Genomic DNA, 69634 nt, shown 5'->3' with positions numbered 1-69634 from the left:
CCGGGAGATTAACTCCCAGCTGAGTCAAGCGGTTGTGCAACCCAGACATTCTGAGTATGTGCTCACTTACAGAACTATTTTCCTCCATTTTACAGCTGAAGAACTTGTCGGAGACTTCATATCTCTCGACCCGGGCATGAGCTTGGAAAACCAATTTCAGCTCCTCGAACATCTCATATGCTCCATGTTTCTCAAAACGCTTTTGGAGACCCGGTTCTAAGCTGTAAAGCATGCCGCACTGAACGAGGGAGTAATCATCAGCACGCTGCTGCCAAGCGTTCATAACGTCTTGGTTCTCTGGGATTGGTGCTTCACCTAGCGGTGCTTCTAAGACATAATCTTTCTTGGCTACTATGAGGATGATCCTCAGGTTCCGGACCCAGTCCGTATAGTTGCTGCCATCATCTTTCAGCTTGGTTTTCTCTAGGAACGCGTTGAAATTGAGGACAACGTTGGCCATTTGATCTACAAGACATAGTGTAAAGATTTTAGACTAAGTTCATGATAATTAAGTTCATATAATCAAATTATTTAATGAACTCCCACTCAAATAGACATCCCTCTAGTCGTCTAAGTGAAACATGATCCGAGTTAACTAGGCCGTGTCCGATCATCACGTGAGACGGACTAGTCAAGATCGGTGAACATCTCCATGTTGATCGTATCTTCTATACGACTCATGCTCGACCTTTCGGTCCTCCGTGTTCCGAGGCCATGTCTGTACATGCTAGGCTTGTCAAGTCAACCTAAGTGTATTGCGTGTGTTCCGAGGCCATGTCTGTACATGCTAGGCTCGTCAACACCCGTTGTATGCGAACGTTAGAATCTATCACACCCGATCATCACGTGGTGCTTCGAAACAACGAACCTTCGCAACGGTGCACAGTTAGGGGGAACACTTTTCTTGAAATTATCATAAGGGATCATCTTACTTACTACCGTCGTTCTAAGCAAATAAGATGCAAAAACATGATAAACATCACATGCAATCAAATAGTGACATGATATGGCCAATATCATTTTGCTCCTTTGATCTCCATCTTCGGGGCACCATGATCATCTTCGTCACCGGCATGACACCATGATCTCCATCATTGTGTCTTCATGAAGTCTTCACGCCAACGATTACTTCTACTTCTATGGCTAACGCGTTTAGCAACACAGTAAAGTAATTTACATGGTGTTATTCAATGACACGCAGGTCATGCAAAACAATAAAGACAACTCCTATGGCTCCTGCCGGTTGTCATACTCATCGACATGCAAGTCGTGATTCCTATTACAAGAATATGATCAATCTCATACATCACATATATCATTCATCACATCTTCTGGCCATATCACATCACATAACACATGTTGCAAAAACAAGTTAGACGTCCTCTAATTGTTGTTGCAAGTTTTTACGTGGTTTGTAGGTTTCTAGCAAGAACGTTTCTTACCTACGTATGACCACAACGTGATTTGCCAATTTCTATTTACCCTTCATAAGGACCCTTTTCATCGAATCCGTTCCGACTAAAGTAGGAGAGACAGACACCCGCTAGCCACCTTATGCATCTAGTGCATGTCAGTCGGTGGAACCTGTCTCACGTAAGCGTACGTGTAAGGTCGGTCCGGGCCGCTTCATCCTACAATGACGCCGAAACAAGAAATGACTAGTAGCGGCAAGAAGAATTGGCAACATCAACGCCCACAACTTCTTTGTGTTCTACTCGTGCATAGTAACTACGCATAGGCCTGGCTCATGATGCCACTGTTGGGAATCGTAGCATAATTTTAAAATTTTCCTACGCTCACCAAGATGCATCTATGGAGTATACTAGCAACGAGGGGAAAGGAGTGCATCTACATACCCTTGTAGATCGCGAGCGGAAGCGTTCCAATGAACGTGGATGACGGAGTCGTACTCGTCGTGATTCAAATCACCGATGACCGAGTGCCGAACGGACGGCACCTCCGCGTTCAACACACGTACGGTGCAGCGACGTATCCTCCTTCTTGATCCAGCAAGGGGAAAGGAGAGGTTGATGGAGATCCAGCAGCACGACGGCGTGGTGGTGGATGTAGCGGGATGTCGGCAGGGCTTCGCCGAGCTTCCACGAGAGAGAGAGGTGTAGCAGGGGAGGAGGGAGGCGCCCAAGGCTGAGATATATTGCTGCCCTCCCTCCCCCCCCTTTTTATATAGGCCCCCTGGGAGGGGGGGCACCGGCCACAACCCATCTAGAGGGGGGGCGGCGGCCAAGGGGGGTGCCTTGCCCCCCAAGGCAAGTGGGGCGCCCCCCCCCCCACCCTAGGGTTTCCAACCCTAGGCGCAGGGGGGAGGCCCATGGGGGGCGCCCAGCCCACTAGGGGCTGGTTCCCTTCCCACTTCAGCCCACGGGGCCCTCCGGGATAGGTGGCCCCACCCGATGGACCCCCGGGACCCTTCCGGTGGTCCCGGTACAATACCAGTAACCCCCGAAACTTTCCCGGTGGCCGAAACTTGACTTCCTATATATAATTCTTCACCTCCGGACCATTCCGGAACTCCTCGTGACGTCCGGGATCTCATCCGGGACTCCGAACAACTTTCGGGTTTCCGCATACACATATCTCTACAACCCTAGCGTCACCGAACCTTAAGTGTGTAGACCCTACGGGTTCGGGAGACATGCAGACATGACCGAGACGCCTCTCCGGTCAATAACCAACAGCGGGATCTGGATACCCATGTTGGCTCCCACATGTTCCACGATGATCTCATCGGATGAACCACGATGTCGAGGATTCAATCAATCCCGTATACAATTCCCTTTGTCAATCGGTATGTTACTTGCCCGAGATTCGATCGTCGGTATCCCAATACCTTGTTCAATCTCGTTACCGGCAAGTCTCTTTACTCGTACCGCAATGCATGATCCCGTGACTAATGCCTTAGTCACATAGAGCTCATTATGACGATGCATTACCGAGTGGGCCCAGAGATACCTCTCCGTCACACGGAGTGACAAATCCCAGTCTCGATCCGTGCCAACCCAACAGACACTTTCGGAGATACCCGTAGTGCACCTTTATAGTCACCCAGTTACGTTGTGACGTTTGGCACACCCAAAGCACTCCTACGGTATCCGGGAGTTGCACGATCTCATGGTCTAAGGAAAAGATACTTGTCATTGGAAAAGCTCTAGCAAACGAAACTACACGATCTTTTATGCTATGCTTAGGATTGGGTCTTGTCCATCACATCATTCTCCTAATGATGTGATCCCGTTATCAACGACATCCAATGTCCATAGTCAGGAAACCATGACCATCGGTTGATCAACGAGCTAGTCAACTAGAGGCTTACTAGGGACACGTTGTGGTCTATATATTCACACATGTATTACGATTTCCGGATAACACAATTATAGCATGAACAATAGACAATTACCATGAACAAAGAAATATAATAATAACCATTTATTATTGCCTCTAGGGCATATTTCCAACATCTTCTGGCCCAACTCCGATGCTCCGTGGTCTTCTTTTGGTCCATAAAAAATCATCAAAAATTGGCACGTCAATTGGACTCCGTTTGGTATTCCTTTTCTGCAAAATTCAAAAACAAGGAGAAAACAGAAACTGGCACCGGGCTCTAGGTTAATAGGTTAGTCCCAAAAATCATATAAAATAGCATATAAATGCATATAAAACATCTAAGATGGATAATATAATAGCATGAATACTTCATAAATTATAGATACATTGGAGACGTATCAGCATCCCCAAGCTTAATTCCTGCTCGTCCTCGAGTAGGTAAATGATAAAAGAAATAATTTATGAAGTGTGAATGCTAGCAGGTGCACAAGTTTGATCAATGATAATTTCAATCACCTTTTCTAGCATCATTATATGTCATAACAGTAGCTCATGTCATAAAACTTCTCATGATAAAGTAACAAGCTATTCACATGTTAAAGTATAGATCATAAACTTTCTTGAAAACTAACAAACCATGTTATCAGTCATCAAACAATTACAATTCATCTTATTTCCAGGAAGAGTCTATGTCAGAGCTTTGATTTAGCAAACTCCACATACTCAACTATCATTTAGTCTTTCACAATTGCTAACACTCACGCGATATTTATGGGTTCAAAGTTTTAATCAGACACAGAGAAAGATAGGGGCTTATAGATTCGCCTCCCAACCTTTTACCTCAAGGGTAATGTCAACAATAATAGTTCATGATGCCTTACATCCAATTGGATATATATATCAGAATCTTTCCAACACAATGTGCTTGCCAAAGGATAAAATGTAAAAAGGAAAGGTGAAAAATCACCATGACTCTTGCATAAGGGTAAGAGATAAAAGTAAAAGATAGGCCCTTCGCAGAGGGAAGCGGAGGTTGCCATGCGCTTTCAGGGTTGGATGCACAAAATCTTAATGCGAAAGAACGTCACTTTATATTGCCACTTGTGATATGGACCTTTATTATGCAGTGCGTCGCTTTTATTTCTTCCACATCACAAGATCGTATAAAGCTTATTTCCTCCACACTAATCAATCATACATATTTAGAGAGCAATTTTTATTGCTTGCACTGATGACAACTTACTTGAAGGATCTTACTCAATCCATAGGTAGGTATGGTGGACTCTCATGGCAAAACCAGGTTTAAGGGTATTTGGAAGCACAACTAGTATCTCTACTTAGTGCAAAGAATTTGGCTAGCATGAGGGGAAAAGGCAAGCTCAACGTGTTGGGCGATCCATGACAATATACTTTATTTCAGATATAAGAAAACATAACCCATTACGTTGTCTTCCTTGTCCAACATCAACCTTTTAGCATGTCATATTTTAATGAGTGCTCACAATTACAAAAGATGTCCAAGATAGTATATTTATATGTGAAATCCCTCTTCCTTCAATATTCTTTCATGAATTGTTCAAGTGACCAATTCTACGTTTGCTAACTTTCAATAAGTTTACTACCTATACTTATTATGTGTGAAGTCATTACTCCCCATGTTATAAGCATATGAAACATATATAAATTTAGGTTTATGACATTCAGTTTATTCAACCATTTACTCATAGGATATATGTGAAGCACATGAGTAAATGACAAACTACTCCAAAAGATACGAGTGAAGAACACTGAGTAGTCAAATAATTAACTAGCCATGGGAGGATTCTTTTTCATTCAATATTTCAGATCCAATGATTTTATTCAAACAGCAAGTAAAATTGAAAATACGCTCCAAGCAAAACACATATCATGTGACGAATAAAAATATAGCTCCGAGTAAGGTATACCGATAGTTTTGAAGACGAAAGAGGGGATGCCTTCCGGGGCATCCCCAAGCTTAGGTGCTTGAGTCTTCCTTGAATATTACCTTGGGGTGCCTTGGGCATCCCCAAGCTTAGGGTCTTTCCACTCCTTATTCTCCTCATATCGATATCTCACCCAAAGCTTGAAAACTTCAATCACACAAAACTTAACAAAACTTCGTGAGATAGGTTAGTATGATAAAGAGTAAACCATCCACTTTGGTACTGTCTAAGACAAGGTTCATAATTGTTCCCACACAATTTCTACTGTACCATATCATTTCTACAATTTATATTGAGAAATATAAGTCATAGAAACTAGAAAACAAGCAAACTATGCAATGAAAACAGAATCTGGCAGAAACAGAACAGTCTGTAATGATCTGAACATAAACCATACTTCTGCTACTCCAAAAATTATGAAATAAATTGGTGGACGTGAGGAATTTGTCTATTAATCTTCTGAAGAAAGAATCAACTCAAAATCACTCTTCTGTAAAAAAAATGACAGCTAATCTCGTGAGCACAAAGTTTCTGTTTTTTTACAGCAAGATCACATTAACTTTCTCCCAAGTCTTCCCAAAGGTCTTACTTGGCACTTTATTGAAAAAAAAGCTATAAAACATGATTAATACAGTAGCTTAATCATCTAAACACAAAAAAACATTAAGGGTAAATATTGGGTTGTCTCCCAACAAGCGCTTTTCTTTAATGCCTTTTAGCTAGGCATGATGATTTCAATGATGCTCACATAATATACAAGAATTGAAACACAAAGAGAGCATCTTGAAGAATATGACTAGCACATTTAAATCTAACCCACTTCCTATGCCTATGGATTTTGTGAGCACACGGCTTATGGGAACAAGAATCAACTAGTATAGGAAGGCAAAACAAGTATAACTTCAAAACTTTAAGCACATAGAGAGGAAACTTGATATTATTGCAACTCCTACAAGCATATATTCCTGCCTCATAATAATTTTCAGTAGCATCATGGATAGAAACTTTGTTCTCATACTCAATTGGAACCTCTTCCGAAATAGTGGAATCATTACTAGCTAAAGTTGACACTCTTCCAAATCCACTTTCATAAATATCACATTAAGATTCAACACCCTCCAAAATAGTGGGATCACTAATTCCTAAAGTTGACACTCTTCCAAACCCACTTTCAATGATAGTATTATTCATACTCCAAAAAATATAAGTGAAGTTCATGGAGCATTCTACAATTAATATAGACTAACCAATATCCAAGCTCAAAATGTATAAGTGAAGCACCTGAAGCATTCTATAAAACCATACTCAAAAGATTTAAGTGAAGCACAAAGAGCAATTCTATAAGATCATACTTAAAAGATTTAAGTGAAGCACATGAAGTATTCCATAAATCAATGAAGGGCTATCTCATGCTAGCATGGTTCTTAAAGGAAAAACAAAAACACAAAGGACACAAATCATGTGAACAAAACAAAAACCAAGGTATACCGATATTTGTTGAAGAAGAAAGATGGGATGCCAACCGGGGCATCCCCAAGCTTAGATGCTTGAGTATCCTTTGAAATATTTGCTTGGGGTGCCTTGGGCATCCCCAAGCTTGAACTCTAGCCTCTCTTTATTCTTCTCATATTGATAGCTCCTCGACCTTCGGACACTTCATCCACACAAAACTTTAACAAAAACTTGTGAGATCCGTTAGTGTAATAAAGCAAATCACTACCTTTAGGTAATGTAATGAACTCATTTTTTATTTATATTGGTGTTAAACCCACTGTATTCCAACTTCTCTATGGTTCATACCCCCCGATACTAGCCATAGATTCATCGAAATAAGCAAACAACACACGCAAAACAGAATCTGTTAAAAACAGAACAGTCTGTACTAATATGGAAGTTTGGTAAACTTCTGTAACTCCTAAAATTATGAAATAAATTTGAAATTTTGAAAAATTTGTACAGAAGTAATGTGCGAAAAGTTTCAGACCCATTTGACTCTCCAGTAAAAAATGTAAATTCATGCACCACAGCCAAAGTTTCTGTTTTTGTTCTGCACATAGTAAACAAGCAATCTAATCCTAAAACCAAAGCTTGGCACATTATTTTTATAATACAATGAATATATACAAGGGGATAATTATTTACAGAGAAACTTCCATGAAAAATTCTACATTGTTTCCGTGAGCATGAACACAAGTGCTCAAGGTCGACCCTCACTTCTTCAATGCATAACTTTCCAATCACTTCTCTTTTTGAAAAAAAAATTAGGCATGAGAGGCAAGTAATAATTTTTTGTATTTTCATTCTTTTAAAAAAAATTGTATGTTTCACCCACAACTAAACAGAAACAAAAAAGAAAAACAAAATCTACTTAGTGAAGAAAGCAAACAAGCACACACGAGAATATCAACCCCACGCTATTGCTCCCCGGCAACGGCGCCAGAAAAGAGCTTGATAATCCCCAAGTGTAGGGAATCATCATAGCAATTTCCAAACGTGGAAGTGATAAGTATGGAGTGTCGAACCCACAAGGAGCTAAAGGTAAGATCAATATTCTCTCAAGCCCTATCTGCCACTGATACGACTCTACGTATATCGAACGTTTGCTTCCAACTAGAAACGAGAAATAAAACTACGTTGTGGGTATGAAGAGGATAACTTTGCATGATATCAGAGAGCTAAAATATAAAAGTAGGTGTTGTTATCATAAATTTAGAATATATTACTAAATATTATAAATAGCGAGTGTGGAATAATGGTGGATCGGTGTGCGGAATTGTCCTAGGCAATCGTTAACAAGACCGGTAATCACTATTGCAGTTTCATATGAGGGAGAGGCATAAGCTAACATACTTTCTCTACTTGGATCGTATGCACTTATGATTGGAACTCTAGCAAGCATCCGCAACTACTAAAGATCATTAAGGTAAAACCCAACTATAGCATTAAAGCATCAAGTCCTCTTTATTCCCATACGCAACAAACCCCTTACTCGGGTTTGTGTTTCAATCACTCACCAACCCACTATAAGCGAATCATGAACGTATTGCAACACCCTACAGCGGGAACCCCTCACGCTTGCGTGACATGGAGGGCACCATAGGACAGCATCAAAGTAAAGCATACAACTCATACCAATCTAGATCATCAATCAACCCAAAGACAAAAGATATCTACTCAAAACATCATAGGATGGCAACACATCATTGGATCATAATATGTGGCATAAAGCACCATGTTCAAGTAGGGATTACAGCGGGGTGCGGGAGAGTGGACCACGTAAAAGAGATGAGGATGGTGATGTTGATGAAGACGATCACCGCGGCGATGATTCCCCTCCCGATGGCACTCCGGCGCCACCGAGGGAGAGGAGGAGAGGTTCTCCCCCTTGTGCTTCCTCCTCCATGGCCTCCCCCTAGATGGGGAGAGGTTCTCCCTCTGGTCCTTGGCCTTCATGGCGATGATGGCCCCTCCGGGATCCTCCTCCATGCCCTTCGGTGATGATGGCCCCCTCCGGCAGGGTGCCAGAGAGGGCCTAGATTGATTTCTCGTGGCTACAGAGGCTTGCGGCGGCGGAACTCCCGATCTAGCTTAATTTTACGAGGTTTCTGTATTTATAGGAATTTTTGGCGTTGGTCTCACGTCAAGGAGGTGCCCGAGCTGTCCACAAGGCAGGCCCACGCGCCCACGGGGTGGGCGCGCCCCCCACCCTCGTGGGCAGCCCGGGACTCTTGTGGCCCAACTCCGATGCTCCGTGGTCTTCTTTTGGTCCATAAAAAATCATCAAAAATTGGCACGTCAATTGGACTCCGTTTGGTATTCCTTTTCTGCAAAATTCAAAAACAAGGAGAAAACTGAAACTGGCACTGGGCTCTAGGTTAATAGGTTAGTCCCAAAAATCATATAAAATAGCATATAAATGCATATAGAACATCTAAGATGGATAATATAATAGCATGAATACTTCATAAATTATAGATACGTTGGAGACGTATCAACCAGCAGCACCGGCGCGGCGTACGGGCTCACACTGTGCATGATCAGGCCGGCGTCGAGCGTTTCCTTCACCTGGCGCTCGATCTCGTCTTTCTGGGGCGGCGAGTAGCGGTACGGGCGCGTGTTCGCGGGGACTGCACACTCGACCAGAGTGACGGCGTGGTCGTACTGACGGTGTGGAGGAAGCCCTTGCGGTGCCGCGAACATGTCGGCGAACTCCTCCAGGAGATCAGCGAGCGGCGTCTGGCTGGCGCACTTACACCGCTGTGGTGGTGCGCGCCTGCATGTGTCCACCATGGCCATAGCCCAGACGTCGTTGCCCGCAATCATCTTGCGCAGCTCGTCCGGTTTGATCGCCTTGAGGGTGGTGGACGCCTTCATGGGCACGCCCCGGAGCGTGACCTCTGATACATCTCCAACGTATCTATAATTTTTGATTGCTTCATGCTATATTATGTTCTGTTTTGGATGTTTAATGGGCTTTGTTATACACTTTTATATTATTTTTGGGACTAACCTATTAACCGGAGGCCCGGCCCAAATTGCTGTTTTTTTGCCTATTTCAGAGTTTCGCAGAAAAAGAATATCAAGCGGAGTCCAAACGGAATGAAACCTTCAGGAACGTGATTTTCGGAACAAACGTGATCCACAGGACTTGGACCCTACGTCAAGAAAGCAACCAGGAGGGCACGAGGTAGGGGGGCGCGCCTACCCCCGGGCACGCCCTCCACCCTCGTGGGGCCCATGTTGCTCCACCGACGTACTTCTTCCTCCTATATATACCTACATACCCCCAAACCAATAGAAGCATCCACGAAAACCTAATTCCACCGCCGCAACCTTCTGTACCCGTGAGATCCCATCTTGGGGCCTTTTCCGGTGTCCTACCGGAGGGGCATTGATCACGGAGGGCTTCTACATCAACACCATAGCCTCTCCGATGATGTGTGAGTAGTTTACCACAGACCTTCGGGTCCATAGTTATTAGCTAGATGGCTTCTTCTCTCTCTTTGGATCTCAATACAAAATTCTCCACGATTCTCGTGGAGATCTATTCGATGTAATCTTCTTTTGCGGTGTGTTTGTTGAGACCAATGAATTGTGGGTTTATGATCAAGTTTATCTATGAACAATATTTGAATCTTCTCTGAATTCTTTTATGTATGATTGGTTATCTTTGCAAGTCTCTTCGAATTATCAGTTTGGTTTGGCCTACTAGATTGATCTTTCTTGCCATGGGAGAAGTGCTTAGCTTTGGGTTCAATCTTGCGGTGTCCTTTCCCAGTGACAGTAGGGGCAGCAAGGCACGTATTGTATTGTTGCCATCGAGGATAACAAGATGGGGTTTATATCATATTGCATGAGTTTATCCCTCTGCATCATGTCATCTTACGTAAAGCGTTACTCTGTTCTTTTGAACTTAATACTGTAGATGCATGCTGGATAGCGGTCGATGTGTGGAGTAATAGTAGTAGATGCAGGCAGGAGTCGGTCTACTTGTCGCGGACGTGATGCCTATATACATGAGCATACCTAGATATTCTCATAACTATGCTCAATTCTATCAATTGCTCAACAGTAATTTGTTCACCCACCGTAATACTTATGCTCTTGAGAGAAGCCACTAGTGAAACCTATGGCCCCCGGGTCTATTTTCCATCATATTAATCTTCCAACACTTAGCTATTTTTATTGCCTTTTATTTTACTTTGCATCTTTATATTTGTTTGTGTAGGTGCGAGGGACTTTGGCGTGGCCTCCTACTGGATTGATACCTTGGTTCTCAAAAACTGAGGGAAATACTTACGCTACTTTGCTGCATCACCCTTTGCTCTTCAAGGGAAAACCAACGCAGTGCTCAAGAGGTAGCAAGAAGGATTTCTGGCGCCGTTGCCGGGGCGGCCTACACCAAGTCAAGTCAAGATTTGACTCCCGACAACGAGCCATTTCTGGCGCCGTTGCCGGGGAGTCTACGCAAAAGTCAACATACCAAGTACCCATCACAAACTCTTATCTCCCGCATTACATTATTTGCCATTTGCCTCTCGTTTTCCTCTCCCCCACTTCACCCTTGCCGTTTTATTCGCCCTCTTTTCCGTTCGCCTCTTTCGCTTGCTTTGTCGTAATGGCTAGTCCGCTATCTACTCCTTTGTCTTCCGAGTTTGAGGTTCTTCACTTCAAACAAAGACAAGGAGAAAACTTATTAGATGCTTGGTTTAGAATGATGGAATTTTATCATAATTGCACCCTAGAGGTGAATTTTAGAATTTTGCTTCGCAACTTTTATGTTGGATTGAATATGTCTCATAGACAACTCTTGGATTGCGTTGCCAAAGGCAACTTTATTGAAATTGATCCCAGTATTGCGCATAAAATTATAGAAGGTATAGTGAGAACAGTACCTCAACAAAAGGGGCCTCATCATACCCAAGAAGAAATGCAAGTTTTTGAGAAAATTTGCAAAGTAACAAAGATTTTACAAAAATCTCTTGAACCTTTTAAGAGTGTTAGCGGGAATCTCCACTGCATGAATATGTTGATTACCCTTTGCAATAAGCGGTTGGACTCTTTAGATCTCAAAATTTCCGAATATGAAGGGAAATGTAAAGAACCTCCCGGATTCGAGCATAACTCCGCTAAAAAATTAAAGACCCAAGATGATATTACCTAGATCTATCCTTGCTTTTATGCCTAGCTAGGGGCGCTTGTTGGGAGGCAACCCAATTTTATTTTTAATTTTTTGCTTTTTGCTTCTGTTTAGGAATAAATCTTTGATCTAGCCTCTGGTTAGATTTGTTTTTTTGTTTTAATTAGTGTTTGTGCCAAGTTAAACCTATAGGATCTTCTTGGATAGTTATTTGATCTTGCTGAAAATTCCAGAAACTTTCTGTTCACGAAAATAATTGTTAAAAATCACCAGAACGTGATAAAATATTGATTCCAATTGCTGCTGATCAATAAGCGAATTGTCTAGGTCTTCCTATTTTGGCTGAATTTTTTGAGTTACAGAAGTTTGCGTTAGTTACAGATTACTACAGACTGTTCTGTTTTTGACAGATTCTGTTTTTCGTGTGTTGTTTGCTTATTTTGATGAATCTATGGCTAGTAAAATAGTTTATAAACCATAGAGAAGTTGGAATACATTAGGTTTAACACCAATATAAATAATGAATGAGTTCATTACAGTACCTTGAAGTGATGTTTTGTTTTCTTTCGCTAACGGAGCTCACGAGATTTTCTGTTAAGTTTTGTATTGTGAAGTTTTCAAGTTTTGGGTAAAAGATTTGATGGATTATGGAACAAGGAGTGGCAAGAGCCTAAGCTTGGGGATGCTCATGGCACACCAAGATAATCTAAGGATACCAAAAAGCCAAAGCTTGGGGATGCCCCGGAAGGCATCCCCTCTTTCGTCTACTTCCATCGGTAACTTTACTTGGAGCTATATTTTTATTCACCACATGGTAAGTGTTTTGCTTGGAGCGTCTTGTATGATTTGAGTCTTTGCTTTTTAGTTTACCACAATCATCTTTGTTGTACACACCTTTTGAGAGAAACACACATGATTCGGAATTTATTAGAATACTCTATGCGCTTCACTTATATCTTTTGAGCTATATAGTTTTTGCTCTAGTGCTTCACTTATATCTTTTAGAGCACGACGGTGGATTTGTTTTATAGAAACTATTATTCTCTCATGCTTCACTTATATTATTTTGAGAGTCTTAAACAGCATGGTAATTTGCTTAAGTAGGAAAATTAATCCTAATATGCTAAGTATTCAAGACTAGTAAAAAACTTTCTTATGAGTGTGCTGAATACTAAGAGAAGTTTGATGATTGTTTTGAGATATGGAGGTAGTGATATTAAAGTTGTGCTAGTTCAGTAGTTGTGAAATTGAGAAATACTTGTGTTGAAGTTTGCAAGTCCCGTAGCATGCACGTATGGTAAACGTTATGTAACAAATTTGAAACATGAGGTGTTCTTTGATTGTCTTCCTTATGAGTGGCGGTCGGGGACGAGCGATGGTCTTTTCCTACCAATCTATCCCCCTAGGAGCATGCGCGTAGTGCTTGGTTTTTGATGACTTGTAGATTTTTGCAATAACTATGTGAGTCCTTTATGACTAATGTTGAGTCCATGGATTATAAGCACTCTTACCCTTCCATCATTGCTAGCCTCTTCGGTACCGTGCATTGCCCTTTCTCACATTGAAAGTTTTGGTGCAAACTTCGCCGGTGCATCCAAACCCCGTGATATGATACGCTCTTTCACACATAAACCTCCTTATATCTTCCTTAAAACAGCCACCATACTTACCTATTATGGCATTTCCATAGCCATTTCGAGATATATTGCCATGCAACTTTCCACCGTTCCGTTTATCATGACACGTTCATCATTGTCATATTGCTTTGCATGATCATGTAGTTGACATCGTATTTGTGGCAAGCCACCGTTCATAATTTTTCATACATGTCACTCTTGATTCATTGCTATCCCGGTATACCGCCGGAGGCATTCATATAGAGTCATACTTTGTTCTAGTATCAAGTTGTAATCATTGAGTTGTAAATAAATAGAAGTGTGATGATCATCACTCATAGAGCATTGTCCCAAAAAAAGGGCCAAATAAAAAAAAGAAGGCCCAAAATGAGGGACAATGCTACTATCCTTTTTTTCACACTTGTGCTTCAAAGTAGCACCATGATTTTCATGATAGAGAGTCTCTTGTTTTGTCACTTTCATATACTAGTGGGAATTTTTAATTATAGAACTTGGGTATATTCGAACAATGGGCTTCCTCAAATGCCCTAGGTCTTCGTGAGCAAGCAAGTTGGATGCACACCCACTTAGTTTCTTTTGTTGAGCTTTCATGCATTTATAGCTCTAGTGCATCTGTTGCATGGCAATCCCTACTCCTTGCATTAACATCAATCGATGGGCATCTCCATAGCCCGTTGATTAGCCGCGTTGATGTGAGACTTTCTCCTTTTTTGTCTTCTCCACATAACCCCCATCATTGTATTCTATTCCACCCATAGTGCTATATCCATGGCTCACGCTCATGTATTGCGTGAAGGTTGAAAAGTTTGAGATTACTAAAGTATGAAACAATTGCTTGGCTTGTCATCGGGGTTGTGCATGATGAGAGCATTCTTGTGTAACGAAGATGGAGCATGAATAAACCATATGATTTTGTAGGGATGAACTTTCTTTGGCCATGTTATTTTGAGAAGACATGATTGCTTAGTTAGTATGCTTGAAGTATTATTGCTTTTATGTCAAGATTAAACTTTTATCTTGAATCTTTCGGATCTGAATATTCATACCACAATTAAGAGGGTTACATTAAAAAATTATGCCAGGTAGCATTCCGCATCAAAAATTCTGTTTTTATCATTTACCTACTCGAGGACAAGCAGAAATTAAGCTTGGGAATGCTTGATACGTCTCCAACGTATCTATAATTTTTTATTGCTTCATGCTATATTATATTCTGTTTTGGATGATTAATGGGCTTTGTTATACACTTATATATTATTTTTGGGACTAACCTATTAACCGGAGGCCCAGCCCAAATTGCTGTTTTTTTTTGCCTATTTCAGAGTTTCGCAGAAAAAGAATATCAAACGGAGTCCAAACGGAATGAAACCTTCGGGAACGTGATTTTCGGAACAAACGTGATCAGAGGACTTGGACCCTACGTCAAGAAAGCAACCAGGAGGGCACGAGGTAGGGGGCGCGCCTACCCCCCTGGGCGCGCCCTCCACCCTCGTGGGGCCCACGTTGCTCCACCGACGTACTTCTTCCTCCTATATATACCTACGTACCCCCAAACCAACAGAAGTATCCACGAAAACCTAATTCCACCGCCGCAACCTTCTGTACCCGTGAGATCCCATCTTGGGGCCTTTTCCGGTGTCCTGCCGGAGGGGCATTGATCATGGAGGGCTTCTACATCAACACCATAGCCTCTCCGATGATGTGTGAGTAGTTTACCTCAGACCTTCGGGTCCATAGTTATTAGCTAGATGGCTTCTTCTCTCTCTTTGGATCTCAATACAAAGTTCTCCACGATTCTCGTGGAGATCTATTCGATGTAATCTTCTTTTGCGGTGTGTTTGTTGAGACCGATGGATTGTGGGTTTATGATCAAGTTTATCTATGAACAATGTTTGAATCTTCTCTGAATTCTTTTATGTATGATTGGTTATCTTTGCAAGTCTCTTCGAATTATCAGTTTGGTTTGGCCTACTAGATTGATCTTTCTTGCAATGGGAGAAGTGCTTAGCTTTGGGTTCAATCTTGCGGTGTCCTTTCCCAGTGACAGTAGGGGCAGCAAGGCACGTATTGTATTGTTGCCATCGAGGATAACAAGATGGGTTTATATCATATTGCATGAGTTTATCCCTCTACATCATGTCATCTTACGTAAAGCGTTACTCTGTTCTTTTGAACTTAATACTCTAGATGCTTGCTGGATAGCAGTCGATGTGTGGAGTAATAGTAGTAGATGCAGACAGGAGTCGGTCTACTTGTCGCGGACGTGATGCCTATATACATGATCATACCTAGATATTCTCATAACGATGCTCAATTCTATCAATTGCTCAACAGTAATTTGTTCACCCACCGTAATACTTATGCTCTTGAGAGAAGCCACTAGTGAAACCTATGGCCCCCGGGTCTATTTTCCATCATATTAATCTTCCAACACTTAGCTATTTTTATTGCCTTTTATTTTACTTTGCATCTTTATTATAAAAATACCATAAATATTACCTTATCATATCTATCAAATCTCACTTTCGTAAGTGACCGTGAAGGGATTGACAACCCCTTTATTGCGTTGGTTGCGAGGTTTATATTTGTTTGTGTAGGTGCGAGGGACTTTGGCGTGGCCTCCTACTGGATTGATACCTTGGTTCTCAAAAACTGAGGGAAATACTTACGCTACTTTGCTGCATCACCCTTTCCTTTTCAAGGGAAAACCAACGCAGTGCTCAAGAGGTAGCAACCTCTTCGTCATCGTGGGTGAACTTGACCCACTTGTCCTGCCAGTGGCATGTCATGGGGCTGTGCTGGGCGAGCCAGTCCATGCCGAGGATGCCGTCGTAGGCGCCAATGTCCAGCTCGCGCATCGGAGTGGCGAACGTGTGCCCCTGCATCCACCACTTGAGCTCGGGAACAATGCGGTTGCAGGTGAGACGGTCACCGTTGGCGACGCGCACGTCCACCCGCGGCATCTCTTCTATCGCCAGCCCGAGGCGATCGATGAAGGACTTGTTGACGAAGCTGTGCGAACTGCTCGAATCGACAAGAAGTAGCATAACTTGGTTGCCCACCAGTGCGCGCAGGCGGATCGTGGTCGCCGAGTCCGTGCCGTCCAAGGCATGCGAGAGCCGCCAGACGCCAGGCAATATCGGCCCAGGTCCAAATTTAAGTGGCCCGTCTATGGAGAGAAGTAGTACTGCTGTGTATAAATTTTGGGGCCCCTGAAAACGGGGGGCCCTGTGCGCCCGCACAGGCTGCACCCCCCTGGGCTCGGGCCCGCCGGTATCAGTGAGGGAATTTACAACCAGAGGTCATAGATGCATCCTCCCGAGCGCAATCCACACCAGTGCACGAAATTTCTCATGAATGCTTAAAAAATTCTGACGAGGATTGGCGTATCTAGCAAAATAAGGGAGGTGGGGGAGGGTGGCCAACAGCGTACAATTGGGGTGTGCATCTCTTTTTTTAGGCAAAAACAGTGGATGTAATTTAGGCAATAGAAGAGGGTATACCAAACAGAGGAGTGATTTTTGTAGGTACCATGATGTAAGCAACACTCTGAGAGATAAGTAGGGCAACACAGCAGGATCCAGGCAAAATACAGATAGATATAATATAGGCACAATTTCTTTGGGATGGGGCAGGCAATATCTGAATACATTAGGAAATACTGTAATGCGGTCACCGTTGGGGACATCCATTACCGACTAGCAATGCCAGGGATGAGTCGGCCGGCGACGGAGTGCTCTTTTTTGTCATACTATTTATTTTGAGCAACCTTTCTATGGTATTTTATTGGACAGATTTTTAGTGTAATCTCTAGCACCTCTTTATACGGTAAAGAAATGCAAGCTTGGGTATGTATTTTATTTTCTTGCGTTGTATTTGTTTTATTTGCTCTGTTACTTTGGCAATCAAAAACAATCAGGCACAAGCTCCAGTTGGTCTTGTGCAAAAACTGATGTAGAAGTGTGGTCCATGGATTCCTTATTTTGTCTGTTTCAGACTTGGGATCGTAGGGAAAAGTGTGCACTATGGATTCATAGACTGACAATGGCACATCTTGGTGTAGGCAACAATAATCCAGGCTTCCTGTTTCCTTCATTTCCAAGCAGGTTCATCATTCATGCGAGGGATATGAAAGATGAAACAAAATTAAAAGGTGTTTATGCCAACGGATCATCATAATTGAGGAGGAGTGTCATGTCGATTTTATAAATCCAGTAGCATCCTACTACTTGCAGTTTCTGTAGTTCAATCAAATAGTACAATTTTCTAATGATGTTTGTTATGGTCATATGTAAATTTTAGAAGTTACGAGGTTCCATGAGATAGATGATGGCTCTGATTTGTCATTTTTAATTTTTGATCTGTTCCTGGTTGCCATATTGTGGATGTGAGTAGTAGGATGCATTCTCACGAAAACCATTTCTTCTTGCTCTCTAATCATACTACTACGAACATGCCGATGAGGGATTGCTCTCTGGTGGTCATCTAATCTTGGTTTGTGCTATGATTTCCTGTACTGTTTAGCTACGAATCGGCATGATTAACTCTCTGTTTTGCTATAGAATTGATAATTAACAAATCTGAAAGAGGGAGACAGATTGAAGGATTCAACACACTTTGGATTAGCACTGCGGCTGAGGATATATACAGTTTACACGCTGATCGTGTGCCACTACCTGAGGCCGATCGTGGGCTACATCATGCCCACTACACACACTCTAGCGCCGACTCAAGTCGCGCTGTATACACAATACATACACCATACGCGTATACTCTAACACCACCACCACCACCACCACCCCCCCCCCCCCCCCCCCCAGTCTTGGCGGCGGCCGGCTCGACGCAAAGACTGTCTCGGAATTGAAGAAAAGCATCCGTACGCAGGCCCTTAGTCATGATGTCGGCGAGTTGCTGCTTGGTGGGGATGTGCAGGACGCGGAATTCGCCCAATCCCACGCGCTCCCAAACAAAATGGATGTCGAGCTCCACATGCTTGGTGCGGCGATGGTGGACGGGATTCACGGAGAGGTAGCAGGCCGAGACGTTGTCGCAGAAGACCACGGTCGCCGAGCGGACTGGAAGCAGGAGCTCGCCGAGGAGTTGACGGAGCCAAACGCACTCAGCAACGGCGTTGGCGACGCCGCGGTACTCAGCTTCGGCGCTGGACCGCGACACCGTAGCCTGTCGTTTTGACGACCAGGAGATGAGCGCGTCACCGAGGTAGACGCAGAAGCTGGACGTCGAACGGCGTGTGTCGGGGCAGCCGGCCCAGTCGGCGTCGGTGAACGCCCGCAGGTCCAGTGAAGCAGAGGCGCGAAGGTGCAGGCCATGGGATGGCGCACCACGCACGTACCGCAGCACGCGTTTGATGAGAGCGTGGTGACAGTCCCGCGGGTCATGCATATGAAGGCAGATCTGCTGCACGGCATACGCGAGCTCCGGCCTGGTGATGGTGAGGTACTGCAGTGCGCCGGCGAGGCTGCGATACGCCGATGGATCAGCGAGACGCGGCCCCTCGGCGTGTGGCAGCTTGCCCTTCGTGTCGATCGGCGTCGGGGACGGCTTGCACGTGTCCATGCCGGCGCGCTCCAGTATGTCCTCGGCGTACTGCCGTTGACAGAGGAAGAAGCCAGCAGCAGTGCGCGTCACCTGAATGCCGAGGAAGAACCGAAGAGGGCCCAGGTCCTTCATGGCGAATTCGCCGGTGAGCCGGAGGATGATGCGTTGGAGAAGTGTCGGGGACGAAGCAGTGAGGACGATGTCATCGACGTAGAGGAGTAGGAACGCAGCGTCGTCGCCGCGGGCGTAGGTGAATAGCGACGAGTCAGACCGAGTCGCCGTGAAGCCCAACGTGTGGACGAAACCGGAGAACGTCTGAAACCACGCCCGTGGAGCATGTTTGAGCCCGTACAGAGACTTGTTCAGGCGACGGACATGGTGTGGCTGCTGTTCGTCGACGAAGCCGGCGGGTTGAAGACAGTAGACCTCCTCGGCGAGCATGCCGTGCAGGAACGCATTCTTGATGTCCAGTTGGTGTACAGGCCACCGCCGTGATGCGGCAACGGTGAGGACAGCCCGGATGGTGGCTGACTTGACCACCGGCGAGAACGTCTCGCTGTAGTCGACACCGGCGTGCTGATGGAAGCCGCGGACGACCCACCGTGCTTTATAGCGTTCGAGGGTGCCATCTGCCCGAAATTTGTGCTTGAAGACCCATTTTTCGGTGATCAGGTTGGCGCCGGGCGGCCGCGGCGCCAGCTCCCAAGTGGGGTTGGAGACAAGCGCAGAGAACTCGTCGCGCATGGCGGCAAGCCAATTGGGATCGCGCACGGCGACCTGCATGGAGCTCGGCAACAGAAAGAGCGTAGTGGATGACAAAGCAGTGTCGGCGTAGCACTTGGGATTCGGCCGGAAGGTGCCGGCTGAGCTCGCGTCACCATGCGGGTTGGGGCAGCGGGCGCGGCGTGCGGAGCGGCCTCGCTAGGTGCTGACGAAGAGCCAGCGCCGTCCGATGCGGAAGGAGCGGTGGAGCTTGAACCAGTGGAGCGCGCGCGGGGCGCGGAGGCGTCGGAGCCGCCCGCTTCAGATCCAACGGCAGGGCTTGAACCGGTGGAACGCGCGCTGGATGAAGGGGCGTCGAAGCCGCCCGTAGCGGATCCAACGGTGGTGTTTGAACGCACCAGGGACGCGGGAGACAGCGGTGCGCCAGTAGGGCGATCCAATCCAGATCCAGAGGGCGAAGAAGAGCCGAGCACCGGGCGAAGAACCTGTAAAACAGGCGGAGCGCCCAGGGGCGGCGGAGTGGATGGAGCGGCGTGCGCAAAAGGGAAGATCTCCTCATGGAAATATACATGGCGCGAAGTAAGAACTCGCTTGGACCCGAGGTCGAAACAACGATACCCGCGATGATCGGCAGGGTAGCCGAGGAAAACCCATGCTACGGAACAAAAATCAAGCTTGTGGCGCGCCGTGGAAGCAGTGTTTGGGTAGCAAAGGCAGTCGAAGACGCGGAGCATGCTGTAGTCGGGAGCAACGCCGAGGAGAAGCTCGTGAGGGGTGCGCGGCGAGCTGCTGTGACAGGGGCGTATGTTCATCAGAAACATGGCCGTGTTCAGGGCTTCAGCCCAGAAGCTAGGCGGCAGCAAGGCATGAAAAAGGAGAGCACGCAGACTGTCGTTGAGCGCATGCAGAGTGCGCTCGGCCTTGCCGTTCTGCTGGCTGGTGTAGGGGCAGGACGGGCGAAGGACAGTGCCATGAGAGGCGAGGAACTCGCGCGAGGCATGACTGTCAAACTCACGCCCGTTGTCAGTCTGTACAGAGAACACCGGCAGCTGAAACTGAGTGCGTGCGTAGGCGTAGAAATCGCGCAGGATGGGGAGGACCTCGGACTTGTGTTTGAGTGGAAACGTCCAGACATAATGTGTGTAATCATCGAGATTGACTAAGTAAAATTGATATCCAGAAATGCTAGGTACAGGAGAGGTCCATACATCCAGATGAAGCAACTGAAAAGGAAAATAACTGCAACTAAGCGACTCTAAAAAGGAAGGCGTGTGTCCTTGCCAAGGCAACAGGCATGGCAGGGATGCGGTGCGGTTTTGCTGAAACGAAACGAAGAGCAGCTAGCAACATGCTGGAGCTGTGTAGCCCCGGGGTGTCCAAGCCGCTGATGCAGACGAGCAGTGGTGACGACGCCGGCGAATGGTCGCGGAGTGTACGCACGGGACGCCGTCACGGAGTAGAGATCGCCGGTGGAGTCACAGCGCAGGATCACCGCCCGGGTTTGGAGGTCCTTGACAGAGAAACCAAACAAGTCAAACTCAATTGAGACAGGGTTGTCGCGACAAATTTGGCGGACTGAAAGGAGATTCTTGATGAGAGACGGCGAGACAAGAATGTTGCGGAGCTGAATCGGGGACGTGCCGGAGATGAGCGAGCCAGCTCCGGTGTGAGTAATGGGAAGATGCTCACCACTCCCAACGATGATGTGCGAGGAAGTAGAGGAAACAAGGGAGTAGAGTGTACCAGGGGAATGAGTCATGTGTGCGGCCGCGCCGGAGTCCATGTACCACTCTGAGGAGCCACCCGAGGACGACGGTCCGGCCGTCGCGCAGTGGAGCGCAGCCTGGAGGGAGTGCATGTCCAGGGGCTGCTGCGGCACGCCGGGTGGTGTGTTGGTGTAGACGGGCGGAGGCGCGTAGCCGTACTGGTAGCCAGGCGCGCCGGGCGCGAGCGGAGATGGCGCGGCGTACATGGCCTGTTGGTGCGGCGTGCCGGGGCGTGGGCCGAGCACTCCAGAGCCGGGAGCGCGCCAGGGCATGGGCCAGGCTTGCACGAGCCCAGTCCAGGAGTTGGCGCCCACCGCAGGAATGCGCGGGGGTTGGGGCGCTGGGGGCGCACTAGCGGGGCCAGTGCCGCGGCGATGGCCACGCCCGCCACGCGCATGCCCCCCGTTGTTGACATCGGGCGGGGCGGGAGACGCAGCCAGGGGCGTGATCGGGGCCGGGGCAGGTGATGAAGCAGCGCCACGGCCAGCGACGAGCGCGTGGGCTTCCTGCAGACGCGCGGTCTGCTCGGCACGATGTTCCTCGAGAAGAAGGAACGAGCGCGTCTGGAGGAGCGAAGGCAGCGGCGACTGCGACGTGATGTGGGGGATGGCGCCGTGGTACCGACTGTTGAGGCTACGCAGGAGATGGAAGACCTGCCGCGATTCTGACACCGGCTGGCCGAGATCGCGCAGCTGGTCGGCGTACACCTTCAGCTTGGTGCAGTACTGCATAACGGGCAGCACCACGGCGTGGTACTCGGCGTCGATGTAGACCGCCCGCGCGAGCTGATTGTCATGGAAGATGCCGTCGATCGCCGTCCACACGGTGAGCGCAGTGTCCTCGTCAGACATGACGGCGTCGAGAAGATCAGGCGCGACGGTGGCATTCAACCAGTGGACGACGGCATGATCTGCCATCGCCCAGTCGGGGTCGTGGAAGTGGGGAACGGCCGCGGCATCGACGTGATCGCGGAGCCCGAACATCCCGATCGCGGTGTCGAAGTGACGACGCCACTGCGCGTAGTTGCCGGCGAGCAGATCGAGGGTCACGGGGACGTGGCGGCGAATGTCGATCGTCTGCAGCACCGACGGGAGGACGGTGGTGGTTGGGGCAGCGACGACAGGGCCAGCAGTGGGAACGGGGGCGACGGGGCCGGCTGGAAGGAGAGCAGGTGGAGGTGGCGGTGGATCAACAGCGGCAAGAGCGCCGGGGCCATCCGCAGGTGGAGGAGAGCTGGGGCCGTCGGCCATAGCAGCGGAAGCAGGAACGTCGATTGAAGCAAAGGGGTTGAGCCGATCGGAGGTATCTGATACCATGAAAGAGGGAGAGGGATTGAAGGATTCAACACACTTTGGATTAGCACTGCGGCTGAGGATATATACAGTTTACAGGCTGATCGTGTGCCACTACCTGAGGCCGATCGTGGGCTACATCGTGCCCACTACACACACTCTAGCGCTGACTCAAGTCGCGTTGTATACACAATACATACACCATACGCGTATACTCTAACAAAATCTATTTGGTCCTGCTCTAGGACGGTTTAATTTAATTCATGCTGCTGAACACATCTGCTATTCTTTGGTGATAAGCTGGCATGTGTTAGCTTGCTCTGAGATTTATGTTTATAAAAATATATTCTACCTATGACAATAGTTTTAGCATCCATGGTGTTGTAGAGTAGTTTTATCACTATCACCTATCCATGCAAATACTAAACCTGAGGAGCAGGGGAGCAGGTGTTAGCAGCCAGACATTTGATCCCACTGCGGTACAAGAGAAATATCTCCTAATATTGTTGAGATCACTTTAGATAGCTCGGTGGCATGGCAAGTCTTCTCTTGAAATCAGCGTCTGTGTCTTTGAGTAAGCATCAGCGGCATCCCTAGGCTCGACATAAATTAGAGAATCGAGCAATCAGTGGTGGCAGATTTCTAAGAAAAATGTGACTTGTATAGCGATATGCCCATTGGATTCATCTTTATATCCTGCTTTTCTGCATCGATGTGATTTAGTTTTCTTTCAGCTAAACACTATTGTTGGTAGTAAACCATGTAAATATATAGGAAAACATTCAAAATCATCCGACTTACGTTTCTCTCGCGCAAACCTCCTGCAGAGCTGTCAGATCACGGCTGATCGTGTGGCTGGAATCGGCCTCGATCGGGACGCGCCGCACCCGACCAGGTGTGTTGGTTTGCTGGCTGTCCATTGCAACATCGCCCCAGACGAGCTCTCTCTATTTCGTTCCTCCCCCATTTCCGCCTTTCCCTTATCCACCCCCACACCCCTCACGCAGATCCGTCTTCGTGGGATGCGACGGTCAGCACGGCAGCGAGGCAAAGGAACGGCGGCACCGGCGGGCAGGGAGGGAGTGCAGACACGCGCATCGTCGTCGCTCTCCATGGCCGCCGACGACCCAGAGACCAGGTTTGTTCTTCTCCAGATCTCAAAATCGCGTCCTAAATGTTGGTGGATCTATTCGCGTGAGGAATGAGTAGCGCGGGATGGGGTTGGTCTCAGTGGAACCTGCTGCGTAGGAGGGGGAGTAGCGCGGGGTGGGTTTGGTCTCGGTGGAGTTGCTGCATAGAGGGGGGAGTAGCCCGGGTGTGGTTGCAACTCGTCGGAGCTGCTAGGCAGGACGGGGAGTGGCGCGAGGTGGGGTTGGGCTCATCGGAGCTGCTAGGCAGGAGGGGTTAGTAGCGCGGGGTGGGGTTGTTTTGGTTCTGGTGGGGTGCGGCATTCGGGTTTCATGGTGGCGCTCGTCAGTGTTGGCTTGATGATTCAGTCTGGACAGGGGGAGGGGGGATAGGGTGCATTTCTGCAGCTGAAACTAACATCTGACTTTGCAGCACAATGGAAACATACCATTTGGCATCCCCATTTCCAAATTATTTTTCATTTTCCATTCAATTGGTAATAGGGATATGCTGTTTTTTTATGATGTACAAGGAATAGTTTTCATGTTGTACTAGGAATAATATGAATTTTACGATGTACGGTAGGTTTCATGTGTGCTGATTCATGTCTTTTTTTCCTTTTTTTTATGTTAGTTGTGTTGTATTGCAGCACAGTTTTGTTCTTCATTTTCTAGTATATTGAAACTAGCTACTGCTAGGACATAGTGATGTTCAAATTCAGTTTTTTTGAGATGTAGCATAGTGAATTAGCTACTGTAGGACCCGGAAATTGCAATGGTACTTCTTTGTTTTTTTTCATACCTTTTTATACTTAATCCTCATGCATTTTCCTTCTTTTGTTTCTTTTTTTTGCAGAATGGATGATGATGAATATACCGCTGATGGGTCATTCTCGACACGTTTCTCAGCCACCCGGCTGCGGCAGGTTGCAAATAGTCAGTCTGAAAAGAAGAAGGACATTCTAAGCAAAGGCAGCTTTGGTTCGCTCTTGAATATCAACTCTTTCTCCGTGTCGGCTGATCTGCTGGATTGGGTAGTCATGAAAATCGACACAAATTCAGCGTTGTTTAGGTATGCAACACTCCCAGATGCTTACAACTTCTATCGTTGTTTTTCTCTTTTTGTTTTGTTGCAATTGGTGTTGTTTTCTCATATGAGTTGCTGCATCTATTTTTTTGTAGTCACAAAAGGAAGTCTATACTCTTCACAAAAGACATGGTGCGAAAAAAAATTAATGTGCCTTCTGGGTCAAGGCCAGTGGAGCTGTTGAGGAGGAATGAGCCACATGTGCTGCGTGAACCGTATCGAGTAGGCTCAAGGGCTCCAATGAAGCACACCATTCAAGTGCTCAAGGCCGCAAAGGATGATGATGTTGTTACTATAAATAGGTCATGGGTGTTATTATGCATCGCTCTCGTGCTATCCCCTAGGACTGGCAACATGGTACCCCTAGAGTACCTTGGGAGCTTGGTGGACATGGACAAGATCGATGATTTTGCATGGGATGAGCACTTCTTGGCTGCTGCGTTGAAGGAGGTTAAGAAGTATCAACGGAAGAGGGAGGCAGGGAAGAGTGGCTTTTGGATCGGCAGTTGTCTGCCAATGTTTGCGGTATGGCCGCACCAGCTTTGCTGATTTTGTCTTTTTTCTCTTATGTTTTGCTCTAGTATCTTTTTTTCCAACAAGCTATGCTCACAATATATTTTTCATGCTTTTTTGCAGATAATTTATATGGACTTTGTTGATGTGCCTCGGTCGTTGGTTTCTCAGCATAGGATTAACTATTCTCTCCCAAGGGCATGCTTCGTATGCAACAATGATTTCAAATTGGTAGAAGAAATTGACAAGAACAAGCTCAGCCTCGATAAGATTGAATTTGGAAAACGGAATGTAAGAGCTCATTTTTCCTTAACAAGTTCCATATATATCTCTTATTTGTTTTCTGCTGCCCATATTTTTTTGATCTGCTCATTAATCTTTGGACTGTTTGTTATTCACAGCTTCGCCGTTTGCCAGAGACGCCGTATGTATCATTTGAGGGCTGCAATGGAGCTGATCGCGAGAACAACAATGTGGAAGGAGCTAGTGGAGATGCAAACATTCCTGAGATACCCAGCATCCCAGGCACAAATGGGAGTGAGATTGGTGGCGATGTCTGCGGCTCTCTAGATGAGTGGCTGCAACCACTGCCTTCAAGTCAAGACTTGGAAGTAAGCATGCACACTTTTTATGCTTTTCCCCTAATTTCTATCATTAAATAATATGTTTCATTGTTTTTTGTTATATGCTTCCATTTGTTGATGTAATGCTCCATTTTTTAATGTTTCATTTGTTTTTATTGTAAGCAGATTCCAGAGCACATGATACCAATATATGAGAAGCACAAGAAGTTGCACGCAGCAGAAGTGAAGAATGTTCTCTTGTCGTTCGGTTAGGTTATCCAGTCAGTGTTCTGTAAGCGTGTGGCATCCATATTGGTTGAAGCAAACTCCACCACAGCAAGCACCAAGGAGAAGATCTTCGAGGACGTTACTTTTCATCCTCCAGCAGGTAATGCAGGCAGTGCAGCCAACACAGCAACTGTAGATCAAACCAGCGCTCCCCCCATACTAGCCCTACTCCACACATGAGTGCTGTAGCACAACAAGCCGGAGATGACAGGGAAGTTGCAGGTGATCCCGACAGCAACCAGAGTGGCAATTATCAGGACATTGGTTTGGATAAAAGGCAGAGTTGCGATACAGTTGGGAAGGAAGATGTGCAGCTTGGTGAGGATAAGGGGGAACGGGAGGAGCTTTCTGAAGATGTTGTGGGAGATTTGAAAGTTTCAGGCGCTGATGACAAGGTTGAGAGAGTCATTTTATCACAGGGTACGGTGGCTGCCTTGGGGAGGCTTGCACTGGAATTTGATGACGGTCCTTCCTGTAGTCTGTTCAAAGAGGGAACTGAGGATTATGAATGGTTCAACATGGATGCTGAGACCGCAAAGAAGGTTATGGAAACCAGAAATCAAGTTGATGCCTCTCCTGATGTGCAACAACCGGTTTCAGCAGGTCCTACCTTCGACAACACACCTAAGCTTGCAAGGCAGAACAACAACTCAAAGCTCCCAATGCAATATGAAGCATCGGTTCCTTGTTTTGACACTGATCCAGAGCTTCATATGTCAACTGACACCCGGGGACCCACATACGATGCATCTCCAGTTGCATTCACAGCTCCATCTGTATCTACAGGTTTGCCCTTTTATTGGTCATCATGTATTTATCTTTCAAGCTTTTTCAATGTTCATGTTTGTAGTTTATGCGGCATTTTTTAATGTTCCTCTTTTCTTATAACTTTTTTTGCTCTAGTGCTAGTGCAATAGGGTCGACCAGAAGCAAAGTTTCATTGGCCAGGTGAGAAGACTGTCGAGGCAAGCAGCGGTCTTGTGAAGAAGGCAGTTAAGAAAAGAAAGGCCCAACCCCCTGATGGTGTTCCAAAGATGAAGAAGATTAGGATTGATCGGAAAGAGGATGCACTGTACCAGCAGTACGTAATGAGCAGGTACAAGATACCGAAAGCAAAGAAAGACCAAACAATGTGAGTCATTTTTTCTGTTTTTTGCTTTTCCATCCTTTTTTATCTAAAATGTTGAGTTGGTGTTTGTCAAACTTCTAATCTCAGTCATCTTTGACATGTTGAAAATGTTGCAGTCCTGATTTCATTGAAATAGAGGGTTTTCACACGTCACTTCAGAACTTCCATGCTTCTTTAAAGCCACGTGCTGATCTGGACAGCGAGGTAATGACACTCTATCTAAAGACTTTCAACTTGGAGCAGATGTACAACAAGAAGAAGCCGAAGAAGTTTGCATTCTCGGTGTTTATGGGGGTTAGTCTTCCCCCTATCATTGTTTTCTGGTTTATTTTTTGCAAGTTCATACAAAGTCATATGGTTTTTGTTTTATCTTGTTGTATTTGATACTTTTTTCTTTTCAGAGTCAATTGGGTGTGGACCCTGACTTGTTTGATCACAAGAGTTGTGAAAGAGAGTTCAGAAGGGCTTGTGAGAATAACCAGATTTCAAGATGCGACTTAGTAAGTTTTTCATTATACCTCATATGACTTTTTTTCCTTATTGCATAGAAGCTTGTTTTCTTTATAATGTAGTTTGCCTTTTGTTCCATCGCAGCTTTTCATTACTATCGTTCAGAACAAGCATTGGGCTGTAGTTGTTGTTAACTTGTCACACAATCAGTTCAATGTTTTCGATTCCGTCAAGACAATCATGGATGTTTCATTGTTGCATAAGGCAACAAACAATGTGGTAATGCTCCCTTTGCTTTTTGGAGATTGTTAAATATAGTCATATTTTTCTGTTTGGTTGACCATGTTTTAGTTTCTTCAAATCTGATTAAACACACCCCTTTCTTTTTAGCATTTTTGAATCTGTTTTTGTTTCTGTTGCATCCAATCAGATCACAAACATAAAGCAAGTTGTCACTACTGAATCTGCGTTCAAGATTGATCTCAACGGCTTTGAGAAGGTCACCCAAGCTTACCCAAAGCAATCAACACAGTAAGCACTTTTCTTTCCAACCATGATTATCTGAATTTATCCAATTACTGAGTAGAGTGCATTTTTCCCAATCAAGTCACTCTTATTTGTTTTTTCAGCTATAATTGTGGCTTCCATGCAATTCTTTACTTGGAAAACTTCGATGGTGTTGTCATGAAACATTTCGATGAGGTACCATCTTTTAGTAGCTTCAGTTGGTAGTTTTTCATTTTTATTCCTACCTTTTTTTAATCTCTGCTTTTCTTATTGTTTTTCATCTGTCACAGAGTTGTATCGCCAACCTCCGGAAACGCATTGCAGCAGATCTTTTGAAGCATCCCAGTAACACTTTGGACCCTGCAGAGCAGTTGAAGAAGCTGCTGGAACTTTGATTGAATACCTCTTTTCGTCGTCAACATCAAGGATGGAGGTGGAGATTTGTCTTTTCTGGTGCGGTCGCTGAAGTGGCGTGGTCTTCATTGGGAGCCGGACTGTAGTTTTACATTTGTGTTGTAATGAAAGATGTAACTTTCTTGTGCTACCCCAGTGTCTTTTCGGAACGATGCAACTCCATGTTGGAAATGATCTTTTGTATGTTAGATGCCCCACCCCAGATGAGTTCGACAGGGTTTTTTATGTCTTATGGATGTTTGATACAGTGTGCAACAGATGAAATGAATGAAAATGTTTTTTTTCATTGAAAATGAATGAATGTGGTCTATGTAAGGTGATTATATGATCAATGTGGGTGTTATTTTTTTCTCTAGAATTTGTGTGTTGAAAATCAATGTCATAGGTTCTGACTAGGTTTTATATTCAGGTTCAATTTTTTTTTTCATTTTTCAAATTGCTTCCAGGAAGCATTCGCCCCCTACATCAATCTTGTTTTCCTAGTTGCAAATAATCAACACATTTTCTTAATGAAAGAAGTGTATTTCTCCTAAAAAATACAAGTTGTTGTGCAAATGTTTCCACCATGAAGCATTTTTTTCTTTTTGGTCCAATGAAGCAGCAGGATAGCTTTTTTACCCATGGCTCTTTTTTAATATAGGTTGTGTCACTGGAGCATCAGTATAAGGAGGCAAAAAAAATCTAACCAGACACCCACCTTTTTATTTGTTCAACAGTAATACATGGACACATTTTTTTGAAAGCAATTTGTGAGAAAATAAAAACAATAGTAACCACTGTAAGCTATTTAAGAGAAAATATATAAGCACTGTAAATTTCCATGTTCAAAACAAGTTATAACCACAAAATGTCTTCTGGACTGCAAATATAGAGATGTTTACATGTTTCCAAGCATACTTTGTACATGCGACCAAAACTAGCAACAAAAAGTGTTTCATTACAATAGGGAGTGACATGAAACACATTGGTAGGAAGTAATTGAATCTGTTCTTAATGTCAAATTTCCTCTCTTAATTTTTTTCAGAGCCTAAGCTCTGTTGCTCTAGCGACATTAGCATCCATCGACATTGCAGCCTTTAGGTAGGGACAGTTCTTCACTGCATGATCATCTTCACCACAGTAGTTGCATTTGTGGACAGCCATCGTAGCCTTCAGTAACACACATTCTTGGACACTGTGATCATGTTCTTTGCAATACGAGCAGAAGTCTGTTTTCTTCTTTGGTCCAGGTTTTCTTTTGGGCTTTGTTTCTTTCTTCTTCTCCTCTATTTTTGCCTTCTTCTTTTGTGCATCTTCTCGCTGCTCAAGTAAAGTCTTTCTTCTTCTAGACTTTTCTGTTGGTCGCCCCTTCTTCGGCACACGTGCTGGATTATGAAGCATTGGATTCTCCGTGGTATCCTGTGCCACCGGTGTGGTGGCCACTTGTTGTTGCTGCGTTGGGCGATTTGTTTGTTTCTGCCCTTGTTGCTGCTGCATTTGGGGTTGTTTCTGCTGATGGGTTGGCCCCCTTGTTGTTTGCTGCCTCCCCCCCTGTGTTGTGCTCTGATGTTGATCTGGCTGCTGCTGTTGCGCTTCCCGCTGCTCTGGTAGTTCCCCTCTCCTTGCTGCAAGTATAATGGGCTCAAGCGCATGCGCTGCATCATTTAGTATTTTGCAGGCAACATCATTGCTACGAGTTTGGGAGGCCAACCATGTGAATTTTCTGCACAACGAGTTGTACTTGAGTGTATTGTTTGAAGGGAGAGCGAAATGGAGAAGATGGCCGCTAGCACCCGTTGGTGTTGTTGCTCGTTCTGACCACCTTTCTAGCAAGTAGCGCTGCGGTATAGCTTGGACATTGAGGTGGACCATTACTCTAACGATGTGTGCACATATGATTCCATTCATCTCAAAACAATTGCAGCTGCACTCAAATGTTTCTTCTGCCAGCACAACATTCACTGTAAATATCTTGGGGTCTTCATAGTAATTTGAAAAGAGCCCAAATCTCATGCTTCCAATGTCAGGAGAAGGAACCTGGTTCATCACAAACCCCGTGGAGGCAGTCACTTCTGCTTGAAACTTGCCAAACACGTTGCGGGTGTAGAAACCAACCGCCTGACGCTCAATTCTGTACCTGAGTAAAGCAAATGTCTTGAAGTAGGAGTTTAGTCCCTCTGATCTACCCGTAGTGCTTGTAAAGGGGAAAAAACATTTCCGGGAGAACGCTGGAGCCCAGGTTTCACGAGTCTTCCACATGTTGCATAGATGCCTATTGTCAACCAAGTCGAAGCAATGTATCATGTGCTGCCAATTCTCTTCAAATTCATCAACCGTGTCAGAATCATTGATGCAAGTGTAGAAAGTTTGCTCGAAAACCTCATCCCTACTCATTATCTTGCCCAACTTCTCACGTGCTTTTTGTTGGATGTGCCATTTGCAGCATCTATGCACCGTGTTGGGCAGCACTTCAGATATGGCAGTTTTCATGGCCTTGTCCTGGTCGGTCATAATGTTCAATGGGTGTTCATTGTTCATCGCAAGCAAAAAATGCTGGAACACCCACTTGAAAGTTTCAATCTGTTCGTTTGGCAGCAATGCACAACCCAGCAACACCGTTTGCAAGTGGTTGTTCACTCCAACAATCGGAGCGAATGGCATGTTGTATCGATTTGTGCAAAATGTTGTATCAAAGAAGATACAATCCTTGTACTTGGGGTACAATGCCCGTGTCCTCCCATCAACCCAAAAGAGCCCTGTGATAGAGTTGGTCTCCTTGTCAACCGTCTTTGCATAGTAGAACTGAGGGTTCTCAGCTTGCCGCCTCTCAAAGTATTGTACTGTGAAATCCATGTCTCGGAGGTTTAGGTTTTGTCGCAGCTTGGACCGAAAATTCGAAACATCCCTCTTGACATATGGTAGTATCCTTCTGTCTCCGCCACGCACCCTTCCAAGCATTCCCATGCACGATGAAGTTGAGAAGTTTACATCATGCATAGTCATTATGAGATCTTTATCTTCTTCCGGGATTTTGCGGTGTGAGCGGTAGTAGCGTACAAGCTCTGGCTGTGGCATTAGAGGGTGTGTATGCTCTGCAACAAAATGTGATACAGCCCACTTGTCACCTTTGATCCCAACAATCAGGTGAGCTTTGCATTCATATCGCAGCAGCCGATTCTTTTGACGCTTGTTGCTAACATCCATTTCAAACCAATCATGTTTGCTAGTTGAGGCTCCTCCCATCGACAGACCTTCAGAAGCAGTGCTACTGTCATCTTTACTTTCCGGCTTCCCTGCGTGCACACATTGGAAAACCTTCTTGATAAGTGTCGGAGGACCTCTCTTTTGGCTTTTTTAGAAGCGGCAATGCGTGTACCAAAGCTAATCTTGAATGCATATTCGTTGTAGAATGTCTTGGCATCATCAACAGAGTCAAACTCCATGCCAACATAGGGCATAAGCGGCTGAGATGAAATCTCATCATCCTCTTGATCATCATCATACATCGGAGCAGTTGAGTTGTGCCTGGCATCTAAATTCATTCCTCCTCCTGTCGCAACATGCGGTTGTGCATTGCTCTGCTCACCTCCTGTCCTTTCACCAGCACCCTATAAGTGCAACAATAGCCAATACATTAGTGATTTTAGTACTAGTAACTTTTTTTATCCTATGCAACATTATGTAGATGCTCATTTATATCATTTTCTATTTTTATTTTCTCTAGTATATGGCAGCATACTAATACCAATTTTCTCTAGTGTATGCAACAGTATGTAAATGCTCATCTCCTATAATTTTTGTTATTTTTTAAAATCTAAAATTGTCTTCCAGTAAAACATAGTAGAAGAAGGAAGAAGCAATCATGCACATATTAGTCCCACACTTCATTACGGAAACAATGGTTTCTGAATTTTCCAACAACAACGGTCTCAATCTAATGTACCACTGAAAACATCAATCTACTTCTACTGTACCACTGGAAACATCAAGTTAAACACTTCATATTTGTTTCAACTGGACCACTGGAAACATCAATCTAATGAAACCAAACTTTTTCTAAACTTCTTAATTATGCAACAAGAGAATACAAGCATGGAGTTTTCTACTTTTTCCTGAACTTCAGCAATGAAACTGAAACTTTTTTCTGAAACTTCTTAATTCCTCTGCAAACATCAAGCAATGGCTTCTAAACTTCTTCATTTTTCAAATTCTCTAAACTTCTTTTTTCTTCAACTGCACCACTTTGTAATATCAAGTTATTGAAACTGAACTTTTCTGAAACTTCTTAATTATGCAGAACTCTACAATTTTTTTCCAAATTATCATGAACAGGGTACTGAACATTTTTGCCCGAACATGGATTACGTCAAATTACCAACTGAAGCGCCATTGCAACAAGTTAATACAAGCACGTACGCTGGGGTTTTCAAGGGACTTACCCAATTGGAACAATTTGCAGAGGAATTGACAGCGGAAGTCTGATTTTCTGGGAAGAACATCGGTGGATTTCAGTAGTAGGTCGCAGCAGGTCCTTCGTAGCTCGCCGGAGTTGGATCCGTCCACCAGGATGCAGCGGATCCATGGGAAGTTGGAGCTAAGACGGAGACGAGCATATCTCTGTAGATATGCTGCGCCATCGGGGTCGATGCAGGGGACGGGGAGGCGCGCTGCGATGATTCGGGTCGGCGCGCTGCCGGAGGTGTTGCAGAGGTTGAGTTTTGGCGGCGGAGCGGCGCCGGATGGTGGGCAGCCGGTGGTGGGGGGAGCGGGGAAGCCGTCGCCGCCCGCGATCTGCGGGGGGTCAGGTGAGGTGCGGTCTGTTCGCCCTTGTTGCGTTGAAGCGCGAGGCTCGTTGCAACGGTCTGTCGGTAGCAACGGCCGCACGTGGCCCAGTTTCGATCTGTATCGGACGGCGGGGAAGCGTCCGATCGGATAGCCAGGAAGGCGGTTTAAAACTGGCAAAATAAGTCGACTTATTTGTAGCAGTCGCCAAATATGTACTGTTATGTTTAAAATTATAAGACGGTAGTCTGAGACTTACTAGTGGTTTGAAAGCAGCCGAAATCACGTTCTCTGGACCCACGTGCAGTTCAAGAAAAAAAGGAGCATCAACTACATGAAAATTTGCACATGTATGTAGCAAAAATGCTAGACCTACGAGTAGTTAATTGATGTGATTCCGTCATAAACCCCCACTCAGCTGTGGGTCCATGTGATCGAAAACAAAAGTCTGATGGTGAATGTACTTTAATACAAGAGGATGTTGCCTTCTTAGGAGTTGCCTCCAAGTTGCTTCACCGTTATTGTCAACATAATTTTCAGCAGATCGGTCAAACAACATATCAAACGCACTGGCGACTTCTTTTTCAATAAAGGTCACTTTTATTAACTTAAAAAATGTTGTATGCGACAATTACAAACATAAAGAGCATACGCCTAGTCTCTGCATAATTAGGATGTACACAGTTAAAACACAACGCTCGCACACAAAGTCATACGAGATTAAACCTATATATGCTTAAGGCGAAGTGGGCGGTGAAGAGTCTATCTGAAGACTATGCCACCTTCCATGTGCGCTAAAAATATATATATGACCACCTGCTCTAATCACATACACAATACTATAAATAGAACACACGTCATGGCTTAAATGGTGCAAATACCACCACTGAATTTTGTCCTCCGAATCCAAATGAATTGGAGATACCTGCATTTTTACGTAAAGGGAAGACAGGAATGAGTGAGGAGTGTATAGGGTGTGCCCCATTCGGTTTGTATTTTGCATTTGCATACATACTACTCACCAACGTGTACTTCGTGTTGTTGCTTCACACTCCGCACCGTGTCAAATTGATCAACTGCCGACTCTGGGTTCTGTAATTTACAGAGATCACAACTGATGGTAACATGTAATCATATATTGCACTTGTAATTCTACATACAAAATGCCCTACTTTTTGGAACATAAATAAGCACTTACAAATTGGTTTATAGTAGGATGCACCCATCCGGTGGTTATGGCTTTGATGGTAGCGATGGCCTCCAAACCGCCTGCTGCGCCTAGGGAATGCCCTATCATTGACTAGAAAAAAAAAATAGAGGTTTCATGCATCAGAAAGAAACATACATCCAAATGAATTCCAAGTGAATTATACAAATGTCTCTGAAGCTTCCGAGATTAAAAAAAAAATGGACCTTGGTTGCGTTCAGTTTAATCCGAGATGGGTCCTTGAAAACTTGCTTCAAAGCATTCACCTCTGCAAGATCTCCGCCGGGGGTTGTGGTTGCATGAGCATTTATGTAATTGACCTGGAGTGAAGACATTTAACTTAGAATTCATGACCCAGCTTGGAACTAATTACCAAATGGTGATCGAGATTAGTACACAATTCCAAATGATAGAAACTAAAACATATGATCGTCACCTCCTCTGGTGTGACGCCTGCGTCTTCAAGGCTCTGTCTGATGCACACCGACACGCCGCAGCCATCTGGTCTCGGATTAGTCATGTGGTAAGCGTCGCTGTTTACGGCGCCTCCCAAGTACTCCGCCAGAATCGGAGCGTCGCGTCTCATTGCATGCTCGAGGCTTTCCATGACCTGCATTTTTTATTTCAAGAGGTTCGCACAGTGATCATTAGCGAATAGTAAGAAGAAAAAGTAATGATGTTTGTATAACACTTATGCCCCAAAGATGCAAAATAGAATCCGGGCTTCCAAATAACAATTCAAAAAAATATTTCATTGTTCTAAGAAGAAGAATCTATCGCTGAAAAAAATCTGAAAAATAGATGTATATATAGGCGTGACCAATGTACATCATTCTATCTGTGAGCTAACAAAAAGATAAATAACTGGATCTAAAATAGTTCTACAACATTTTGCTATTCTATATCCATAACTTTTCCTTTTATGCCGCTTATAATTTTGCTTAGGACACACCTACATGTGCTTTAGCAAAATCGATTCAGATTTCAACTTTGACCAAATATTTACCGAACAAAAGATGAGTTCTATCTTATAAGATTATACAATTGGTTTTTACATTCAAAATAAATATTTAATATTTAACAGTATAACATTTACAATAAATAATTTATATTATACAGTATTAGTTAAATTAATAGTCACATCAAGAGGTTTCTTCATCTTCAGAAAAAGGGTCTGACTATATATCATCTAGATGTGAGATAATATCTCACATCTAACATGACATTACCTTCTGTTGAGTAATAACTAAACAATCTCTTGTATTGTTTGTCTGTCGGGAAATTTTACATCGTGACGCCGCACCGCGACCTTCCTGTGGCGGGGCGCAGCAAGCTGCGATTTGTCTTCGCGCACTGTGGCATTTTGTGCGTGCCTTGTACTGCTACTGCATGCATGTGTCGTTGTCCAGCTATTTTTTTTCTGCTTACTTGTTAGGCATTACTACAGTGAGCAGTGTCCCTTTTCTTTTTCTTTTGTGATTGTACCTAGATAGGTCTAGCTTTTCTCATTTTGGTTGTCAACATCTCCCACGAAAAAGAGAGATATAGTAAGGCCTATTTCTACAACACCTCACACAGAAAACAAATCAAATTAAATGGGGAAAAAAGTGCTAAACAACGAAATGTTAGTAAATTCTCCGCATAAAAATGTTAGTATTTAATTACAAAAAAATATTTTTGAAAAAAAATATAAAAGCATTTGTAAATTTTAAAAAAGTCATGAAACTTCAAATGTCCGTGAAACTGAAAAAAGCTCACAAATTAATTGCTCATCACTTGTTTCAAAAAGATGATCACCATGCGTTTAAAATTTTACAACATTATTTTGAAAAAAATCACAGAGTATTAAAACATTATTCGTTGCGCATTTAATATATGTGTAGGTCGAGCTGCAAGTCAAGGGTGGAGTTGCAATTAGGATGAAACACACTACGATCCTAGTTGTGAGTCAAGGGCGGACTTGCAACTCAGACAACTACACAAAACTACGATACCATTTGCGTGTCGAAGGTGAACTTGCAACTGGGACAACAACAAAAACCAAGACCAGTTGCGAGTCGAGCGTGAACTTGCAACTGAGATGAAAAAACACGTCCTCAGTAGCGATGCGGGGGTGGACTTGCAACTAGGACAACTACGAGCTCATTTGTGACCCGAGGATGGACATGCAACTGGGACAACTACAAAACTACGAGCTCAGTTGCGAGTCGATGGTCGGCTTGCAACTGGGGCCCCTGGCAAAACACACACATACACCCTTAGTTGTTGAATCGATGGTCGGCCTACAAATGAGGGGCCCTCGAGAAAACACACGCGCCCTTGGTTGTTGAGTCGATGGACCCATAGAAAGACACTCCCCTCCCCTTCCCCCCAGTTGCGAGTCAATGGTTGGCTTGCAACTAGGAGCCTTAGACAAACACGCACACCCTTAGTTGCGATGGTTGACATGCAACTAGGGACATCGACAAACATGCAAATACACCTAGTTGCGAGTCAAAGGTCGGCTTGCAACTGGGGCCGTGACAAAACACACACCCACACCCTAGTTGCGAGTTGGATGGTCGGCTTGCAACTGGGGGCCCCGACAAACAAACATACACCTTGTTGCGAGTCGACTGTCGGCTTGCAACTGGGGCCGTGACAAACACACACACATGCACACACACACACACATCCTAGTTGCGAGTTGGATGGTCGACTTGCAACTAGGCGCCCTGACAAACAAACACACACACATACACACCTTGTTGCGAGTCGACTGTTGTCTTGCAACTGGGGGCCCGGACAAACACACACACCCCTAGTTGCGAGTCGATGGTCGACTTGCAACTGGGGACCCTCGACAAACCCACACACACCCCTAGTTGCGAGTCGACTGTCGGCTTGCAACTGGGGGCCAGGATAAATATACACACCCCTAGTTGCGAGTTGATGGTCGCTTGCAACTGGGGGCCCGGACAAACACACACACCCCTAGTTGCGAGTCGATGGTCGACTTGCAACTGAGGACCCTCGACAAACCCCACACACATCCCTAGTTGCGAGTCGACTGTCGGCTTGCGATTGGGGGCCAGGATAAATACACACACCCCTAGTTGCGAGTTGATGGTCGCTTGCAACTGGGGGCCACAACAAAACACACACACCATTAGTTGCGAGTAGATGGTCGACATGCAGCTGGGGATCCTCTACACACACGCGCGCGCGCGCACACACACACACACTCTTAGTTGCGAGTCGATGGTGGACATGTAGTTGTGGACCGTCGTCAAACACATACACCTCTAGTTGCGAGTCGATGGTCGGCTTGCAACTGGGGACCCTCAACAAACACACACCCCTAGTCGCGAGTCGATGATCGACATGCAACTGGGGACTCTAGACAAACACACAAAAGCACCCTTAGTTGTGAGTCGATGCTCGACCTACAGCTGGGGGCACCGACAACACACACACACACCCTAGTTGTAAGTCGATGGTTGGCATGCAACTAGAGACCCTTGACAAATACACACACCCCTAGTTGCGAGTGGATGATCGGCTTGCAACTGAGGGCACCAACAAACGCGCGCGTGCACACACACACACTTAGTTGCGAGTCGATGGTTGACATGTAACCGCGGGCCCAAACAAACAAACACACACACACACACACACACACACTTATTCATAATTTTTTAATGTAAATTCAAATAAGTGTTCACAAATTAAAACTTTGTGAATTTTAGTAAGTGGTCACACACTTCAAAAAATGTTCATGTACTTAAACTATCATGAATTTGAAAAATGGAAAAAATAAAAAAGAGAATAACAACAAAAAGGAAAAAAAAGCAGCTCAAAAAATGGGACAGATGAAGGGAGAGAAAGTGCCCAAATAGAGAGTGAGTGAGAGCATAAGCTAACACCAGATCCTTTGTATATGGTGTCCGTTAAGTCTTCCTATTCTCCATGATCCAGAAAATACAAGCAACGATCCTAAAAAAAAAAATGACCCACGATAGCAGGCCGGCAAGAAAAACGGAAGAAGGGGCCACCGAACCAACGGTAAGCGGCTGCACGTGACAAACAAACGGCCGACCAAAAGCTGCCTGAGGCCCCCCCCCCCCGGCCCTCGCGTCGCCCCCCTGGGCGACTCGGGGGCGACTAGGGTTCCGCGGCCGCCGCCACCCCCCTCCCCTCCCTTCATCCCCTCGCTGCTACCGGAGACGGCCGTCGGGAAGCCCGTGCGGGCGTCGGTGAAGGTGGCGGCGGGGATCTCGGCGCTCCATCCCCTCTCGGAGGCCTGCGGTTCCTGGGGCGGCGGCCCCAACCAGAGAGGCGGCGCCGTCGGGCGGTGGGCGGCGTTCGCAGGGGTGCTGGCCAGCGTGCCTGGCCGCGCGGGCGGCGGGTGGTTGGTGGAATCCGGCCGCGGCGCGAAGTTTCTTCGTCAGATCTGGAGGTTCGAAATCCCTCTCCCTGCCACCTCTCTCTCGCCGTCGGCGGTGGCTAGTGATTTCCTCTCTGGCCCCGGCGTTGGTGCGTGTTGGTGGCCAGCTAGGGGACCGGGGGAAACCTTGGCCGGTCCGGCCGGTCCGGCGGCGGCAACGCCCAAGGGCGCTGCTTTCCTCCATGGGGGCGCAGCCGAGGTCCCCTGTTTTCCACCCCGACCCACCTTGCCCGGGTGAAAACCTTATATCCTCTCGGATTTGGCGGCGGCGGCGCCTTGCGCGTCGTGACCTTGCTGGAGGCGCCGTTAGGGAGGCGGGATGCGGTCGGGAGGCGCTGCGGGTGAGGGATTGAGCTGCCTCCTTTTCAGCGTCCGATTCCACGAAGCTTATCTCCTCCTAGTTGGACATGGACCGCGGCGGAGCGGCCGGCTAGGGGTATCCCAAATCGAAGTGGCCGCACTATGTCCACCTTGCGTAGTGAGGGCGGCATTCTTCTAGCTCTAGGGTGAGCTTCTCGAAATCCCGACGGTGCGGCGCCTACGAGCCATGGCGAGGGGGTAGGGTCCCTCTTCGGTGATAGAGATGGAAGACGTTGTTCCCCTTCTTCTCTAGGTGTTCCTGGAGCATGGCCATCTTCGAAGGTCGGCTATGTCCTGCTCTGCTGCTCTGCTGTACTACATATGATCCTAGTGTGGAGTGCTCGGCCTCTGCAAACTGTAATCTTAATTTCCTTTTCATTAGCTGCTTGTGGAGGTTGTAGTCAACGTTTCAGTCCAGTGTTCCCCATTGTACCGTTCTGACCGCTGTAATTTGGATGTTTGTTGTAACTCCTGGCCGGTTGATGGCTTTGTTAATTCAAAGCCGGGCTCTTCGCGAGCCTTCGTTCCAAAAAAAAAAAGCTGCCTGAGATTTACATACAGGACGGGCAGAGACTTGAGACACGGACGAGGTAAACAAAACGATTAACGGACGAGGCAACTGCCAAATATTGGCTAGAGATTGGTTGCTTGCCAATTTTTATTGTCAATCTCAAAAAAAGTTGCCAAATATTGGTAACTTCTGATTTTGCCAAATGTTGGCTTGCCAAATATTGGTAATGCCAAATATTGGTAGCAAATCAATTATGCTCTAGATCAGCGAGACAAATACGAAGCGGGTAACCACAGGATCAACCGCGTACGAATTTTAAAGACAAACAATCGAATGATGAAAGATTTAGATGTGACATAACTATTTCATATTTAGATGTAAAATAGCAAATCCGTCATGAAAAAGTGGGGAGAGGGGAGTATCGAATATACCAGTAGTCCGGCTCCTTCGCCCATGACAAAGCCATCGCGGTCCTTGTCCCACGGCCTCGACGCCGTGCCGGGGTCGTCGTTCCTCTGCGACAGCGCCCTGCACGCCACGAACCCGCCGAGCCCTATTGGAATGATGGCGGCTTCGGTGCCACCGGCGACCATGACGTCGGCTCGGCCCAACCGGATCTGGTCAGCGGCGCTGTGGAAGCAGTGGTTGGAGGTGGCACATGCGGTGGAGATCGAGTAGTTGGGGCCCCGGAAGCCGACGGCCGCGTCCATGGCGATCATGGCGGAGCTGGTGTTGGTGATGGCGTGCGGGATGCAGAAGGGAGATATCTTCCTGTACCCCTTGGTCACGAGGTTCTCGACGCCGTCGGAGAAGGCCGTGATGCCGCCCATGCCGGACCCCGCGATGACGCCGGCACGTTCTTTGTCGACCTTCTCCATGGCGCTGGACCCGGCGACGAGGCAGGCGGACTCGAGGGCCTTCTTGGAGGCGACGAGGGCGTAGCGGTGGCAGTCGTCGAGGCGGCGGTCGAGCTTGCCGTCGACGTAGCCCTCGGAGGAGAAGCCGCGGATCTGGGCGGCGAAGCGGGTGGGGAACCCGGAGGCGTCGAAGCGGTCGATGGCGCCGACGCCGCTCTCCCCGGCGAGGAGCCGGGAGTAGTACGCGTCCACGTCGTTCCCGAACACCGACACCAGGCCCATCCCCGTGATCACCACCCGCTTCCTCGGGTCGGTCTCCCGCCGAGGCGCCGACGGTGACGACGCCGAGGCGCGCACGGAGAGGCGGGACGGCCGCCGCCGCGGCTGCGCGCACCAGGGCGCGGCGGCGGCGGCATTGGGGAGAAGCAGGTTTTGCATGGCGTGCGGCTACGGGAGGTTTTGGGAATTGGAGCACGGGGCCCGTCGAAGATTGCTGCTCGCCTTATTTGGGGCAACGAAACGCTAGAGAACGTGTCCGCCTATGTTTGCAGATGGCCCAACGCAACAGTGATGGGCCTCGACACGCCAGGTTCCGGGAGTTCCGGATACAACAAGAATTTCGTGACAAAGTGCCGTGTTATTTTGGGTCAGGCCAACGCTGAGCTCGAAAATCAGGGTTATATCGGGGAGCTCCGAGCTTGTAAATCAAAAAAGAACATTGCTTCTTTTTTTTAATACTAGAATAATGCACGTGCGTTGCAACGAGATATAAATATTCTAGTACGTTAGCTTGTGATTACCTGTTTGTAATAATGCGATTGTGTAAATGAATGTTCATCAAATTCTGCCCATGAATTATCTTATATTTTGATCATAAGTTTGGTAAGTAAATTAAAGTAAAATTGGTCCAGAAGGTAAGTAAATTAAGTGATTATCATACAAGGAAGGTTGGACGATGGGGTGGTGGAAAGAAAGGTGAAATAAGAACCTTGCGTTCTTTTTATTTTTTTTAACGTAGTACAATCGAATTAGCTCACATACAAGAGTATATGCTCATCCCTATGAACGCATGCGCACGCACATCCTATCGCTATGAGCACCTTCGAGAGACTAAGCCGGCATAGCATCTTAAGATTTTACGAAGTCACTAGGCACCTCGCGGTCGACAAGAACGTCTCCTCCCACTGAACATCACAGAAGCCTGAAATAAATCCAGAAATAATGTGAGCATCAATTCAAGTCTAGGACTTCAACCCTGATGGCATGTGCATACCACTGTCCTCCTAACCATCCAAACACAGTTTGGTTCGTAAAAAAAACATTGCTACTCTTGCCACACCAGCTACAGTCACAAGGCGACGATGGCCCCTCATGAGCCAGGTTTTGCCAAGATAAAAGTTGACGAGGGTGTTGCTCGGAGCTCTTCGGAAGGTTCATATTCCGCCATTTGCAGGGATGATGCAGGCATGTACTTGTGTCCTCCACATTTAAATGCTCGCGGGTAGATCCAGCGACCTTGGATGCTTTGGCGTGCCGTGAAGCCCTTTCTCTTGCCCTTGATCTTTCTCTATCACATGTGATCATAGCATTGGACTGCAATGGTGTGGTAAATGACATCAAGAAAGGCATTGGTGGGCAGTATGCAAGCATTATCAAGGAGATTATAGCGACATCAAGGCAATTTACAAAATGCTCCTTCATCTTTGAAGGACGTGATACCAATATTGAGGATAGCCTCACTAAACACGCTCTAGGACTTTCGTTGGGACGCAAGTGTGGCTTCTTTATACTCCGGACCGCATGTGTGGCTTCTTTTTACTCCGGACCGCATGTGTGGCTTCTTTATACTCCGGACCTAAATTGTATTCCCTTGAACCTTGTTATTGATCAATAATAAAGACTGTGGTTCGACTAAAAGAAAGTTCGGTCGAGCAGCCGACAACATATTGAAAAGACTAAAATCTGACATCCGACTATTAGACTATTGGAAGGAACATCTCCTAGGCCATTGGATCCTGACACGAATCTTAGAGCAAATGAGATCACCCACGTCAGCGAATTTTTCCGTTCGAAGAAACACGGGCTGCAACGAACGCCCCGATCTTCCCACGACCACATGTCTCTTATGTCTTATCCACTTCTCTCCTCACCCCACTCCTCACTCACAAACAAACCACCCTACACTGCATCGTCCCACCCCTCTCGTCGCTGTGGGCACGAAGGGAAGGACAACCATGCGCTGGCGACGGCAGAGAGGAGCTCCATCGGACCTTACATTAGGGTGTCCGCCGCAGGAGAGGAGGTGGGTTGCAGCGTCCTCGCGGGCTTGGGACCCCCTTGTTGTGCTCCAGCGGAAGCTCAAGAGTGAGAGCGGGGAAGGTGATGTCGCGGGGAGCCGGCGGTGGAGGAGCTGCTCATGTATATGGCAGGGCTTTTCTAGGTGCATCGGAGGTCGAGCTACAGCTGGAGATGTTGTGCGTCATGGTGGACGCAATTCGTGCACTCCCTCGTGGCCGGCACGGAGCTCCACCTCGCCGGGCGCCAGGCAGGGACCACTCTGACTCCGACAATGGCATGGACACAAACGGAGGTGCGGCCGACCACGGAGGGCACGCGTACGAGGTCACCGTCCACTACCTAGTGTAGATTTGTTTTTATGTTTTAGCTGAACGGACGAAATATCGTCCATCTTATGTAAATTTGACCCGAACTTAAGTGAATTCAATCTTATTTGCATGAAATTCCTTCAATTTGTTCAAATCCACTTTTAAATATTTGGGGGCACGATTGAATGGCCGGCTCCTGCATCAGATCCGGTTAGTCTTTTGGGAGACAGCGTTCGAGATACCCTTAGAGTACAGAGTAGTGTATGAAAGTTATAAACATGGCATTTAAAGGAAACAAAACAGAAGATTAAAGTTGTAGTACTACTGAGAACTATGAGAGCTATATGTACAGCGACCCGTCTCGGGATCTTGGATACACTCTGAACATCTCAGACTAGGGCTAGCAAAGAACCATAAAAACAGTGGACATGTGTAGCCCCAAATCGTCAAACGACACATTCTCGTCGCCTATTTGCTGCATGGAGCCACCGGCCAAGCGCATGAGTCGGAACGGGCGCTCTTCCTCTGACCTGCAAAACGCGAAAAGCGCACCGACTCCGCGTTCAGCACCGAACTGCTTCGTGAGCGCCCGACCGTCGGGCAATCGAACCCTCAGCTTGCAGAGCTTCTCCCCGGGTCCGGGTGCCATCTCACAGGTCGGCGTCGCCCCCGCATCCACGACCGTCTCGACTTGCTTCGTCGCCGTCGTTCCTAGCTTTCTCTCGCATGGTGCAATTTCAGACGATGGATTACTGCTGCTCGATGCCGCCGAGCCCACCGGCGGTGCTTCTTGCTTGCCGCGCGGAGGCGGAGCGAGCGATGACCCAGCACGATGCTTCGTTGCTTTGGCGGGCATGACCGGCCTCCTCTCCGCGAACTTCTCGGCCACGGCGATCATGTCGTTTGGGTCGGTGGCGGCGCGCATCCTGTGCACCAGCTCTCCGGTCACCGGGTCGACGACCAGCACGTGGGGCATCATGTCGTGGGCGAGCTTGTAGTAGCACGACACCTTGCCGCCCTCGTCCAGGCCGTCCTCCCGCTCGTCCACGTCCACCTGCCAGAGCACGAAGCGCTCCCGGACGGCCCGCGCCACCAGCTCGTTCGCCCACACGTCGCGGTTCTGCTGGTGGGACGCGAACTCGCCGCTCGCCTGCACGTTCACCAGCAGCCAGCGGGACAGGCCCGCCGCGTGCGCCTTGGCGTCGTGGAACCGCCCCTTGTACGTCAGCTCCAGCGGCGGCCGGAACAGCTCCGCCAGGGTCTTCTTCTTCTTCTTGCCCGCTGGCCCCGCGCCCGCCCGATCCGTGCTGCTGCCACCGGAGGAGGTGCCCTCGTCGCGGCGGCGGCGGCGGCGAGGGTGGCGCTCGGCTGCTGGTGCTGGTGCGTCGTCGTGCTCGCTCTCCCATCCGGTAGGTCTGACTCGCGGTTGACGACGAGCGGTCGAGGACGAGGGGCCGTAGATTGTCTCGGAGCGGGCAGGGATGGGAGCGCGCACAGCAGGCTCGTCCTTTGGCACCACCGGCGCCGACGATGCGGCACCGCCGGCGAAGTAGAGGTTTACGGCCTCGTCGAGCCGCCAGCTGCAGGACGCGAGGTGCTGGGCGGCGTCCGACAGGGAGATGCAGGCCGTGACCTGCATGAACTGGCAGACGAGGGCGTCATGATCATCCTCCATTGATCGACCTCAATCTCAATCCCTGCGCGGCGTGCGGTGGCTGAGGGATCTAACAAATCTCGCTGCCGCGATTTGATTAGGTTTGGGCACGCAAGTTTCGCTGCTGACCCCAGGGCCAGAGTATCTATATATAGGCCGAGTTCTATTTTTTAGTTGAGGCCGAGTTCTTTTCGGCAAGGAAAAGATCTATCTATATAGTACTCCGTACAGCAAAAGGAACCCGATTTCCAGCCGTTTCCTCGATTCCTTCGCAATGAAAATGAGGACATGTACAAATGTACAATGATGTTATATTATGTGTGCCGCATAGGATAATTGCTGAGGTGGAGGAGAGAGAATTCATAAAAAACGATGTCGGTGCGCCGGCCGAAAGTTTCGGCCCGTCTACCCCAGCCGTCCGATCTGGCCGCGCGAGACCGTCAGATCGCAACTCATCTTCTACTTTTTTTCTTACCTTATCCTCGCCGCCAGGGCCGTCATGGATGCGCGACCACGAAGCACCGCCGTGCTGTCGCAACCGCACGCCTCGCCGTCGCCGTCGCCGCTCGCCGGTTGGAGCACTGGTGCCCCATGGCCCGCCCCCTCTTATGCAGCAAAAAAAAGGAGCCAGCAAAAAAGAAAAATCAAACCCCGCCGGTCCCGACCACCCACAACGCCGATGACCTCGCCGGCTAGCCGCCGCTCGCCATCCTTGTTCCTGAAAAGCCGCGGTTCCAGAAGTCCACCCATGGTTTCAGCAAAAAAACCCACGCCGGTGGAAGCTTCCATGGGTGCATGTTTGTGCAAATCTAAGTGCCGGTTGTAGCTTTCCTGCTGCCGGTTGAAGCAAAAGATGCAGCTCCACCGGACCGTCGTTGCAGCTCCGCTGGACTGCGGTTCCAGCTCTTGTGGTCATGGTTGCAGCTCCCCTTGCCTGGTTGTAGCACGCCATGCCGGCGGCCGTGTCATCCGCCGTCACTGATGCAACAAAAATGATCACCGGTAGTAGCAAAATAACAATGGTTGTGACAAAAAAATCGTCGTCCGTCGTCTCGCCATGACTATTTGTAGCAAAAAGAGATGCAGGTTGTAGCACCGATGCTCGTCGGTTGTAGCAAAAAAAAACCATGGTCGTAACCTCGACGTCCGCTGGTTCCAGCAATTTTGTGCCGAGAGGTTAATTGTAGCACCGAGGCTCATCGGTTGTAGCAAAAAATCACCATGGTTGTATCCTTAACGTCTACCGGTTCCAGCAAAATTGCGCCGAGGGGTGTAGTCCCATCATGGACGGTTGCAACTCTGATGTGGCCGGGTCCGGCGAGGTAGGCAAAGCTCCGGTGGTGCGAATCCAAAGCGGATCTGGCCAAGGGCGGCCGGATCGGCTGATTCCCGTGGCGACGGCGCCCTAGGAGGCCTCCGGGCGGCGACGGTTGACCATGGCAGCGGGGCCTGAGAAGGAGGCAGCGAAAGGAGAGGCAAAGACGAGCAACCAGAGAAGAGAAAAAGGAGGAAGAAGATGCACGTGGGCGGGCCCCCATCCTACGTGTCGCTGGATGCGACCGTCCGAAAGGTTCGGCCAGCGCTCCGTCGTGAAATGTTTTCCATTAAAAAATGCTTGTCTTCTCATATTTAAGAGATGATCTCTTAGCCCCTAATCTGTGTCACCATGATTTTAGGAATAGCTAGTTATCTTAGATAAGACTAAAAGATAATCAATTATATACATGTTTTATTGTCATCTCTACATACAAGATTTAAGATAAAACTATCATATATCAATCATGGTACATTCCCTAAGCCGCTTTCAGCAGACAACTTCCTGAAACTTTCGCCGATAAGCATGGAGGAAAAGGTGTGAAGTGGGAAAAGAATTCTATGAGACCAAGTCTCACGCAAGACCCATCCTGATGGATGACACGTGGCATACACAAATCACAAAGCATCTACCCCACCCCCACTTGAAATCAGGGGGGAAGAGATTAGATGCTTTGTGATTCATGAATGCCACGTGTCATCCATCAGGGCGGGTCTCACCTGCTAACCGTGAGACCTGGTCTCATATAATTCTTTTTCCGTGTGAAGTGCTCCGGAGGTAGAAATGTCATTGTGCCTGTAGAAAGGTGTGAAGTGCGCCTGAGGTGACTAAAATAATTACACCCGATGATCCATATTAATTATAGCTGCTTTAGTACAACATTAAAAAATATACTTCTCCTACGAACCACCTGTGATTGAATGGTTAGAACGACAGTGGTATCCTCAATCAATCAGAGTGCATGTCATAAACTTGACACTGATGCTCGCATTGTTCTGAATTAATTTCAAACCTTTCGACGATGTGCGTCAGTGGGAGAAGACATTCCCATCAACTACTTCGTCAATCTCAAGATGATGTGTCAACCCAGTCTCTCAGAAGTGATCATAGGGGTAGGGTGTAAGTGCGTGTGTTCATACCTGCGTATGTATGAGCGTCTACGTCATACAAATATATATTTTCCTTCTTCTTCCTTTTCTTTCCGCCACCCACATCAACATGATTATCTCAACCGCCATTCCAGCACCACCCTACATGATTCACCCATCGCTTCTTGTTCCCACTACACATTGCTCCTTACTTTCTTGCTTCTACTAACCTTGCAACAAAACTCATGGAGGAGCAAAGGCTCCACAAGGCGAATGAAGATCCGAAAGCAATCATGTAGTGCTAGAATCACCAGAGATATGGAATTTGGTAATTGGGGGTGTCATCTTCGATGGCATGGGAGGCGAGGGAACACCCACCTACACTAGTAGGCTTGCGACGCATGTTGGATCTTTATCCGAACGACTCACTGCAGACGATAAATCTGGTAAAGATAAGGCCAGGAGGGAAACGATGTATGCTAAATATTAAGGAACTAGTGAACTTTGAAAATGTGGATATGGAGGAGTATTGGTGTCATGCTATGGACCAAGGCTTGTGGCTAAAGGAGACATGCAAGAACAAGGTGTTTACTTTCAATAACTGTTCACTCCAATTGCAAGGATTGAAATAGTGAGATTTTTTATCGCTCTCGCGGATCAAGAATCTTGGAGGCTATATCTCATGGATGTAAAATCCACGTTTTAATGGGGTGTTAGAAGGAGAAGACTAGAAGGTATTGAAGCTACACAAGTCATTATGCGGGTTACGACAAGCCCATCGGAAGTGGAACATAAAGCATGACCGTACGGTGATTTCTCGATTTACTATTTTTCCCAATTTTACTGTTCACCAGAAGCATTTGAGCTCGGGTGCAAATACTCCATGTCCTACATACTTTGCCTTTTGTTTCCCTGACATCCTAGTCAAGCTCAACCACTGTGCATCGTGCACAATGTTGTTGTTCTTCTGGCGTCGTGCTTTTGTTGATTGGCTTTGTACAACCACCGTTGGGGCCAGTGTGCTGGCTATAGATGCAATTTGCTGGAAGTTTGACCCCTATTTTTAAGCTTACAATATGTAGACATGTGCTCTCTTTTTAGACCAAAAAAACATGTGTTTTCCCACTAAATTAAGAAAAGGTCTTTGCCTATGTTGGGAGCTCCTCGAGAGGATGCTCACCTTCAACCTGTGTGGAGGATCACATATGCATTGTACATCCGTATCAATCTGCTTCAGTCTCCTTTGACCTGTTTCAGTCTCCTTTGACCTTCGCGTGTAAATTTCATAAGTATAGCAGGGAGGAGCTATGTGTACATCTAAGGGGCACATGCCCCCTCCCTCTCCAGCCAAGGACAAATCACTGAAGGGAACCTTTTTGGAAGGACATACTTAGAAGAGAATGTTCTCATTATCTACTCCCCCCCTCCCACCCCCAACATTCGTATTTCGAATTTGGCCCCTTGGCATCCAAGTCAAGTTCAGCCTCTAGGTACTGCATGCTATGTTGTTTGGCCCCTTGGCATCCAAGTAAAGTTCAGCCTCTGGGGTACTGCATGCTAGGTTGTTGTTGTTGTTCGAGTGTCGTGCTTTATTGACTAGCTTTGTTTTAAAAAAAATACCTATCATTGGAGCTATTGATTGTCAAACCAGTACACCATGGTTCAAGTAAGTTCTATTGCTTGTGGTAGAACCATTCTATTATGGTTCAAGTTATAGATTTCTATTGCTTGTGGTAGAACCGTTCTATTATGGTTCAAGTTTTAGATTTGCTCACTGGTTCAAGTAAGTTATATTCCTTGTGGTAGAACCAGTCTACTATGGTTCAAGTTCTAGATTTGTTCACATATTTCAGACTTTCAGCAATGTTCGCTCAGTTACGTTCCCGTCTGACGTGTGTAGTCTGACGCGTGTACTCAGGTGACCTCATCTCAGTATCATCTCAGAGATGCTCGTATCTCTCAAAGGCGTTGTAGTAGTAGGTGACCTCATCTCAGAGATGCTCTTATCTCAAAAGGTGTTGTAGTAGTGACTTCAGTCTCAAAAGTACTCAGAGATAAGAGTTTGCACGCATTGTGTATGTAGCGTGTGCATTAGGGTGATGGCACCATTTTCAAACATAAAAACAGATATGCCATGCACACAAGATGGTCATTTTAATCATTGTAAATGCAAAGATGTGTCCTCGCTTATTTATGTCACTAACTTGTTAAAAAAAACGTCACACGTGTGACACTTATGAGGGTCCAAAAATTAAGTGTGCGGATTTTTTTTTCAGAGCGCTGTAAAAGCTCTGGTAGCATAATACAGTATTTCCCATTGTGCGAAGCGGGAACCGAGCACTGGCCAGCAAAAAATCAGGGTGCAGCTACCAGCTGATTGGGAAACACACACGACGCAACATAGTAAAGAGAAACTTGGTAGTAGTACTACCCAGAATTAAAACGTAACGGCAGTGCGTTACACCACTAGCTAACTTGCTTAGCTACGCACGCGCGCGCAGGCCCCGTGCTACGTTTGGCTTGGTGCTACTCGTCGGCGCCGTCCATCCGGAGAGGCGGGTTGTGGCGGTCGCGGGGCAGCCTGAGGCGACCGAGCGCGCCGGCGGGGACAAGCTCGAGGTTCTCGCAGTTGCAGATCTCGATCATGAAGCCGTCTGGGTCCTTGAAGAAGAGCTGGTCGATCGGCGAACCCTCCTCCTCGTTGATGGTCCTCTTCATGTACCTGATCCCCATCTCCTTCAGCCTCCTCTCCATCGCGCCCATGTCCTCGCACTGCACACCAAGACGATCCAAAGCTTAGTTACTACTCACCGCATGCTGCGCAACTGACGTGACTCTGAACCTTAGCAAACACGTAGTATAATTACCTGGAACGAGATGTGATTGTCCATGGGGTCCAGCTCGCCGGGGTTGACGTCGGCGGCCCGTCGCGCGTCGTCTCTCTGGACGAGATGGATCCCGATGCCGTAGTTGAACAGCCTGACCAAGCACGTAGGTTATTGACGTCGCGCACAAAGTTTCAAAGATCACGTACGGCGCCATGCAAGAAGCCATTTTCCTAACACGTCAAGGTGCACGTAGTACGTACCAGGCGCCGGAGAAGTCGAGCGCGGGAGGGCGGTGGATGAGGACGAAGCCGAGAGCCTTGACGTAGAACCGGACGGAGGCGTCGACGGACTTGCAGAGGCGGGAGATGTGGTTCAGCGCCATCAGCGGCATCGGCGGCACGTCCTCGTACAGCTTCTCGATCACCGCCGGGTCGACGCCGGCGTTCACGTCCGCCCCCGCGCCCTTGCACTCCTCCCCCATCCTGCCCCGCGAGCTTCTTGACGCCGTCCTAGAAGCGAGCGAGCGAGCGATGGAGGCGGAGGGTGTGCGCGCGGCGTTTTAACCCGAGCACCGAGCTTCGGGTCATGCATGGCGCCAGCCATACGCGTCGTGTCGAGGCGGCAGCACGTAGCTCCGTATGGTTTTGCGTGCGCGCACGGGCTGCTCGGCACGAGTGCGGCTCAGGTGGATGTGTCGACGGAGTGGCTTGCCACGGTGGCCTCGGGACTCGTTTGTTTCGTCAGGTCGGCACCGTGCGACAGGCCGGGACCATGCCATGATGCCCCACTGGGGTGATGGACTCCGAAGTCCTTGGACCATGTGAGGCTGTGAGCGGTGAGGTAGACAACCGAGCGTCTGAGAGGGCGGCTGGATAGAATTTTTTTTTTAACACAATACAGACGCAAACGCTCATACACATCTATGAACGCACAGACGCACATCCTCTATAAGCACCTTTGAAAGACTGAGCCGGCATATCATCTTGAAATTTACGAAGTCATCGTAGCCACCTCGTCATCGACGGGAACGTCTCCTTCCACTGAATGCGCATTGCCGGAAATCCTGAAATAAATTCAGGAATAAATGCGAGCAACAGGACTTGAACCTTGTTGGGTTTGGGATATCACAGTCCCTCTAAACATCCAACCAAACCGATTTCTTTTTTTGGGCTGTTTCGCCATCCGAACAAGAAGGCAGCAAGCCCATGAATGTTCGTCTTCAGCTTAGGGTTATCTCTACTCCTAATGTCTCAGTTAGTAGTCTCCGTTTTCGGTTAAATTTCGTCCCACCATTTTCGTCCTGTTTTTTTCGTTGGTTTTTCTTCGTTAGGTTTTTTTTCGTCCGGTGCTCCCTGTTGGTTTTCCCCCTCCGCATCGCTCGATCCAACTCCTCCCTCTCCCTCGGTCTCGCCTCTCCTATCGCTCAATGTCTCTCGGTCCTCTCTAGAGTTCGCAGCCCGCCGCCCTGCTCCGTTGTTGCCCCTCACTCCGCCTGCCTCGCCCCTGCTCGGGAGAATTGATTTTAACCCCCCCCCTGCGCGCTCTACTTCGATCTTGTACCCCCATGTTCGTGCGACTCGCTCTGAGCCCCCCTGTTACGACTCGTTCTTTGCTGATTGCCCCCTTCCTGTTGTTATGCGTTCAGTTTGCTACTAATGAAAGAAAAACTGGCCTGGTAATATTTCTATTTGACGAAACTGCCCTCAAGACCCCAACACGCTAGATAAAAAAACCCTCACGCGAGACTGGGCCACCAGTTCGCTCGTTCCAGTTCTCCACCCAGCCGCCAGTTCGCTCGCGCCCCGCCGTCGCCCCTACTGCTCCGCCGCCCTCCATTGCTGCGCAAGGTAAGGCAAGCTTCCCCCTTCCCTTTTCCATGGAGTTGGTGTAGTTCCCCTTGTACGGACGTCTAAATCTTAGAAACCCTAGGTACTGAGGGAGATGGGGATTTGAGTGAGAGGGGTTGGATCGGCAAAGGGGTGTGATGGATCTGAAAAGGTAACATCATATTCCCTTGTTTTGGTTTGATGTATGCATGAGTTTTGGTGTGAAATTTCTGATTTTTTTGTCTATATTGAATAGGATCGATGCAATGTATGTGCATGATTCTAATCAATCCAGTGTGACAAACCTAACCACGGGGATGGTCTCGTGCACTGAAGTAGAAACCGTTGGTACCATTGTCGATTGGTCAAGTCTTGTGATCGAACCTGAAAATGATGGGGATGAAAAGGGGATTCCGGATGAAAATCCGGCGGACGAGAAAGCCATGTTTGCTCTGTTTGGTTTGAAAACAGAGGAGGGCGAGGGAAAAACTAACCTTGGTCCTGTTGTCACTCCTACTCCTGATTATGACTTGGATGATGTCAAAGGGGCAGCTATTGCTGTTGATGATAATGCTGCAGAGGAGCCACTTATTGCGTGGGATGAACGAAAACCAAAGATGGATATAGGGACCCCTTATCCTGATATGGCTGCGTTTAGAAAGGCTATAAAACAATTCGCTATCAATGGAGAGTTCGAATATGGCACTAAAAAAATGAGCCGGCAAGGTTTCGGGCTTTTTGTAAAGGTCAATCCATGATAGGCCAACCTTGCAAATGGTCCTTAACTGCAAGTTGGCGGAGAGACGAAAATTGTGTGATGGTAATAATCTTTGTTTCTTTGGAGAGTTCGAATATTGCTTTGTTTCTTTGCTTGTCATTGTAATGACCTTTCGATTTGAATCATTCTTTGTTGTAGGTGTTGGAAATATGCCCTAGAGGCAATAATAAAATGGTTATTATTATATTTCCTTGTTCATGATAATTGTCTATTGTTCATGCTATAATTGTGTTATCCGGAAATCGTAATACATGTGTGAATACATAGACCACAACGTGTCCCTAGTAAGCCTCTAGTTGACTAGCTCGTTGATCAACAGATAGTCATGGTTTCCTGACTATGGACATTGGATGTCATTGATAACGGGATCACATCATTAGGAGAATGATGTGATGGACAAGACCCAATCCTAAGCATAGCACAAAGACCGTGTAGTTCGTTTGCTAGAGCTTTTCCAATGTCAAGTATCATTTCCTTAGACCATGAGATCGTGTAACTCCCGGATGCCGTAGGAGTGCTTTGGGTGTGCCAAACGTCACAACGTAACTGGGTGACTATAAAGGTACACTACAGGTATCTCTGAAAGTGTCTGTTGGGTTGACACGGATCGAGACTGGGATTTGTCACTCCGTATGACGGAGAGGTATCTCTGGGCCCGCTCGGTAATGCATCATCATAATGAGCTCAAAGTGACCAAGTGGTTGGTCACGGGATCATGCATTACGGTACGAGTAAAGTGACTTGCCGGTAACGAGATTGAACAAGGTATTGGGATACCGACGATCGAATCTCGGGCAAGTAACGTACCGATTGACAAAGGGAATTGTATACGGGATTGATTGAATCCTCGACATCGTGGTTCATCCGATGAGATCATCGACGAACATGTGGGAGCCAACATGGGTATCCAGATCCCGCTGTTGGTTATTTACCGGAGAGTCGTCTCGGTCATGTCTGCATGTCTCCCGAACCCGTAGGGTCTACACACTTAAGGTTCGGTGACGCTAGGGTTGTAGAGATATTAGTATGCGGAAACCTGAAAGTTGTTCGGAGTCCCGGATGAGATCCCGGACGTCACGAGGAGTTCCGGAATGGTCCGGAGGTGAAGAATTATATATAGGAAGTCCAGTTTCGGCCACCGGGAAAGTTTCGGGGGTTATCGGTATTGTACCGGGACCACCGGAAGGGTCCCGGGGGTCTACCGGGTGGGGTCACCTATCCCGGAGGGCCCCATGGGCTGAAGTGGGGAGGGGAACCAGCCATTGGAGGGCTGGTGCGCCCCCCATGGGCCTCCCCTGCGCCTAGGGTTGGAAACCCTGGGGTGGGGCGGCGCCCCACTTGGCTTGGGGGGCAAGCCACCCCCTTGGCCGCCGTCCCCCCCCCCCCTCAGATGGGATCTCCAAGGGGCCGGCGCCCCCCAGTACCCCTATATATAGTGGGGGGGAGGGAGGGCAGCAGGACCACAGCCCCTGGCGCCTCCCTCTCCCTCCCGTGACACCTCTCGCTCCCGCTTGCGCTTGGCGAAGCCCTGCCGGGATCCTCGCTACTTCCATCACCACGCCGTCGTGCTGCTGGATCTCCATCAACCTCTCCTTCCCCCTTGCTGGATCAAGAAGGAGGAGACGTCGCTGCTCCGTACGTGTGTTGAACGCGGAGGTGCCGTCCGTTCGGCGCTCGGTCATCGGTGATTTGGATCATGACGAGTACGACTCCATCAACCCCGTTCACTTGAACGCTTCCGCTCGCGATCTACACGGGTATGTAGATGCACTCCTTCCTTCTCGTTGCTAGTAAACTCCATAGATGGATCTTGGTGATGCGTAGAAATTTTTTGATTTCTGCTACGATAGAAATTTTTTGATTTCTGCTACGATCCCCTACAGTGGCATCATGAGCCAGGCCTATGCGTAGTTTCTATGCACGAGTAGAACACAAAGCAGTTGTGGGCGTAGATGTTGTCAATTTTTCTTGCCACTACTAGTCTTATCTTGTTTCGGCGGTGTTGTGGGATGAAGCGGCCCGGACCGAGCTTACACGTACGCTTACGTGAGACAGGTTCCACCGACTGACATGCACTAGTTGCATAAGGTGGCTAGCGGGTGTCTGTCTCTCCCACTTTAGTCGGAACGGATTCGATGAAAAGGGTCCTTATGAAGGGTAAATAGAAATTGGCATATCACGTTGTGGTTTTACGTAGGTAAGAAACGTTCTTGCTAGAAACCTATAGAAGCCACGTAAAAACTTGCAACAACAATTAGAGGACGTCTAACTTGTTTTTGCAGCATGTGCCTTGTGATGTGATATGGCCAGAAGATGTGATGAATGATATATGTGATGTATGAGATTGATTATGTTCTTGTAATAGGAATCACGACTTGCATGTCGATGAGTATGACAACCGGCAGGAGCCATAGGAGTTGTCTTTATTTTTGTATGACCTGCGTGTCATTGAATAACGCCATGTAAATTACTTTACTTTATTGCTAAACACGTTAGCCATAGAAGTAGAAGTAATCGTTGGCGTGACAACTTCATGAAGACACGATGATGGAGATCATGATGATGGAGATCATGGTGTCATGCCGGTGACGAAGATGATCATGGCGCCCCAAAGATGGAGATCAAAGGAGCAAAATGATATTGGCCATATCATGTCACTATTTGAGTGCATGTGATGTTTATCATATTTTACATCTTATTTGCTTAGAACGACGGTAGTAAGTAAGATGATCCCTTATAATAATTTCAATAAAGTGTTCCCCCTAACTGTGCACCGTTGCGAAGGTTCGTTGTTTCGAAGCACCACGTGATGATCGGGTGTGATAGATTCTAACGTTCGCATACAACGGGTGTTGACGAGCCTAGCATGTACAGATATGGCCTCGGAACACACGCAATACACTTAGGTTGACTTGACGAGCCTAGCATGTACAGACATGGCCTCGGAACACGGAAGACCGAAAGGTCGAGCATGAGTCGTATAGAAGATACGATCAACATGAAGATGTTCACCGATGTTGACTAGTCCGTCTCACGTGATGATCGGACACGGCCTAGTTGACTCGGATCATGTTTCACTTAGATGACTAGAGGGATGTCTATCTGAGTGGGAGTTCATTGAGTAATTTGATTAGATGAACTTAATTATCATGAACTTGGTCTAAAATCTTTACAATATGTCTTGTAGATCAAATGGCCCATGTTGCCCTCAACTTCAACGCATTCCTAGAGAAAACCAAGCTGAAAGATGATGGCGGCAACTATACGGACTGGGTCCGGAATCTGAGGATCATCCTCATAGCTTCCAAGAAAGATTATGTCCTAGAAGCACCGCTAGGTGAAGCACCCATCCCAGAGAACCAAGACGTTATGAACGCTTGGCAATCACGTGCTGATGATTACTCCCTCGTTCAGTGCGGCATGCTTTATAGCTTAGAACCGGGACTCCAAAAGCGTTTTGAGAAACACGGAGCATATGAGATGTTCGAAGAGCTGAAAATGGTTTTCCAAGCTCATGCCCGGGTCGAGAGATATGAAGTCACTGACAAGTTCTTCAGTTGTAAAATGGAGGAAAATAGTTCTGTCAGTGAGCACATACTCAAAATGTCTGGGTTACACAACCGCTTGTCTCAGCTGGGAGTTAATCTCCCGGATGACGCGGTCATTGACAGAATCCTTCGGTCGCTTCCACCGAGCTACAAGAGCTTTGTGATGAACTTCAATATGCAGGGATGGAAAAGACCATTCCTGAGGTATATTCAATGCTGAAATCAACGGAGGTGGAAATTAGAAAAGAACACCAAGTGTTGATGGTGAATAAAACCACTAAGTTCAAGAAAGGCAAGGGTAAGAAGAACTTCAAGAAGGACGGCAAGGGAGTTGCCGCGCCCGGTAAGCCAGTTGCCGGGAAGAAGCCAAAGAATGGACCCAAGCCTGAGACTGAGTGCCCCAAATACTTAGCGGACAAGAAGGCCGGCAACACCAAAGGTATATGTGATATACATGTAATTGATGTGTACCTTACCAGTACTCGTAGTAGCTCCTGGGTATTTGATACCGGTGCGGTTGCTCATATTTGTAACTCAAAACAGGAGTTGCGGAATAAGCGGAGACTGGCGAAGGATGAGGTGATGATGCGCGTCGGGAATGGTTCCAAGGTCGATGTGATCGCCGTCGGCACGCTACCTCTACATTTACCTACGGGATTAGTTTTAAACCTCAATAATTCTTATTTAGTGCCAGCTTTGAGCATGAACATTGTATCTAGATCTCGTTTAATGCGAGATGGCTACTCATTTAAATCCGAGAATAATGGTTGTTCTATTTATATGAGAGATATGTTTTATGGTCATGCCCCGCTGGTTAATGGTTTATTCTTAATGAATCTCGAACGTGATGTTACACATATTCATAATGTGAATACCAGAAGATGTAAAGTTGATAACGATAGTCCCACATACTTGTGGCACTGCCGCCTTGGTCACATTGGTGTCAAGCGCATGAAGAAGCTCCATGCTGATGGACTTTTATAGTCTCTCGATTATGAATCATTTGACACATGCGAACCATGCTTAATGGGTAAAATGACCAAGACTCCGTTCTTCGGAACAATGGAGCGAGCAACCAACTTATTAGAAATCATACATACTGATGTATGCGGTCCAATGAATGTTGAGGCTCGCGGAGGCTATCGTTATGTTCTCACTCTCACTGATGATTTGAGTAGATATGGGTATGTCTACCTAATGAAACACAAGTCTGAGACCTTTGAAAAGTTCAAGGAATTTCAGAGTGAGGTTGAGAATCAACGTGACAGAAAAATAAAGTTCCTACGATCAGATCGTGGAGGGAAATATTTAAGTCATGAATTTGGCACACACTTAAGGAAATGTGAAATAGTTTCACAACTCACGCCGCCTGGAACACCTCAGCAAAATGGTGTGTCCGAACGTCATAATCGCACTCTATTGGATATGGTGCGATCTATGATGTCTCTTACCGATCTACCGCTCTCATTTTTGGGCTATGCTTTAGAGACTGCCGCATTCACTTTAAATAGGGCTCCGTCGAAATCCGTTGAGACGGCACCGTATGAATTATGGTTTGGGAAGAAACCTAAGCTGTCGTTTCTAAAAGTTTGGGGATGCGATGCTTATGTCAAGAAACTTCAACCTGAAAAGTTCGAACCCAAGTCGGAAAAATGCGACTTCATAGGATACCCTAAGGAAACCATTGGGTATACCTTCTACCTCAGATCCGAAGGCAAAAATCTTTGTTGCCAAGAACGGGTCCTTTCTGGAGAAAGAGTTTCTCTCGAAAGAAGTGAGTGGGAGGAAAGTGGAACTTGATGAGGTGATAGTCACCCCTTCCGAACCGGAAAGTAGCGCAGCGCGGGAAGATGTTCCGGTGCTGCCTGCACCGACTAGGGAGGAAGTTAATGATGATGATCATGAAGCTTCAGATCAAGTTACTGCTGAACTTCGTAGGTCCACAAGGACACGTTCCGCACCAGAGTGGTACGGCAACCCTGTCATGGAAATCATGTTGTTAGACAACGGTGAACCTTCGAACTATGAAGAAGCGATGGCGGGCCCGGATTCCAACAAATGGCTTGAAGCCATGCAGTCCGAGATAGGATCCATGTATGAAAACGAAGTATGGACTTTGACTGACTTGCCCGATGATCGGCGAGCCATAGAAAACAAATGGATCTTTAAGAAGAAGACAGATGCGGATGGTAATGTGACCATCTATAAGGTTCGACTTGTCGCTAAGGGTTATCGACAAGTTCAAGGGGTTGACTACGATGAGACTTTCTCACCCGTAGCGAAGCTGAAGTCCGTCCGAATCATGTTAGCAATTGCCGCATTCTATGATTATGAGATATGGCAAATGGACGTCAAAACGGCATTCCTTAACGGCTTTCTTAAGGAAGAATTGTATATGATGCAGCCGGAAGGTTTTGTCGATCCTAAGAATGCTAACAAGGTATGCAAGCTCCAGCGCTCCATCTATGGGCTGGTGCAAGCATCTCGGAGTTGGAACATTCGATTTGATGAGATGATCAAAGCATTTGGGTTTACACAGACTTATGTAGAAGCATGTGTTTACAAGAAAGTGAGTGGGAGCTCTGTAGCATTTCTCTTATTATATGTGGATGACATACTATTGATGGGAAATGATATAGAATTCTTGGAAAGTATAAAGGCCTACTTGAATAAGTGTTTTTCAATGAAGGACCTTGGAGAAGCTGCTTATATATTAGGCATCAAGATCTATAGAGATAGATCAAGACGCCTCATTGGTCTTTCACAGAGTACGTACCTTGACAAGATATTGAAGAAGTTCAATATGGATCAATCCAAGAAGGGGTTCTTGCCTGTATTGCAAGGTGTGCGATTGAGCACGGCTCAATGCCCGACCAGGGCAGAAGATAGAGAAAAGATGAGTGTCATCCCCTATGCCTCGGCCATAGGGTCTATTATGTATGCCATGCTGTGTACCAGACCTGATGTAAACCTTGCCGTAAGTTTGGTAGGAAGGTACCAAAGTAATCCCGGCATGGAACACTGGACAGCGGTCAAGAATATCCTGAAGTATTTCTCGTATATGGAGGTGACGAAGAGCTCGTCGTAAAGGGTTACGTCGACGCTAGCTTCGACACAGATCTGGATGACTCTAAGTCACAAACCGGATACGTGTATATTTTGAATGGAGGGGCAGTAAGTTGGTGCAGTTGCAAGCAAAGCGTCGTGGCGGGATCTACATGTGAAGCGGAGTACATGGCGGCCTCAGAGGCAGCGCAAGAAGCAATCTGGATGAAGGAGTTCATTACCGACTTAGGGGTGATTCCCAATGCGTCGGGCCCGATGACTCTCTTCTGTGACAACACTGGAGCTATTGCCCTTGCGAAGGAGCCCAGGTTTCACAGGAAGACCAGGCATATCAAGCGTCGCTTCAACTCCATTCGTGAAAGTGTTCAAAATGGAGACATAGATATTTGTAAAGTACATACGGACCTGAATATAGCAGATCCGTTGACTAAACCTCTCCCTAGAGCAAAACATGATCAACACCAGAACTCTATGGGTGTTCGATTCATCACAATGTAACTAGATTATTGACTCTAGTGCAAGTGGGAGACTGTTGGAAATATGCCCTAGAGGCAATAATAAAATGGTTATTATTATATTTCCTTGTCCATGATAATTGTCTATTGTTCATGCTATAATTGTGTTATCCGGAAATCGTAATACATGTGTGAATACATAGACCATAATGTGTCCCTAGTAAGCCTCTAGTTGACTAGCTCGTTGATCAACAGATAGTCATGGTTTCCTGACTATGGACATTGGATGTCATTGATAACGGGATCACATCATTAGGAGAATGATGTGATGGACAAGACCCAATCCTAAGCATAGCACAAAGATCGTGTAGTTCGTTTGCTAGAGCTTTTCCAATGTCAAGTATCATTTCCTTAGACCATGAGATCGTGTAACTCCCGGATGCCGTAGGAGTGCTTTGGGTGTGCCAAACGTCACAACGTAACTGGGTGACTATAAAGGTACACTACAGGTATCTCTAAAAGTGTCTGTTGGGTTGACACGGATCGAGACTGGGATTTGTCACTCCGTATGACGGAGAGGTATCTCTGGGCCCGCTCGGTAATGCATCATCATAATGAGCTCAAAGTGACCAAGTGGTTGGTCACGGGATCATGCATTACGGTACGAGTAAAGTGACTTGCCGGTAACGAGATTGAACAAGGTATTGGGATACCGACGATCGAATCTCGGGCAAGTAACGTACCGATTGACAAAGGGAATTGTATACGGGATTGATTGAATCCTTGACATCGTGGTTCATCCGATGAGATCATCAAGGAATATGTGGGAGCCAACATGGGTATCCAGATCCCGCTGTTGGTTATTGACCGGAGAGTCGTCTCGGTCATGTCTGCATGTCTCCCGAACCCGTAGGGTCTACACACTTAAGGTTCGGTGACGCTAGGGTTGTAGAGATATTAGTATGCGGAAACCCGAAAGTTGTTCGGAGTCCCGGATGAGATCCCGGACGTCACGAGGAGTTCCGGAATGGTCCGGAGGTGAAGAATTATATATAGGAAGTCCAGTTTCGGCCACCGGAAAAGTTTCGGGGGTTATCGGTATTGTACCGGGACCACCGGAAGGGTCCCGGGGGTCCACCGGGTGGGGCCACCTATCCCGGAGGGCCCCATGGGCTGAAGTGGGGAGCGGAACCAGCCACTGGAGGGCTGGTGCGCCCCCCATGGGCCTCCCCTGCGCCTAGGGTTGGAAACCCTGGGGGTGGGGGGCGCCCCACTTGGCTTGGGGGGCAAGCCACCCCCTTGGCCGCCGCCGCCCCCCCCCCCTCAGATGGGATCTCCAGGGGGCCGGCGCCCCCCAGTACCCCTATATATAGTGGGGGGGAGGGAGGGCAGCAGGACCACAGCCCCTGGCGCCTCCCTCTCCCTCCCGTGACACCTCTCGCTCCCGCTTGCGCTTGGCGAAGCCCTGCCGGGATCCTCGCTACTTCCACCACCACGCCGTCGTGCTGCTGGATCTCCATCAACCTCTCCTTCCCCCTTGCTGGATCAAGAAGGAGGAGACGTCGCTGCTCCGTACGTGTGTTGAACGCGGAGGTGCCGTCCGTTCGGCGCTCGGTTATCGGTGATTTGGATCACGACGAGTACGACTCCATCAACCCCGTTCACTTGAACGCTTCCGCTCGCGATCTACAAGGGTATGTAGATGCACTCCTTCCTTCTCGTTGCTAGTAAACTCCATAGATGGATCTTAGTGATGCGTAGAAATTTTTTGATTTCTGCTACGATTCGCTACAGTAGGTTGTGAAGCATCAAACAAAGCATATTTGTAGTTCAACGAGTGGAAAAGTGACTAGCATGACAAGTCAATCTTGGGTGGTGACAAGGCAGCAACTATGCTTAAGAAAGATCCAACCATTGGTGCTGTGAAGATACTTAAAGAGTTACAGGAAGAGCATCATGTCACACTTGACTATCACACAGTGTGGAAAGGCAAACAAAAGGCAGCAACCAGCTTGTATGGGAGTTGGGAAGAAAGTTTCAGGATGTTGTACAACTACAAGGCCGAGATAGAATTGAGGTCTCCAAGGAGTATTGTGGAGATTGATACAACCACAAGTGAAGGTGAAGTATATTTCAGCAAGCTATTTATTGCTTTCAAGCCATGCATAGATGGGTTCCTGAATGGATGTAGGCCATATATCAGCATAGACTCTACTCACTTAAATGGCAAGTGTAAAGGTCAGCTAGCTATAGTCACTGCTTTGGACAGTCACAATTGGATGTTCCCGGTGGCGTATGGCTTTATTGAGTCTGAAAATGGAGATAATTGGGCTTGGTTCATGAATCAAGTGAAGAAGGCAATAGGGGACCCTCCAGTACTGGCTGTTTGTACGGATGCTTGCAAGGGTCTGGACGGTTGTGGCCTGCTGCTAGGGCATATAGGGCGGAAGAATATCAACATCACATGACAAAGGTGTTTGAGGCATCTGAGAAAGCATATCCTTACCTTAGGGATTACCATAGTCTGTTATGGATGAGGTGCATGTTCAATCCTGACATCAAGTGTGACTACATAAATAACAATCTTGCTGAGTGCTTTAATTCTTGGGTGCGAGAAATCAAGGACTTACCGATTGTTCAGCTAGCTGATAAGATTAGAGAGATGATTATGGACCTATTTAGAAAGAGGAGAATGATTGGAGAGAAATTGGTAGGGAAAATACTGCCATTTGTCATACACCAATTAAATGCAAAGACTTGAGGACTAGGACATCTCAAGGCTAAAGCATCGGCTGATTGGAGTGGAGAAGTGAAAAATGTTAACAAAGCGGATGAAAGACATGTCGTCAAAACACTCACACATGAGTGTACATGTCTGCAATGGCAGCACACAGGCAAGCCTTGTGACCATGCACTAGCCTTCATAAATGTTTTGCAAGCTCGCAACTTTGTGAACATGGAGGATTATGTGCACGAGTACTACTCATTTAGCAGATTCAGGGCAGCATATGAAGGTGTAATTGAGCCCCTTACGGACAAGAATCAGTGGCCACATGTTGATCCAGGCTTTGTGCTGCGTCCACAATTTCCAAAAGGCAAGAAAAAAGGTGCTGGAAGAACAAGAAAAAAGAGGATGAAGAGTTGGTGGGAAGGTGGATCAAGGAAGGGATCATTGAACAAATGCAAAAAAATGCGGGGAGGTAGGACATAGAGAAGCCGGCTGTCCTCAAAATGGAACAAAGAAACGGTACAAACTAATACTTGTTGCTGTTTTCTACCTATAACACCATGGTTCTTTAACATGAAAATATCTCTAATTGCTTCTTTTTGTAGGAAAAGTATGGGGAAAAAGAATCCATCTTCATGGTTTGATGTCTCAGTTAGCAATGCGATTCCATCTACACCAACCAAGAGCAAGAATGTTGCCACTTGTAGCAGTCCTGGAGCTGTGACAAGAAGCCAAGCTGCATCTCAAGCTAGTCCTGGACCTGTCACAAGGAGCCAAGCAACATCTGAAGCTGCTACTCCACCACCAAAGTCTCCAGCAAAAGGAAAGAAGAAGAAAATGACTCCAAAGAGGAAGAAATTAAGCGATCTGTGATGAACTCGTGTTATTGCTATGTGTGTGAGGTGGAGACTCACTTTATTGTTCTGTATGTGAGGTGCAAACTCTCCTTTTGGTCCTGTGTAAGTGAGGCAGAGACTCACTATTATTCTGCTATGTGTGTGAGGTAGAGACTCACTTTAGTTCTGCTGTGTAAGTGAGGTGGAGACTCACCTTTATTTGTTGTCATGCAGTTCTGTAGAACCTTGCTGAACTTATTATATATGCTATCATGGAATCATTGTGAGACTATATTATTTGCATTCTGTTCGTTTGAAAGGCTATACATATACAGCAGAATTATACTTCTTTTTTTCTGTGAGAAACATAGCACAATTGAAGCAAATCCTGTCATTTGAGAAAAAAATTGTTGCTGGGACATCCAGACTAGGTACAGAGATCCTTTTAAACTGAAGGGTACTTCTGTCCATTCTTATTTCTGTTTGATGATTAGATACTAACCAATGTGTTAAAACAGGCAAAAGGGGTTATTAGCAACCACTAGACGGCCCGGGTTTGAGAAAAAAAATTGTTGCTGGGACATCCAGACTAGGTACAGAGATCCTTTTAAACTGAAGGGTACTTCTGTCCATTCTTATTTTTGTTTGACGATTAGATACTAACCAATGTGTTAAAACAGGCAAAAGGGGTTATTAGCAACCACTAGACGGCCCGGGGGGCTCAGAGCGAGTCGCACGAACACGGGGTACATGATCGAAGTGGAGCGCGCAGGGGGTTAAAATCAATTCTACCCCCCTGCTCTAGGGTTCGCCGCCCCCCGCCGCCCTGCTCCACTGTTGCCCGTCCCTCCGCCTGCCTCGCCCCCCTCCGCTACACTCACCCCTGCCCGATCTGGATCTGGATGAGGCGTTGCCTCCAATTCCTCTCATCGCGTCCCTTGTGCCAGCCATGGAAGAAGGGAGGAAGAAGGGGAGGGAGAGCAAGGAGGAGGAGGAGGAAGAAGAAGAAGAAGCTTCTCTGTAGAATCAGCCGATCGAGCGGGGCTCTTGATCTTGGCTAGCGAGAATGCGGCAGATCTCGTCGATGCTGCAGGACCTGGCCCGTTCCATGTCTTTGGGAAAGGAGAGGAAGGTGGAGGAGGAGCACCAGGGGACGGTGCTGCGGTCGTCGGGGACGCTCTGGGGCGAGGGCTCCGAGACGTTCGCCGCCGCGTGCTCCCGCCGCGGCGAGAAGGGCACCAACCAGGACACCTCCATCGTATGGGAGGTGAGTTTGCCGCTACTCTGCTTCTTCCCTGCTTGCTCTCTGTTGCATGCGAATGATTTTTTACGCTGGTTATCACAACATATTACCGGTGGCGTGTAGTAGTCAAGATCAGCAACACCACGTACTCCGCACGGAGCTTCTTGCCACACAATTTAATTCCCGCGTTCCAAACACAAATTTCTGCTACTCAAGAGGCAGAAGAGGTTTTAATTGTGGCCAAGACGAGCCGGCGACATGGTCTCTGTTCCACAGAAAATGGCGAGGGTACGTACAGCGTTGGGACTTGGGACTGGTCGCTGGCTTCTTCTTCTCATTTCTGGCCACAGAAGAAATGAAACAGTTTTCAAGTGCTTGCCTTGCGTGTGCACGAAATAGAATAGAGATTGGATCCCGTCTCCCTCCGTTGTTCACCTAACCATTTCTCTGATATTTTTGTGAGTGAGATGGTTCAGTTCGGTTTTGTTAGGCCATTCATTCACCAGATTACGTGTTGCCTCTTGGGACGATCCTGGATCATGTTGCTCACAAGTTTCTTGGATACGGCGCTTGCCTTTTGCCTCTAGGGTTTCAGTCCGTAGGGGTAGTATCCAAAAAAACGGATGGTACTCTTGATTTGCCGGAGCAAAAAGGTGTTGGGTTTCTTGGTATCTGAATCCAAAGTTGCTTTGGACAGTTAAACACCTAAAACTTACTGATTGTGATGGGAGAAAACTTGAATTACGTACGTAAAAATGTTATTTCCAAGGGTGTCTCTAGGGCACATCTAGACGTGCTCTAGTTATTGCACATTGAAGTGAGTGAATTAAGCATAGAGAGAAAGAGAAAAAGAAAAAAATTATCTACACGAATCTCAACATAAAATCAATGACATAGGACTTAGATGTGCAATACTTATAGCACATCTAGATGTGCTTTAGTAAAACTGTATTTCCAACATCTTCATAGTAGGATCAGATTTGCTGATTGTTTTTCAGGCTGTAAAAATCATTGTTTTTCATAAATACTCCATGTGACTACCCATTTTTTTGTTGGATAAAAAACAGACAGTTGGTTATTGGGTTATTCGTGTTTGTTCTCAATTTCTCATGTCGCTCTCTTCTCTGTCCAAGGATACGGGTGCCAGGACGACACCATCTTCTGCGGCGTCTTCGACGGGCACGGCCAGTGGGGCCACTACGTCGCCAAGGCCGTCCGGGAGTCGCTGCCGCAGTCGCTTCTGTGCCGCTGGCAGGAGGCCGTCGCGCTGGCGTCGCTCATCGACGGCGAGAAGAGGATCAGCGACTGCCAGTTCGACCTCCTGAGGCAGTCCTACCTGGACGTTGCCGCCGCCGTGGACAAGGAGCTCTGCCGGAGCCGGCGCCTCGACGCCGTCAACAGCGGCTGCACGGCTCTGTCCATCGTGAAGCAGGGCGACCTGGTGGTGGTCGCGAACGTCGGCGACTCGCGGGCCGTCCTTGCGACAACGTCGGACGACGGGGACGTCACGGCCGTCCAGCTCACCGTCGACTTCAAGCCCGACTTACCCCGTAAGTCGTCATGACAAGACTAGAAGACGGACAGTCCAATCCTGACACGGCCATTGCTCACCCACGTTCGAATCTGAATCGCAGAGGAGAAGGCGCGCATCATGCAGTGCGAGGGCCGCGTGCACTGCCTCGACGACGAGCCCGGCGTGCACCGGGTGTGGGTGCCCCACCGGGAGGCGCCGGGGCTGGCCATGTCGCGCGCGTCCGGCGACTACTGCGTCAAGGACCACGGCGTCATCTCGGCGCCGGAGGTGACGCAGAGGAGGATCACCGCCCGGGACCAGTTCGTCATCCTGGCCATGGCCACCGACGGGGTAAGCGACAGATTCTCGCACAGTCACAAAGTATTTTTATGATGTGCCCAAATGATTATGGACCGTACATTGATAATGATCTAATGGTTAGGATGATGCATCATTTGATAATTCAAGAAAAGGTCATGTCTTTACAGAAATGTTCAATTCCCCCTCAGTTTGAACTTGTAAGGTGTACTAATTTTTTAAAAATTCAAACTTACCTAATTTTGACCAAGTTTATAGAATAAAACATAAATATCTACTATAGAAAATCAGTATCATTAGATTTATGATGAAGTATATTTCCATATTTGATTTATTTAGGGGCTGTTCGGAAAGCCTCCACGCCCTCGCCACGGAGCGGAGCGGACGGAGCGACCTTCTGGCCACTCCGTAGATTATAGTTGCATGCCACTCCGCTCCGGAGCGGAGCTGCGGAGTGGGAGTGAGTCCGAACAGGCCTTTAGTATTGTAGGTGTTAGATGTATTTTGCTACAGATTTGATCAAACATAGGACACTTTGACTTTTGGAAATTTAATTCACCTTATATTTTGACAGACATGGAGTAGTAATTGTTGGGACCAGATCCATGCACCATCATCTGAAACTCATGTATTCATGAGGTGTGATGTTAATTTTAACAAATCTGCCCATGGACAGAACCTCGATACCATGATTCACAGACCAACCCACATAGAATTTCTGTAGACTGACATATACGCCGAGTTCATCTTGTGGTATGTCCCTGAACTTTTCTGATGACAATGCTCTTAGTTGGGATGCCATCAGGCTCCAAACCAAACCAAAGCAAACCTGGGAGCACTTTACTTACCAATAAATTAAGATAACTTTTGCATAAGGTTTTGTCGTAATTCGTTACCAAGATGGGTAGCATTGTATAGTTTCCTAGCAGCAACATTTGGCCAGCTTCTTAGATTTTATCTGCATGAATAGTAGATTTGCTCATTTTGATTTATAACATTGTAAATGTTCACCTTAGCTGCTAGATTAACATAATGGAACGTCGTCAGGTGTATTTGAAGGTTGCCAGTTTAGGTGGGCCAAACAACCAGTGCGCTGAGGTCAAAATAAGCATGACACCAGTTTGATTCTTTTAGGGGTCACCTACATGGTGAAAGATGCTCAGGCACACATCATTGTTGGGTTTTCCCATTTCATGTCATACTTGGTCTGTAACTGAATCTTGAGAATTCATTTGTATGACTTGATGTACAAACGTGTTATTCATAATGAAAATAATATCATTGTATGTGCTTAAAATATTATGTCATAATTCTGTAAAAAAAAATGGTATTTTCTACTAGATAAAGAAGTGATAACGGTAAAAAAAATATCGTTGGGCAGTCTCCATGTGTAGAAGGTTGGAACGTTTAGATATTAGGAAGTGTGCATTAATTCTCCCGATGGAAAATCGCCCAGCTAGGGAATGGGAATAGCGACACGAAATCGAGATTTTTGATGTGTTTGTATTTAAAACAAGATAAGCGCAAGATAATAAAAATTGATGTATGTTTTGATAAAAGGTTTAAAGAACTACGGATAACAATCTCTGCACACTATTGATACACACATGCACTCACATACATGGATGGGCATCATCACTATCCTAACACACACATGCACTCACATACATGGATGGGCACCATCACTATCCTAACCATTCAACTATTGGCTGGTTTCAATAACATTTGGTTTATCAGCCAATAACATATTATTGCGTTTGATAGTATGATTTATGTTAGTTGATTGTAGAAAAAAGAGACGCGTGTTCTTTTAGACGGCATTGTTCTCGGTTATTTTAGCTTTATGAATTGCATCTTAAATTTTTGTAAAAGCCCGTGGCAACTAGTCATAACAGAATGAGACCTCATATTCCATGCAGTGCGCGTCGCCAAAGGGCCAAACACGCACCCTCACGCCTTTTTAGGACGCCTCCTGTTTTTTCATTTATATTTATTTTTTGCTTTTTATGTTTTTCTTTTTATTATATTTAAAAACAATTCTGGATTACAAGAAATTTATATAAATTTAAAATCAAATTGTGAATTTTGATATAAACTATCAAGAAATCACAAAATAATATTACTTCAAAAAATGTTAATTACTTTGAAAAATGCTCGGGAAATCATAAATTGTTGCACATTCAAAAAAATTGTGATATTTAAACAATCAATGTTTGGGAATAAAAAATGTTCAAAATTTTGAAAAAAAACACGTTTTCAGAAAATCACGATTTTGAACATGTTTTCAGAAAATGCCATGATTTTTCTAAACTTAAAAAATGTTATCATGAACTAAAAAAATGCCATGATTTTTCCTAAAAACTGTTCACAAAATTCCAAACACTGTTGCAAAATTTTAAAAAATATGTCCATCGCTTCAAAAAATGTTGGCTGATTCACAAAAAAAAACATGAATTCGTTTTTTTCATGAATTTCAAAAAACATTCCAAAATTTCGAAAAATATTCGTCAATTCAAAAAAAAGTTCGAACTCAAAAAACCTCACCAGTTTAAAAATCACAATTTCAAAAATTGTTTGCAAATTTTTTTTGTATATTTATAAAATATTAGCAGATTTAAAATTATTTGTGAATTCAAAAAAAGTTCGTGAATTTGAAAAAAATGATAATTTTAAAAAATGTTCACTATTAAAGATGTTCGCAAGATAATA

General features: G+C 46.7%; 7 protein-coding genes across 9 annotated transcripts; 3 read left to right on the top strand and 4 right to left on the bottom strand.

Moving 5' to 3' along the window:
• The first annotated feature begins 23825 nt into the window (after nucleotides 1-23825).
• LOC109733889 (uncharacterized) lies at nucleotides 23826-26688 on the top strand. Its single transcript, XM_020293100.4, has 6 exons — nucleotides 23826-24061; nucleotides 24907-25122; nucleotides 25233-25662; nucleotides 25774-25941; nucleotides 26052-26261; nucleotides 26400-26688. Exons 1-6 carry the CDS (start codon nucleotides 23946-23948, stop codon nucleotides 26484-26486), a joined length of 1227 nt encoding a protein of 408 aa, XP_020148689.1. The 5' UTR covers nucleotides 23826-23945; the 3' UTR covers nucleotides 26487-26688.
• A 314-nt stretch (nucleotides 26689-27002) lies between these two features.
• Nucleotides 27003-29791, top strand: LOC109733890 (putative ubiquitin-like-specific protease 1B). 3 transcript variants are annotated; one of them, XM_020293101.4, is made up of 8 exons: nucleotides 27003-27287; nucleotides 27405-27633; nucleotides 27747-27924; nucleotides 28032-28130; nucleotides 28225-28359; nucleotides 28511-28611; nucleotides 28710-28782; nucleotides 28878-29359. In XM_020293101.4, the coding sequence occupies exons 2-8, from the start codon at nucleotides 27536-27538 to the stop codon at nucleotides 28980-28982; spliced, it is 789 nt and encodes a 262-aa protein (XP_020148690.1). In that variant the 5' UTR covers nucleotides 27003-27287; nucleotides 27405-27535; the 3' UTR covers nucleotides 28983-29359. The 3 variants fall into 3 exon arrangements, with proteins under 3 accessions (XP_020148690.1, XP_040257619.1, XP_020148692.1); XM_020293103.4 differs by having other exon boundaries at nucleotides 27013-27287; nucleotides 27411-27633; nucleotides 28878-29791; XM_040401685.3 differs by lacking the exon at nucleotides 28225-28359 and having other exon boundaries at nucleotides 28878-29326.
• A 107-nt stretch (nucleotides 29792-29898) lies between these two features.
• On the bottom strand, nucleotides 29899-34021 carry LOC109733893 (protein FAR1-RELATED SEQUENCE 5). The gene is made up of 2 exons (XM_040401684.3): nucleotides 33420-34021; nucleotides 29899-32588 (listed from the first exon to the last, which is right to left on the bottom strand). Exon 2 carries the CDS (start codon nucleotides 32221-32223, stop codon nucleotides 30022-30024), a length of 2202 nt encoding a protein of 733 aa, XP_040257618.1. The 5' UTR covers nucleotides 32224-32588; nucleotides 33420-34021; the 3' UTR covers nucleotides 29899-30021.
• A 321-nt stretch (nucleotides 34022-34342) lies between these two features.
• On the bottom strand, nucleotides 34343-41598 carry LOC109733888 (3-oxoacyl-[acyl-carrier-protein] synthase I, chloroplastic). Its single transcript, XM_020293099.4, has 6 exons — nucleotides 40698-41598; nucleotides 35406-35579; nucleotides 35176-35289; nucleotides 34961-35062; nucleotides 34785-34854; nucleotides 34343-34687 (listed from the first exon to the last, which is right to left on the bottom strand). The coding sequence occupies exons 1-6, from the start codon at nucleotides 41559-41561 to the stop codon at nucleotides 34620-34622; spliced, it is 1392 nt and encodes a 463-aa protein (XP_020148688.1). The 5' UTR covers nucleotides 41562-41598; the 3' UTR covers nucleotides 34343-34619.
• A 2531-nt stretch (nucleotides 41599-44129) lies between these two features.
• LOC109733892 (plant UBX domain-containing protein 7-like) lies at nucleotides 44130-45404 on the bottom strand. The gene has a single exon (XM_020293105.1). The coding sequence runs from the start codon at nucleotides 45402-45404 to the stop codon at nucleotides 44130-44132; it is 1275 nt and encodes a 424-aa protein (XP_020148694.1).
• A 4616-nt stretch (nucleotides 45405-50020) lies between these two features.
• On the bottom strand, nucleotides 50021-51145 carry LOC109733891 (glyoxylase I 4-like). The gene is made up of 3 exons (XM_020293104.4): nucleotides 50875-51145; nucleotides 50654-50765; nucleotides 50021-50558 (listed from the first exon to the last, which is right to left on the bottom strand). Exons 1-3 carry the CDS (start codon nucleotides 51093-51095, stop codon nucleotides 50313-50315), a joined length of 579 nt encoding a protein of 192 aa, XP_020148693.1. The 5' UTR covers nucleotides 51096-51145; the 3' UTR covers nucleotides 50021-50312.
• A 13450-nt stretch (nucleotides 51146-64595) lies between these two features.
• On the top strand, nucleotides 64596-68222 carry LOC109733886 (probable protein phosphatase 2C 48). Its single transcript, XM_020293098.4, has 4 exons — nucleotides 64596-65118; nucleotides 66228-66644; nucleotides 66729-66958; nucleotides 67973-68222. The coding sequence occupies exons 1-4, from the start codon at nucleotides 65112-65114 to the stop codon at nucleotides 68048-68050; spliced, it is 732 nt and encodes a 243-aa protein (XP_020148687.1). The 5' UTR covers nucleotides 64596-65111; the 3' UTR covers nucleotides 68051-68222.
• The last annotated feature ends 1412 nt before the right edge of the window (nucleotides 68223-69634 follow it).

Source organism: Aegilops tauschii, chromosome 2 (genome assembly GCF_002575655.3).
Source record: "Aegilops tauschii subsp. strangulata cultivar AL8/78 chromosome 2, Aet v6.0, whole genome shotgun sequence".
In the NCBI taxonomy this organism is placed as follows: Eukaryota; Viridiplantae; Streptophyta; class Magnoliopsida; order Poales; family Poaceae; genus Aegilops; species Aegilops tauschii.
The sequence above is the reverse complement of the archived record's forward strand: the minus strand, read 5'-3'. Positions and strand labels throughout refer to the sequence as shown.

Excerpts from the sequence above, each read along its gene's own strand:
- LOC109733889 (XM_020293100.4), top strand. The coding sequence starts at position 23,946 with ATGCGACGGTCAGCACGGCAGCGAGGCAAAGGAACGGCGGCACCGGCG. Across the intron at positions 25,123-25,232 it reads ACAAATTCAGCGTTGTTTAG|TCACAAAAGGAAGTCTATAC; the intron begins GTATGCAACACT and ends ATTTTTTTGTAG. Across the intron at positions 25,942-26,051 it reads TTGAATTTGGAAAACGGAAT|CTTCGCCGTTTGCCAGAGAC; the intron begins GTAAGAGCTCAT and ends TGTTATTCACAG.
- LOC109733892 (XM_020293105.1), bottom strand. The coding sequence starts at position 45,404 with ATGGAGGATGATCATGACGCCCTCGTCTGCCAGTTCATGCAGGTCACG.
- LOC109733890 (XM_020293103.4), top strand. The coding sequence starts at position 27,536 with ATGAAGAAGATTAGGATTGATCGGAAAGAGGATGCACTGTACCAGCAG. Across the intron at positions 27,634-27,746 it reads GCAAAGAAAGACCAAACAAT|TCCTGATTTCATTGAAATAG; the intron begins GTGAGTCATTTT and ends AAAATGTTGCAG. Across the intron at positions 28,612-28,709 it reads TACCCAAAGCAATCAACACA|CTATAATTGTGGCTTCCATG; the intron begins GTAAGCACTTTT and ends TTGTTTTTTCAG.
- LOC109733888 (XM_020293099.4), bottom strand. The coding sequence starts at position 41,561 with ATGCAAAACCTGCTTCTCCCCAATGCCGCCGCCGCCGCGCCCTGGTGC. Across the intron at positions 35,290-35,405 it reads CAGGCGTCACACCAGAGGAG|GTCAATTACATAAATGCTCA; the intron begins GTGACGATCATA and ends TCTTCACTCCAG. Across the intron at positions 34,688-34,784 it reads ACAACACGAAGTACACGTTG|GTATCTCCAATTCATTTGGA; the intron begins GTGAGTAGTATG and ends GTAAAAATGCAG.
- LOC109733891 (XM_020293104.4), bottom strand. The coding sequence starts at position 51,095 with ATGGGGGAGGAGTGCAAGGGCGCGGGGGCGGACGTGAACGCCGGCGTC. Across the intron at positions 50,766-50,874 it reads CTCGACTTCTCCGGCGCCTG|GCTGTTCAACTACGGCATCG; the intron begins GTACGTACTACG and ends GTGCTTGGTCAG. Across the intron at positions 50,559-50,653 it reads ACAATCACATCTCGTTCCAG|TGCGAGGACATGGGCGCGAT; the intron begins GTAATTATACTA and ends CTTGGTGTGCAG.
- LOC109733893 (XM_040401684.3), bottom strand. The coding sequence starts at position 32,223 with ATGGGAGGAGCCTCAACTAGCAAACATGATTGGTTTGAAATGGATGTT.
- LOC109733886 (XM_020293098.4), top strand. Across the intron at positions 66,645-66,728 it reads CTTCAAGCCCGACTTACCCC|AGGAGAAGGCGCGCATCATG; the intron begins GTAAGTCGTCAT and ends TCTGAATCGCAG. Across the intron at positions 66,959-67,972 it reads TGGCCATGGCCACCGACGGG|GTGTATTTGAAGGTTGCCAG; the intron begins GTAAGCGACAGA and ends GAACGTCGTCAG.